Here is a 72089-nt window from a genome sequence, read left to right as displayed (position 1 = left end):
AATTATCCAGTAGATGCATGAACTCCTACAAAAATATAAGGAAAAGCCAAACAACCCAATAGAAAAATAGAAATGAACAGGGTGGGGCACCTGGGTGGCTCAGTTGGTTAAGCCTCCAATTCTTGATTTCAGCTCAGCTCATGATCTCATGGTTTGCGAGTTCGACCTCCCACATCAGGCTCTGCCCTGACAGTGCAGAGCCTGCTTGGATTTTCTGTCTCCCTCTCACTGCCCCTCCCTCGCGTGGATGTGTTCTCTTATTCTCTCTCTCTCTCTCTCTCTCTCTCTCTCTCTCTCTCTCTCAAAAATAAATAAACATTAAAAAAAAAGAGAAATGAACAGGCAATTCACAGAAGAAAAATCAATGGCCAGTAAATGTGTAAAAAGATGCCCAACCTCAATTTCACTAGTAGTAGGATGCTGGTAGTGAGTACATAAATTGATATACCTTTCTGGAAAGCAATTTTTAGCAATATGAATTAAGTCATAAGAAATCCAAACTTCTTGGCTCAATAATTACTTCCGTGGGAATCTCTCCTAATGATTTTAGTTGCTATGATGTTGATTTACATACAAAAATGTTTATTATTGTATTTGTGATTGCAAAAACAAAAACAATGTCACCATAAAATAGAAGCATGTTTAAATAGATTCTAGTATTTCAATATAATGGAATATTCGAGTCATTGGATACCATTGTTTACAAAATAAAAATAAAATACTAAGATTTCAAATAAAGTTAACCATGTTTATCTTTTGATCTGTTTCTAGGAATTTATGTTTTAATAACAACTAAACAAGTGTACAAAGATGCATCATTATAATATTTACTGCGGCAGATATATGTCAAAACATTGGAAACAATCTAAATATCCCTTAATAGGGGACTAGATAAACTGTGCTTCATCTATACAGTAGAATACTCCGCAGTCATTAAAAGGAATGGACTACACACACACACACACACACACTGACATGCAAAGATGTTCAAGACACAGTTTTAAGTGAAAAAAGCTCATGGGAAAAGAAAAAGAAAAAAAGCTCATGGAAGACCAATATGTATCATGTGATCCCATTTGTATCAAAAATTATCTATTTACATATTTTATGAATATATTACAAAATCCGGAAGATTATGCATAAAATGGTTAAAAGCAGCCACCACTACAGAATGGAATGAGGAAGTGGGGAAAGAATGTTCATTTTCCTAACTTTTACACTGTTACTTGCATTTTATTATGGGCACATATAACTTTAAAATTTTAACATTAAAAACTTGTAAAATTATGTATCTATAACTGGATAGGAAAATGCTCACCACACATTGTTGAAAGAAAAATAAAGCAAGTTATATAGGAATAGGCATATCATAAGCCCATTAACATATAATTAGACATTCCTATTCTATGTGGTTGTATGCACAGAATTACCCAAAAGAAACATCATCAAAAATGCCAGTGGTGGTTATCACAATGTAGACAGATTTCAGGTGATTTTTACTTCATTAATATTTTTCATAATTTTTTACGTAAGCCATATATCATTTTTTAAAGTTTTTGAAATTCCAGCTGGTTAATATTCAGTGTAATACTAGTTTTAGGTGTACAATACAGTGAATCAACAGTTCCACACATCACTCTGTGCTCATCACAACAAGTGCACTCCTTAATCCCCATCACTTGTTTCACCCATCCCCCACTCCTCCCCTTTGGTAACCAACAATTTAATATAACTAAGAGTTTGTTTTTGGGGGTGCCTGGGTGGCTCAGTCAGTTAAGTATCCAACTCTTGATTTTGGCTCAGGTCATGATCTCACGGTTCGTGAGTTTGAGCCCCACCCACATCGAGCTTTCTGCTGTCAGCAAGGAGCCCGCTTTGGATCCTCTGTCCAAACCAGAGAGAGAGAGGGTCTCTCTCTGCCCCTCCCTGCTCATTTTCTCTCTCTCTCTCTCTTTCAAAATAAATAAAGAAAACTTGAAAAATGTCTCTTATTTCTTCCCTTTGCTTGTTTTGTTTCTTAAATTCCACATATGAGTAAAATCATATGGTGTTTGTCTTTGTCTTACTCTAATTTCACTTCACGTGATACTCTCTAGCTCCATCCACGTCATTGCAAATGGCAAGATTCTGTTCCTTTTGATGGCTGAGTAATATTCCACTGTGTGTAGATACCACATCTTCTTTACCAGCCATGTATGATTTTTACACTCAGGAAAAACAAAAGATATTTTCATGTTAGAAATTTTTAAAAAAAAAAGAAAAGGCGTTTCCAGGGATGCAAGCTGGCATTGATGAGCTCCCCAGGCAGCAGCCAGTCTTCCTTGAGCAATCACAGCCCCAGGATTCCACCCAGTGTTCTTCCTGAGGTAAATGGTGGAGTATATTCTCATCCTGTCAGGATGAGCGAGGATACATGATCCTGACAAATTTCACAGTTCAAATGACCCTTCCCTCGGCACTCATCATGCTGGGGACAAGTCTTTCCATGTAAGCTTTGATTCAAAAGTCATTTTCCATTCCTAAATTTGTACCTTGCTAAGCCCAGCCTCGCTCAGGCACTCCCCAAAGCTGGCTATTCATTGAGTCCAAGATGATCACATCAAATTCAGCCTTTAAGGTCACCATGTGTCTAGGAAATAAGGAGATACGTTTTCAGAAATCTCTGGGTAAAGGCATTCTTTCTACTTCATCTCTGCTCTGCAGGCCTTTTCCATTGAAACCAGATGTGTGTCTCTCACCACCAGAGAGCGTAGTACCCCTTTCCTAAGAAGCCAGTTGACGTCAATTGGGGTTAGCGTTAGAAAAAATGAAGCTCCTAAACTGACTAATCCCCCCCTCCCCACAATAATCCCAAATGGTTTAACCAAACATGCTGATGTTACTCAGAGAATATTACTTCTTGTAAGTGAGTTACCAAACTCATCTCAGTTGGCCAGATAGATTTTCTGGGGGAAACTTTTTAAAATCATATTTTTAATCATAGAGAAGTAATTTTAATCAAAGCAACTGGCACAGCTAGAGTCAGACCATAGAAACATCTGTCCCGTGTAGTCATGCACTGTCCTGTGGTGGTATTTCAAATATATGTTTTTTTGTATTCCATTTATTTTTTTCCCCTATTACATTTCTTTTAAAAAAAATTTTTTTTAACGTTTACTTATTTTTGAGACAGAGAGAGACAGAGCATGAACAGGGGAGGGGCAGAGAGAAGGGGAGACACAGAACCGGAAGCAGGCTCCAGGCTCTGAGCCATCAGCCCAGAGCCCCAGGCGCGGGGCTCGAACTCACAGACGGTGAGATCGTGACCCGAGCTGAAGTCGGACGCTTAACCGACTGAGCCACCCAGGCGCCCCTCCCCTATTACATTTCTAAAGTACCACCTCTCAGTGATTTGTTTCAAATATGTTCATAAAGGGGCACCTGGGTGGCTTGGTTAGTTAAGCATCTGACTTCAGCTCAGATTATGATTTCGTGGTCCGTGAGTTTGAGCCCCGCATTGGGCTTTGTGGTGACAGCTCAGCCTAGAGCTTGCTTCAGATTCTGTGTCTCCTTCTCTCTCTCTCTCAAAAATAAACATTAAAAAAAATTGTTTTTATGTTTGTTGAGTACCATCTTAAGTGCCAGGCACTGCTGTAGGTACTAGGGATATAGTGCTAAATAAAAGAAACAAGTCTCTCTACTCTCATGGAGCTTATACTACTGTGTAAGACCCACCCTTTTTTTGAGCACTTAACATTGGCCAAGTATTTTATTTGCACTGCCTTATTTTTCTGCAGCTTTTTAGGGGAAAACTCTCAAATCTACAGAAAATTAAAAGAGTAATACTATGAACATTCACATACCCTTTGCTTAGACTCACCAATTGTTAACATTGTGTTTTATTGTATCTATTCTTTCTCTCTTTTCCTCCCTACTGATCTGCATATAATATGCTAATATATATATATATATATATATATAAGCATACATCTCCCAAGAGAGAGAGAGATATATATATGCTAATATATATACATATATATATATATATATATTAGCATACATATCCCAAGAACAAGGACATGCTCCTAATAACTATGGTACCACACACCCAAGAAATTTAATGGATATAATGTTACCCTATATTCCATACCCTATATTCCATATTCAAACCCTATATTCCATATTGCCCCCAGAATGTCCCTTATAGTCTTCCCCCTGCCATCCAGGATTCAATCAAGGATCATGCATTTTGTTTTCATTTTTGCTTTTTTTAATTTTAAGAGTTTATTTTTAAGTAATCTCTACACCCACTGTGGGGCTCAAACCCACAATCCTGAGATCAAGAGTTGCATGTTCAACCAACTGAACCAGCCAGGTGCACCAAGGATCATGCGTTTTGAATGTCATGACTCTTTAGTGTCTTTTAATCTAGAAGAGTCCCTCATCTTTTCTGTCTTTCATGGCATTGACAATTTTATTTTATTATTTTTAATATAATTTATTGTCAAATTGGTTTCTATACAACACCCAGTGCTCATCCCAACAAGCGCCCTCCTCAATGCCCATCACCCATCTCCCCCACCCCCCATCAACCCTCAATTTGTTCTCTGTATTTAAGAGTCTCTTATGGTTTGCCTCCCTCCCTCTCTGTTTGTGACTCTTTTTCCCTCTTCCCTTCCCCCATGGTCTTCTGGGAAGTTTCTCAAGTTCCACATATGAGTGAAAACATATGATATCTGTCCTTCTCTGACTGACTTATTTCACTCAGCATAATACCCTCCAGTTCCATCCATGTTGCCGCAAATGGCCAGATTTTATTCTTTCTCATTGCCAAGTAGTATTCCATTGTATATATAAACCACATCTTTACCGATTCATCAGTTGATGGACATTTAGGCTCTTTCCATAATTTGGCTGTTGTTGAAAGTGCTGCTATAAACACTGGGGTCCATGTGCCCCTATGCATCAGCACTCCTGTATCCCTTGGGTAAATTCCTAGCAGTGTATATCCCTTGGGTCATATGGTAGATCTATTTTTAATTTTTTGAGGAACCTCCACACTGTTCTCCAGAGCAGCTGTACCAGTTTGCATTCCCACCAACAGCGCAAGAGGGTTCCTGTTTCTCCACATCCTTGCCAGAATCTATAGTTTCCTGATTTGTTCATTTTAGCCACTCTGACCAGTGTGAGGTGGTATCTCAGTGTGGCTTTGATTTGTATTTCCCTGATGATGACATTGAGCATTGTTTCATGTGTCTGTAGGCCATCTGGATGTCTTCTTTGGAAAAGTGTCTATTCATGTCTTCTGCCCATTTCTTCACTGGATTATTTGTTTTTTGGGTGTAGAGTTTGGTGAGTTCTTTATAGATTTTGGATACTAGCCCTTTATCCTATATGTCATTTGCAAATATCTTTTCCCATTCTGGCACTGACAATTTTTAGGAGTCCAACTTTGCTCAATGTTCTATCACCTGGATCTTCTTGACTATTTTCTCATGAATGGATTAGGACTCAACTTTTTAGCAAGAATACTTCATGGATGATGACAGGTCTTTCCTATTTCTTCACCTCAGGAGAAAATAGCATAAATTTATCCCATTATCAATGATGCCAAGTTTGATCTCTTGGCTAATGTGGTGTCTACCAGATGTCTTATTGGAAAGGTACATTTTCCCCTTTGTACTTAATAAGTAATCTGTGGCCTTCAAGACTGAGAATATGTTGTTCCTCAACTACCTTTCACTCAGTTTTTAGCATCCTTTGGTAATCCTTGCATGGATTACAATGCTGGTGGTTGCAAAATAGTGATTTTCTAATTTTATCATTTCTTCCCTTTTTATTAGAGTGTATTCTGAAAAAAGGAGCTCTTCCATTTTTTATCTGGGTTATCACTAAGGACTCACAGATTCTTTTTTTATGTAATGTGTTTTTTATTTTATGTAAAACATATGCCCCAATGCCCCAATGGATATAGAACATTTCTATCACTCCATTAAGTTTCCTCATGCTCCTTATTGGTCAACTCCTGCCCTCCAGGCAACCACTGTTCTGATTTTCATCATCATAGGTTAGTTGTGGCTGTTCTAGAACTTTATGCCCATAGAAACATACAGTATGTAGTCTTTGTGTTCAGCTTCTTTCACTCAGCATAATGTTTTTGAGATTCATACATATTGTTCTATGCATCAGTGGCCCAATCCTTATTGCTGCTGCAAAGTATTCCATTGTATGAATACACACAATTTGTTTATCCATTCTCCTGTTGATAGATGTTTGGGTTATTTCTAGTTTGGAGCTATTATAAATAAAGCTAATCTTATACGGGTTTATACAAGTTTGAACATTCTTATACAAGTTCTGGGGATATATGTTTTCATTTCTCTTTCATTATTCTTTTTAATGTTCAACTTGTCTCAAATTTGCCCAATGGTAGTCCTTTCAAGCCAGTTCTTGTGTCCTTTTGATATCTTCTGGGACCATCCTAATTTTAAATAGTCCCTGTGAGACTTGAACTTGTCCAGCTATGTAATCTGATCTGAGCTCATTAAATACAGTCACTCTAGACCTCTCTTTCAATCCCCACAGGTATAGATTTTTCCCTCATTTCCATAGCCAGTCACTCCTTAAACTGCAACAGTGGCTCTAGCCTTTTGGGGGCTTAGGACCTTTCCATGGTAGAAGCTTGAACCCTTTCTCCCCAAAAGATGTATATATGTACCACACCCACACACACCAACCCATACACACACACACACACACACACACACACACACACACACACACATTTTGTCACAGGATTCTTGAATTGGCCTCCAAACTAGCTGTCTCAAGTCTGTTTACTGAACACTTACTATGGATCAGAAATTATGCTAGAAATGCAAAGGGAAGAAAGAAAAAAAATAACATTAAGAAAGACCTAGTGTGTGTGCTCCAGATACTGTGTCAAAAGTTTGTCAACAAAAAGGCATAAAATACGGGATTCATAAATGAACAAATTTTCATAGCAAATGAAATATATGCAATTATAAATAAATACATGTGGTCACTAAATTTTATTTATTTACCAAATCTTTATTGCAAACTTACTACATGCAGGCACTGTCCTAGGAACTAGGGATCCATCTGTAAATAAGATAAACATGATTTGTACCTTGTAGGGCCCAGTGTTTCATGGAGAAAAACAGATAAATAAGCAACTACAATCCTGGCTCCAATTCACACAAGCATCATAACCTTGAACAAATTACAGTAGGACACCTTAGCTATGGGGGATATTTTCCAAGACCCCCCAGTGGATGCCTAAAGCCAGGATAGATACCTATACATATTATGTTGTTTTTCCTATACATACACACCTATGATAAAGTTTAGTTTATAAATTAGGCACGGTAAGAGATCAACAACAATAAGTAGTAATAAAATAGAACAATTGCAACAACATACTGTAATAAAAAATATTGTATTATGCTATACTCACCCTTCCTGTGAGAATGTGAGATGATAAAATGCCTATGTGATGAGATGAAATGAAGCACAGTCACATAGCATCAGGCCACTATCAACCTTCCGATGATACTCAGGAGATTGATCATTTACTTCATGATCACAGTTGACCACCAATAACTGAACCAGTGAAGAATGAAACCAGGATAAAAGGAACTACCATACTTAACTTTCTGTAGCTTCAATTTTCTTGTGTGCAAATGGAGAAAAGACCTCAATGGGTTGTTCTAAGTTGTGTATGAGATAAGAATATAAAGCACTTGGCACTTAGGTGGCTCAGTTGGTTAAGCACCTGACTTCAGCTCAGGTCATGATCTCACGGTTTGTGAGTGTGAGCCCCCCATCCTGCTCACTGCTGTCAGCACAGAGCCCGCTTCAGATTCTCTGTCCCCCTCTCTCTCTGCCCTTCCCTGCTTGTGGACTCTCTCTCAAAAATAAATAAATTTTTAAAAAAAGAAAAAAAAGAAATATAAAGCACTTAACACAGGGCCTGGCACAAAATAAGCACTAAAAATTATTATTATTACATTATTTTTATCACATAAGTTTCCTGTCGAAGAATATGTAAATTTCAACAGCTTTGAACTGGCTCTACCCAATCCAGCTCTCCTCCTAAATATTCAACCCTAATCCCTCACAGCTCCTCCACAAGCCCTCCATGTTCCAGGCAGACTGGGATCCTCAGAGGCCCCCTGTCATGCTAAAGATAGGATTCTGCAAATCCCACATTTTCTTTAAGACTAAGTTCCTGCCCTTTTCAGAACTCTGGAAGCATTTCTTGTCAGACTCTTACAGCTTAACCCTTGCTCATGAACCTTTGTAGTATTGTTCTGTTATTAGTCCTGGTTGTTTCTTTCCTTCCTAGGTAGATTGCATCTGATGGAAGGATAAAGCAATCAGGTTACCACCCCCTCCCCAACATAAATATCATTCAAAACACATTCAAAGCCTAGTTTCCTTGAATTGTACAATTATTCCAATAAAATTGCAAAGACTCGATCCCTTTTTGAAATATTTCTTTGGAAAATAGCCCAAAAGAATGTCCAAAAGAGAGAAACACTAGGGCGCCTGAGTGGCTCCGTCAGCTAGGCCTCCAACTTCAGCTCAGGTCATGATTTCATGGTTTGTGAGTTCGAGCCCTGCATCGGGCTCTGTGCTGACAGCTCAGAGTCTGGACCCTGCTTTGGATTCCGTCTCCCTCTCTCTCTGCCCCTCCCCTGCTCACGCACTGTCTCTTTCTCTCTCTTTCTCTCAAAAAATGAATAAACATTTAAATAAATAAACATTTAAAAATGATGTACATATTAAAAAAGAAAGAAAGAAACACCTAAGTAAAATCTACTGTCTCAGCCTTTACAACAGTTCTTCAGAACCTCCTCACAGGTGACAAGTTCTAACTTTTGGGTGGATTTGAGCCTTATAAACAACCCAAAATCCTTCTGAGTGGAGCTTGATGAATATGTGGATGATTAATACTGTTTTCTGCTTTTTTTTAGCTTTTTATTTGGAATACTTTTAGGTTTAAAGAAGAGTTGCAAAGAGAGTACAGACAGTTCTCTTACACACTTCACCTGGCTTCCCCTAATATTAACATCTTATATAACCATCATTTTTGTTTTGTTCTTTAAGTTGCAGTACATGAAAAGAAATTTCAGATTGACTGTTGCGCCGCAGTCCTAGAAAACAATCAATCCAACTAGAACAGACCTTATGAAGAAAAAAAAAAAAAAAAGAATAGATTCCAGGGGCACCTGGGTGGCTCAGTCGGACTTCAGCTCAGGTCATGATCTCACAGTTCGTGGGTTCAGGCCTCGCGTTGGGCTTTGTGCTGACAGCTCAGAGCCTGGAGCCTGCTTCAGATGCTGTGTCTCCCTCTCTCTCTGCCCCTCCCCTGCTCGCACTCTGTCCCTCTCTCTCTCAAAAATAAATATCAAAAAAAAAACACTTAAAATAAAAAAAAGAATAGATTCCAACCAGGAATTAACATCAAAAGTAGTAAAAGGGAACATCATTTCAGATTCTTTACCACTAAGAAGGTGCAGAAGAAGATATAAATAATTTTATGTCTATACATTTGAAAATTTAGATGGAATTGATAAATTTCTAGAAACAAAAGACACACCTAAAGAAATAATCGAAAATTGGAACAATCGTATATAACTATTAAAGAAATTGAATCTATAATGTTGAAACCATCTCACAAAAGAAAATTCCAGTTGCAAATGGCTGTGAAATCCACCAAACTTTTAAAAAAAATTTAAAGATTTCTTTTTTTTTAATTTTCAAAATGTTTTCACTACTTATTTATTTTGAGAGAGAGAGAGAGTGCACACACACACACCAGTGGGGGAATGGCAGAGAGAAAGGGAGAGAGAGAATCTCAAGCAGGGTCCATGCCATCAGCACAGGCCCAATGCAGTGCTCGATCCCATGAATCATGAGATCATGATCTGAGCCGAAATCAAAAGTCAGACACTTAACGGACTGAGCCACTCAGGTGCCCCCAAATCTTTAAGGAAGACATGATACCAACAATACACAATTTCTTCCAAAGACTGGAAAAAGAGGTAACATTCTCCAACTGACATTGAGAGACAAACAACACACAAATACCGACATAGGAGGTGAGATGCAACAAAAATCTCTAATTTTATTTCATTTAATTCAAACTGCTTTCATTAATAAAATCTCGTCAATTTGTTGCAGTGATGTTGGGAACATCTAGTACCCTAATTCCTATATTTGAGTTTATATCTGAGTTACCTAGAAGGCTCTTTTTTTTTTTTTTTTTTTTTTTTTTTGACCTGGAAGTCTTTTAAAAACACACATTACGCCTCCCACCCTCAGAGTTTCTGATTCAGAAGGTCTGGGGCGGGGCCCAAGAGTTTGCATTTGTAGCAAGTTCTCTGGCAAATGCTGCAGCTGCTACTGCTCCAGGGACCGCATTTGAGAACCATGGGGCCAGTGGCATATGTATTGAAACCTTGCTCGCCACAGCAGTAATGTCATTTGGAAAGCTTGGAAAGCCTTCAAATACTGGAACAACTTTCCCACGAGCACTGTACTGAATTTTCTAAGAACGTTTTAAAAAACTCAGTTAAATAGGCCCACATTGTTACTCAAAAAACAACTTTGGAAAGATTTTCCAAAGGAGATCACTTTTCAGCTAGAAAAATAGGGATTTCATTATTGTATTCTTTTAATGTGCTTTCGACTTTCCTTTAAGACAACCAACTAACTAACTTTTACATGATAAACTTAATGGTGTGGTCAGCTCTAACTCCTGAACAAGTTGCTTTTGTTTTTCAAGGAATTGTCTATTTTTTTTTCAGCTTCTTTTAGTAAAATTAACAACCTCCACTGTTTTTTTTTAATATGTACGTGAATTTCAGCAGAATCTCTTTGTTGTCCAAAGATTTACAACATATAAGAGTGTGCCAAGTAACACTGATTTTAGATGCTTCTAAACAATATTTTATTTATTTATTTATTTATTTATTTATTTTTTAATGTTTATTTATTTTTGAGAGAGAGACAGACAGAGCATGAGTGGGGAAGGGGCAGAGAGAGGGAGACACAGAATCCAAAGCAGGCACCAGGCTCTGAGCTGTCAGCACAGAGCCCCACGCCGGGCTTGAACCCACCACCCATGAGATCAAGACCTGAGCCAAAGTCAGAAGTTTAACCGACTGGGGGCGCCTGGGTGGCTCAGTCGGTTTAGCGGCCGACTTCGGCTCAGGTCATGACCTCGTGGTCCGTGAGTTCGAGCCCCGCGTCGGGCTCTGTGCTGACAGCTCAGAGCCTGGAGCCTGTTTCAGATTCTCTGTCTCCCTCTCTCTGACCCTCCCCCGTTCATGCTCTGTCTCTCTCTATCTCAATAAATAAACGTTAAAAAAAAAAAAAATTAAAAAAAAAAAAAAAAAAAGAAGTTTAACTGACTGAGCCGCCCAGGCGCCTCAACTTGTAAACAAATTTTAAATAATTTCGTTACAGTTTCATTTTTGCAAGTTGATTTATAGTGACCAAAATTGCACTTTTCAATTCTGCAAATATTTTTCATCGAGTTTGTGTGAGGAGGTTAATTAAACATAACGAGACCCTCCTTAACATAGCCTTACCCAAAGTCATCTCAGGCACAACTAAGTGTTGTGCAAGTTTCAACTTGTCTTTCTCAAGTTTTTTTGGCTCACAAAATCCATACCACATCATAACAACATAATAAGCATTATTTCTAAAATTCTGCAACAGCACAGATTCAAGGAGAGATTATTTCTTTTTTTTTCTTCTTTTTTAAAATTTTATTTTATTTATTTATTTATTTATTTACTTACTTATTTTAATATATGAAATTTATTGTCAAATTGGTTTCCATACAACACCCAGTGCTCGTCCCAAAAGGCGCCCTCCTCAATACCCATCACCCACCCTCCCCTCCCTCCCACCCCCCATCAACCCTCAGTTTGTTCTCAGTTTTTAACAGTCTCTTATGCTTTGGCTCTCTCCCACTCTAACCTCTTTTTTTTTTTTTTCCTTCCCCTCCCCCATGGATTTTTGTCAAGTTTCTCAGGATCCACATAAGAGTGAAACCATATGGTATCTGTCTTTCTCTGTATGGCTTATTTCACTTAGCATCACACTCTCCAGTTCCATCCACGTTGCTACAAAAGGCCATATTTCATTCTTTCTCATTGCCACGTAGTATTCCATTGTGTATATAAACCACAATTTCTTTTTCCATTCATCACTTGATGGACATTTAGGCTCTTTCCATAATTTGGCTATTGTTGAGAGTGCTGCTATAAACATTGGGGTACAAGTGCCCCTATGCATCAGTACTCCTGTATCCCTTGAGTAAATTCCTAGCAGTGCTATTGCTGGGTCATAGGGTAGGTCTATTTTTAATTTTCTGAGGAACCTCCACACCGCTTTCCAGAGCGGCTGCACCAATTTGCATTCCCACCAACAGTGCAAGAGGGTTCCCGTTTCTCCACATCAAAGGAGAAATTATTTCTAAGACATATTTTTATCGATTGATTTACCATAAAAACTGTATACACCAAAATGCATGCCAGAAGGATAATGTTTTGTTTTGTTTTGTTTTGTTTTTTTCAGGAGCCCTTTGAGCAATTTTCTCCTTTGGCATGAATTCTATAACCCAATACAGTGATAATGAGGCTTTCTCATTGACAGTTACATCATGGCTCAGAAAATGTGCCCATCACATTGTATGTATTTTTTCTTTTTTTGAAGATATTGAAGGCACTGATTCAGTATGTCATGTTTCCCGGTATCTTTTTAAAAAAATATTTTTAATGTTTATTTTTTGAGAGAGAGATAGAGCAAGAGTGGGAGAGGGGGAGGAACAGAGAGAGAGGGAGACCCAGAATCTGAAGTACCCAAGTGAGTCCTTTTTTTTTTTTTCTTTTTTTAAGTAGGCTTCACACCCAGTGTGGAGCCCATTAAGGGGATTAAACTCATGACCTTGAGATCAAGACTAACTGAGCCCCCTAGGCACCACCAACCCTCTCCCCACCCAAGTATCTTTTTTAATTTTGATGGCATTAAGCTTTCATTTTCAAGAATATTATTACAAGGGGCGCCTGGGTGGCTCAGTTGGTTGAGCATCCAACTTTGGCTCAGGTCATGATCTCCCGGTTTGTGGGTTCGAGCCCCCTGTTGGGCTCTGTGCTGACAGCTCAGAGCCTGGAGCCTGCTTTGGATTCTGTGTTTCCCCCTCTCTCTCTGACCTTCCCCTGCTCAGGCTGTCTCTCTCTCTCTTCCACAAAAATAAATAAACATTAAAAATTGTTATGGGAATGCAAGCTGGTGTAGCCACTCTGGAAAACAGTATGGAGGTTCCTCAAAAAACTAAAAATAGAACTACCCTACGACCTAGCAATTGCACTCCTAGGCATTTATCCACAGGATACAGTGTGCTGTTTCAAAGGGACACAGGCACCCCCATGTTTATAGCAGCACTATCATCAGTAGCCAAAGTATGGAAAGAGCCCAAATGTCCATCGATGGATGAATGGATAAAGAAGATGTGGTATATCTATACAATGGAGTGTTACTCAGCAATCAAAAAGAATGAAATCTTGCCATTTGCAACTATGTGGATGGAACTGGAGGGTATTATGCTAAGTGAAATTAGTCAGAGAAAGACAAAAATCATGTGACTTCACTCATATGAGGACTTTAAGAGACAAAACAGATGAACATAAGGGAAGGGAAACAAAAATAATATAAAAACAGGGAGGAGCCAAGACAAAAGAGACTCATAAATATGGAGAACAAACTGAGGGTTACTGGACGGATTGTGGGAGGGGGGGATGGGCTAAATGGGTAAGGGGCACTAAAGAATCTACTCCTGAAATCATTGTTGCATTATATGCTAATTTGGATGTAAATTTTTAAAAATAAAAAAATAAAATAAAAAATAAAGTAAAATAAATAAAGTTGCTAAAATAGTAGATATTAAGTGTTCCCATTACAAGAAAAAATATTTGGAACTATAGGAGGTGATAGATATTAACTAAACTTATTATGGTAATAATTGCACAATGTATACATATATCAAATCATTATATTGTAAGCCTTAAACTTATACAATGTTATAAGTCAATTACATATCAATAAAACTGAACAAAAATAAAAAATCTTTAGAAAAAAGAATATGATTACAAATAATACATTCATATATGTCATTTTGTTAAGCTTTCATTTTCAAGAATATTATTACAGATAATACATTCGTATATGTCATTTTGTTGGTCTGCACACTTGACAAAACTGTATTTTTTAAAAGCGGTCTTACATTGACTCTTTTTAAATGATGCGCAAATGCTGCTGATTAACATCAATACTTTCCCTAATATCCTTATTCACTCATCCCATATTTTTCACCTTCTCATTCTCGTTTTTTGCAGCATTAAAACAACCCATTAAAGCGCAATTTGGACTAATTCGATTAAAATGCTGCATTTGTGACACATTCAACATTTTCCAGATTATGCACCTTCTGAAGAACCACACTGTAAATTCCTAACCAAAATCAGTTGAAAGTCACGACAATGTTGCCAAAAATGAAAAAAAAATTCTCCCCCACTTCAGTTCACAACTAATTTTCAAATTATGATGTAAAATTTAAGAAGGCTTAATTCTCCCATTATTGGGTGATGGTCATATTGACAATCATATACCAGAAAATTAAATTAGATGCCAGTGTGTTGAATAAAACAATCTGCTTTGAGCCAGTGTGTATATGTTTCACATCTCCTCTCTGTCTCTCTCCCACAACATGAAGCAATTAGCCTTAGTATTATGCCAATGTCCTTGGTTCTTGTCAAGGACCAATGTGATGTACTCTAATAGTTTCCAATGCTTCCTATTTCATTATTGAAAAAAAAAAATTTAATGTTTATTTATTTTTGAGAGAAAGACAAAGAAAGACAGAGTGGGAGCTGGGGAGGGGCAGAGACGGAGACAGAATCTCAAGCAGGCTCCAGGCTCTGAGCTGTCAGCACAGAGCCCGATGCAGGGCTCGAACCCATGAACCATGAGATCATGACCTGAGTTGAAGTCAGACGCTTAACCAACTGAGCCACCCAGGCGCCGCAATTTCATTATTTTAAAAGTTAGTTGTTTGTATGGAAACCAATTTGACAATAAATTTCATATATTGAAAAATAAATAAATAAATAAATAAATAAAAGTTAGTTTGACACAGTAACATTTATTTTCTTGACCTACTAAAGGGTCATAAGCCAAGTCTCAAAAACACTGCTCTAAGGCTCTAGCCTGTTAATGTAGCAAGAAAATTTGTTTAAACATATATAAACAATGGCTTGCCTTTCTGCATGCAGAATGGTTTTTTGGTGTTTTTTAAAAACATTTTTTTTCCAAGTATGTATTTAGACCACATTGTGTTTGCAAACTGCTGCTGCTTTGTAAGGGGATGTGTATATGTTCTTTATTTTTTCCTCTTTTTTGTCTTTTTAAAAATTAAGATATTCATTGCATAAAACTCCCCCTATTAAAGTGTACAATTCAATTGCTTCTTGGCCTTTTGGCTAAGATCAAATATAGTAAAGTGTACAATTCAGTGTTTTTTAGTATATTCACAAAGCTCTGTAACAATCATCACTATCTAATTCTATTACCTTGTTATTTCCCACCAAAAAACCCCCACCTATCCCACTAGGAGTAAATCCTCATTCCCCTCCCCCTGGTCCCTGGCAACTACCAATTTACTTTCCATTTCTATGGATTGGTCTTTGCTGGAGGCTTCATATAAGAGGAATGATACAATATGTGGCCTTTTGTGTCTGGCTTCTTCCACTTAACATACATTTTCAAGGTTTATCTATGTTGCCATATTTATCAGCACTTCATTTCTTTTTGCAGCTGAATAATATTTCATTATATGGACATACCACATTTTGTTTCCTCATGGGTCAGTTGATGGCCATTAGGGTTTTTTTTCACCTTTGGTGTACAAGTTTTCTTTCTTTCTTTTTAATTTTTTTAAAGTTTATTTATTTTGAGAGAGAGAAAGAGAAAGAGAGACAGCACATGTGTGTGCAGCTTGGGGGAGCAGAGAGAGAGAGGAGGAAGAGAGAGAGAGAGAGAGAGAGAGAGAGAGAGAGAGAGAGAGAATCCCAAGCAGGCTCTGCACTGTCAGCACAGAGCCTGATAGGGGGCTTAAACTCATGAACCGTGAGGTCATGACCCAAGCTGAAGTGTGGTGATTAACCAACTAGCCACCCAGGCGCCCTGGTGTACAAGCTTTCATGTGGACATATGTTTTTATTTCTCTTGGGCATAATATCTCAAGAGTGAAATTGGTGGGTCATATGGTTAAGCTATGGGTTTAACTTTTTGAGGAACTGCCAAACTGTTTTCCAAACCAGCTGCCCCATTTTACATTCCCACCAACGCATGAAGGTTCCAAATTCTTCCCCCTTGATAACATTTGTTTGTCCTTATTGTTTATTATAGCCATCTGTAGTGGACTGATTGTTTATGTCCTCCCAAAATTTGAATGTTGAAATCTTAACCCCCAAGGTGATGGTATTAAGAGGCAGACCCTCTGGGAGATGACTAGGTCATGGGGCAAAGACCTCATCAATGGGATAAATGCCCTAATAAAAGAGGTGCCAGAGACATCTCTCACCACTTCTGACATGTGAGGTCACAGTGAAAAGATGGCCATCTAGGCAGCAGGCTCTTCCCAGACATGAAATCTGTCAACACTTTGATCTTGGACTTTCCAGCCTCCAGAACTGTGAGAAATAAATTTCTGTTGTTTATAAGCCATTCTGTTTACGCTATTTTGTTATAGCAGCCCAAGCAGAATAAGGTGCCATCCTAGTGGGTATGAAGTGGTACCTCATTTGGTCTTGATTTGCATTTCTCTAATGACTGGTTATGTTGAGCATCTTTTCATGTGCTTTTGGGCTATCTGCATACCTCTTTGGAGAACCATCTATCACCTTTGCTTATTTTTTGATTGGGTTGTCTTTTTATTGTAATTTGTAAGAGCTCTTTACATATTCTGGATACTAGACCCTCATCAGATATTTTTATTTGCAAATATTTTCTCCCACTCTATAGGTTATCTTTTTCACATTATTGATAATGTCTTTTGTTTTCTTTATTATTTTAACATTCTTATTTATTTTTCTTTCCCCTTTCTAACAGCTTTAATTCAGCAAAATAAAACCAGAAGAGAAAATGAAATGCCCTTGTAAAACATTTAACAACGCAAAGCAGAAATTTTAGGTAGGAGTTACCTAATAATTTAGAAATAAAGGAGAGTTCAGAAATTCTAGAAAATAATAATCTAGCTATTAGATAATCAAAGAAGGCCCTTGTATACCTTCATTTTACAGTATAAATTTATGTAAAAGACCCACATTTTTTTCTACATGTCAGTACAAAGCTACTATATTTAGTCTCAAAAATGCATGATTTTATTTAAAAAAAAAATTTAAACCTCCACTAAAAACTGCCTTTGGATCTAAATACCAAGTTATCCAACACAGGAGAAATGTAAATTTTCCTTGGTTCAATGGTTCAAGAAAATAGGTGAATTTAGGGAGTTTATATTGGAAAAGAATAAATGGAACTATGCATTTTTTAAGGGCAGTCCCATAGAAGAAAAAAATATACTTATTTTTGTCGTTCCAAAAAAGCAGTACTGGCACTAAACTAACAGACACACAGGTTTTGCTTCAACTTAAGGACAGTTGGAACAACTGGAGCAGTAGAAAAATGAGAAGGTCTGACTCTCAGCCAGTGTGAGTGCTTGATGGCTTGAAATACAAACAGATGCTAAATAACTCTCTAGAGGAGGGTCTGCTGGCAGTAAAATGACCTGGTAGGCAGAGCCTTCAGAACTGTGAGAAGTACCTTTCTGTTGTTTGTAAGCTATTAGTTGGTGGTAGTTTATTATAGCAGCCTGAATGGACTGAGGCAATATTGTATCCATCTTCCTCAGCTCTGATTAGAGCTCTGAACCCAGCTTGAATTCATGCATCTATCGCTTGCTGAGCCAGTTCCTCCAGTCTGACCAGGTGGGAGCCTTCATGGATCAGCAGGGCGTTTTAGAGCTCCCAGGAAGAGATGCAAACCACTAATTGGAGTGATGGAGCTTTATTTCTCTCAGAATAAATAAACATTAAAAACAAAACAATACTGTGTCTTCTAATCCATGGACATAGAAATATTTTTCCATTTATTTAGGTTTTTAAAATTTTAACAATTCTTCATAGTATTCTATGTATAAATTTTCTCATACTTCTTTTGTTAAATTTATCCCCAAGTAATTTACTCTTTTTTATGCTATTGTAAATGGAACAGTTTTCTTGATTTCATTTCTGGATTGTTAATTGCAATTGTACAGAAATAAACTGATTTTTGTGTATTGATCTTGTGTATCCTGAAACCTTGCTGATCTAATGTTTTTCTCTCATTTAGGAGAATGTGAAGTTAATGATTAACTTTAGACTTTAAATTAATAACATACACTAGTTATAATGGTCTCCAGGTGTATCAGTCAAGCACCTGAGAGAAAACAGAGAGCTCATTCAAATTAGGAAGTTTAGAGGAGGGTTTAATAAAAAAGACTATATACAAAGGTATGGGCAGAGTGTAGGAGAACCACAAGGGATAACTCAGTAATCTGGGGCTAGTAATAAATAGCACGGCCATTACCATCCCTAAGCTGAGGGAACAAAGGAATTAGAAAGGTGATCATTACAAGAAAAGAAAGAGTTGAGAGAGAAGATCTTCAACTGAGAAACTAGCCAGTCTGAAGTAACCCTGCCAGAAAGGAGCCAGGGGAATAAATGTCTTGACCACACTCTACTCTCTCCCTCCAATCTCCTGTCTGGACACCCCACTGGCTGAAACTGGTTGGAAGGCAGAGAGCAAGTGAGCCCATTGATGTAATTCATACAGGACTGCAGGAATAGAGAACAACTCACCCTCTTGGGGTGAAGAGGGTGGACAGTACATCTAGAGGGGCAAATGGAAGATATCCTACACACTAGGTTATGCCAGAGTAACAGCAACTTCATCAGAATCACTCTAAGAAAGTAGAAGGGAGGAAATAATAAAATAAAAGCCCAATGTAGGACAATAGAAAAAAAACATATAACTGACAGCAATAACCAAGTCAAAAGTTCGTTCTTGAAAAAAATAATAATAAGGGTCAGCTGAGAAGATGGTGGAGTAGGAGGTCCCTAAGCTCTCCTTATCCCAGGGATACAACTAGATAACACTCACATCAGCATAAATAACCCAGAAAGTGACCTGATGACTGGCAGAATGAAACCCACAACTAAATGATAAAGAGGAGGCCACAGTGAAGAAGGTGGGAAGGGCAGAGATGCAGTCTGGGAGCAAAATGGACTGGGGCCATCCACAGCGGCATGAAGAAGGGTGGAAAACAGGGAGGACAAATCCCCATAACATTTGCCTTTGAAAGCTTGAGTTCCTACAACCTTTGGACTGAAAGCCTGGAATTTTAAAAATCTACCCATGGCTCTGGGAGAGTCAGGAGGCCTTAGGAAACAGAGTCTTTGCTCTTAAAGAGATAGTAGGACAAACAACCCATGCAGACACAGTGCAGAACCAGCAGTTTGAAAAATGCTAGGATCAGATGGCAGGGAGAGTGATTTGTTCATCTCAGAACATGCCCCAGAGAGACAGCGATCACGAGAAGACCTGTCCATGAACAAAGGACCTGGCAGGAACCATTTCCCCTCCCTGCCCCCCAGCACAAACAATAGCCACCTGCGGGAACCAGGCCAACACAGGCACTGGCTACCTAACTTGCTTACACCAAGCCTCACCTACCCACACTGTAGTGGATCTGCCCTTCCCAGTCACACTTGCCTTAGTCTCACACTGTGAGCCCCTCACCCAGAAGACCAGGGCAAACTCTACCAACACCACATCTCCCAACATGCACATTTTGTGGGATCACAGTTCCTGCAGCAGTCAGGGAAGGTCTCATTTCTCAAGCTGACCACCACACAACTTGTTAAAACATGCTCCTGAGTGCCTGGGTGGCTTAATAGGTTAAGCATCTGACTCTTGATCTCAGTTCAAGTCTTGATCTCAGGGACATGAGTTCAGCCCCGTCTTCGGCTCTGCACTAGGCATGGAGTCTACTTAAAAAAATATGCCTCGCTTATGCTGGGGACCAAACACTGCCCACAATAGGTAAAAAGAGCCTCTGCAGACAACTGGACTGAAGGAAAAAGAAGCCAAGACTCAATAGCTAAGCACATGCAACATACATAGGAGACACTCCCTGAAGTGCCAGGCCCTGGGAAACAGGGGAAACTGTACTGTTCTTCATAAGGCTATTATTGTTAAGACCAAGATAAATAGCTAACTTTTTTAATATAGAGAAACAGACACAGAAAGACAAAATGAGGAGACAAAGAAATATCTCCCAAATGAAAGAAAAGCACCATAACACAGCAAGAGATCAAAGCAAAACAAATATAAGTAATATGCCTGATAGAGAATTTAAATTAATGATCATAACAATACTCACTGGACTTGAGAAAAGAGTGGCAGACATCAGTGAGACCTTTAACACAGAGATAAAAAGGAACCGATTAGAGATGAAGAACACAATAAATGAAATTTATTATACACTTGATGGAATAATAGCAGACTAGAGGAAGCAGAGAAAAAAAATTAACAACCCAGAAGACAGTAATGGAAATTATCCAAGCTGAGCAAAGGAGAGGAAAGAAAATTATGCAAATTGATAACTGTTCTTAAGGAACTCAGTGACTCCATCAAGCATAACATTCACATTATAGGGATCTCAGAAGAACAGAGAGAAAAGGGGACAGAAAATTTATTTGAAGAATTAATAGCTGAAAATTTCCCTAATCTGGGGAAGGACACAGGTATCCAGATCCAGAAGGCACAGAGAACCCCCTAAAAATTCAACCCAAGGAGGTCTACACCAAGACATAGTAATTAAATGGCAAAAGTAGTGATTAAGAAAAAAAAAATTATTAAAAAAAAGTTTTTTAATGTTTATTTTTGAGAGAGAGAGAGAGAGAGAGAGAGAGAGAGAATGAGCAGGGAAGGGGCAGAGAGAGAGGGAGACACAGAATCCAAAGCAGGCTGCAGGTTCTGAGCTGTTAGCACAGAGCCTGATGCAGGGCTCGAACCCATGAACCATGAGATTATGACCTGAGCTGAAGTCAGATGCTTAACTGACTGAGCCACCCAGGCACCTTGAAAAAAATTTTTTAGGCAGCAAGAGAAAAGAAGACAGTTACATACAAAGGAAACCTCATAAAGCTATCAGTGGATTTTTCAGCTAAACTTTGCAAGTCAAAGGAAGTGGCATGATATAATCAAAGTGTTGAAAGGGAAAAAACCTGCAGCCAAGAATACTCTATCCAGGAAGACTACCATTCAGAATAGAAGAAGAGATAAACAAAACAAACGAAAACTAAAGGAGTTTATGACCACTAAAACAGCCCTACAAAAAAATATTAAAGGGGACTCTTTGAGTGGAAAGGGAAGACCATAATAAGTGAGAATATGAAAAGTAAAAAATACAAAAGCAGTAAAAATAAATATTTCTGTAAAAATCAGTCAAAGGAATCATAAAATAAAAGGGATATGACACTGTATACCTAAGCCATGGCAGGGAGAGGAGTAAGAATGGGCTTAAACTTAAGCAAACCATCAACTTAATATAGACTGCTAATGCAGAAGATGTCATATACAAACCTAATGGTAACCACAAATCAAAAACATATGCACAGAATAAAAAGAAAGGAATCCCAGTATTCCACTAAAGAAAGCCAACAAACCATGAAAGAGAGCAAGAGAAGAAAGGATCAGAGAAAATCTATAGGAATAACCAGAAAATAAGAAAATAAATACATATCTATCAATAATTACTTTGAATGTAAATGGACTAAACACTCCAATAAAAAAATCATAGGGTGACAGAATGAATAAAAAAACAAAACCCATCTATATACTGATTTGACACTCAAATCAGACCAAAAGACACTGGCAGACTGAAAATGAGGGGATGGAGGGGTGCTTGGGTGGCTCAGTCAGTTAAGCATCTGACTTTGGCTCAGGTCATGATTTCACAGTTCATGAGTTTGAGCCCCTCCTTGGGCTCTGTGCTGACAGCTCAGACAGAGCGTGGAGTCTGCTTCAGATTCTGTGTTTCCCTCTCTCTCTGCCCCTCCCCTGCTTGCGCCCTGTCTCTGTCTCTCAAAAATAAACAAACATTGAAAATGAGGGGATGGAGAAATATTTATTATGCGAATGGATGCCAAAGAAAGCCAGGGTAGCAATATTTATATTAGAAAAAATAGGCTTTAAAACAAAGATTGTAACAAGTGACAAAGAGGGACACTGTATTACACTAAAAGGGATAATCCAACAAGAATATATAGCAATTGTAAATATTTATGCACCCAATGTGAAAGCACCCAAATACATAAAGCAGTTAATAACAAACATAAAGGAAATAATCAATAGTAATACAATAATAGTAGGGGACTTCAATACTCACTTGCATCAATGGACAGATCATCCAAACAGAAAATCAGCAAGGAAGCTGGCTTTGAATGACACACTGGACCAGATATATTTAACAGATATATTCAGAACATTTCATCCTAAAACAGCAGAATACACATTCTTTTCAAGCGCACATGGGACATTCTCCAGAATAGATCACATATTAGGCCACAAAACAAGTCTCAACAAATGTAAAAACATCAAAGTCATACCATGCATCTTTTCTGACCACAATGCTATGAAACTAGAAATCAACCATACGAAAAAATCTGGAAAAAGCACGAACACAAGGAGGTTAAATAACAATCAATGGGTCAACCAAGAAATCAAAGAAAAAACCAAAAATTACATGGAAACAAATAAAAATTAAAATACAGTGGTCCAAAATTTTGGGGATATGGCCAAAGTGGTTCTAAGAGGATAGTTTATAACAATACAGGCCTACTTCAAGATGCAAGAAAAATTTCAAATAAATGACCTAACCTTACATCTAAAGGAGCTAGAAAAAGAAGAATAAAACACAAACCGAGCAAAAGGAAGGAAATAATAAATATTAGAGCAAAAATAAATAATATAGAAACTAAAAAACAATAGAACAGATCTATGAAAACAGGAGCTAGTTCTTTGAAAAGATTAACAAAATTGATAAACCTCTGACAAGACTCATCAAAAGAAGAAAAGAAAATACTCATCAAGAGAGGGAAGAAGGGAGGGATGGAGGGAGGGAGGAAGGGAGGGAGGAAGGGAGGGAGGTAGAGAGAGAGAGAGAGAGAGAGAGAGAGAGAGAAACCCAAATAAACAAAATCATAAATGGAGAGGAAACAACCAATACCACAGAAATGCAAACAATTGTAACAGCATATTATGAAAACCTATATTGTCAAAAAATTAGACAACTTAGAAGAAATTGATTAACTCCTAGAAACATACAACCTACTAAAACTAAAGCAGAAAGAAATAGAAATTTGAACATACCAATTACCAGCAATGAAATTTATTCAGTAATCAAAAAACTGCCAACAAACAAAAGTCCAGGACCAGAGAGCTTCACAAGCAAATTCTACCAAACATATAAAGAGTTCATACCTATTCTTCTTGCGCTCCTGGTTGCCACAGTTGTAGAGCATACGAATCTTGATATTGGGATTGTGAGTTCAAGTCCCATGTTGGATGTAGAGATTACTTAAAAATAAAATCTTTAAAAAAATAACCCATTCTTCTTGAACTATTCCAAAAAATAGAAAATGAAGGAAAACCTCCAAATTCATTCTATGAGGCCAGAATTACTCTGGTACCAAAACCAGATAGACACCACAAAAAAGAAAGAACTACAGGCCAATGTCTCTGATGAACATAGATGCAAAAATCATCAACAAAATACTAGCAAACCAAATCCAATGATACATTAAAAAAAAAAAAATCATTTACCATGATCAAGTAGGATTTGTTCTTAGGATGCAAGAGTGCTTCAAATTTGTGTATCAACCAACATGATACATCACATCAATAAAAGAAAGGATGAAAACCTTATGATCATTTCAATAGATGCAGAAAAGGCATTTGACAAAGTCCAACATCAGTTCATGATAAAAACTCTCAACAAAGTAAGTTTAAGGGAACACACCTCAACATAATAAAGACCTTATATGAAAAACCCAGCTAACATCATACTCAATGGTGAAAAACTGAGAGCTTTTCCCCTCAGGTCAGGAACAAGACAAGGATGTTCACTCCCAATGCTTTTATTCAATATAGTACTGGAAGTCCTAGCCACAGCAATTAGGTGACACAGAGAAATAAAAGACATTCAAATTGGTAAGACAGAAGTAGAACTTTCACTATTTGCAGATGACATGATACTATATATAGAAAACCATAAAGACTCCACCAAAAAACTACTAGAACTGATAATAAATTCAGTAAAGTCATAGGATACAAAATCAATGTACAGAAATCTGTTGTGTTTCTGTACACTAATAATGAAACAACAGGAAGAGAAATTAAGAAAACAATCCCATTTACAACTGCATCAAAAATAATAAGATACTTAGGAATAAACTTAAGAAGTGAAATGCCTATATTGTGAAAACTATAAAATATCTATCAGAATTCCAGATGTTGGTAGATCCTGAGATAGAGAAAAAAAGAGAAGAAAAAACAATAAAGTGGGGAGAAAGAAACTAAGAAAGCAATCCCCATTTGCAACTGCATCAAAAAGAATAAAATACCTAGGAATAAACTTAACCAAGGAGATGAAAGAGCTCTACTCTGAAAACTATAAAACACTGATGAAAGAAATTGAAGATGACACAAAGATATGGAAAGACATCACATATTCATGGACTGTTAATATTGTTAAAATGTCTATACTACACAAAGCAATCTACACAGTTAATGCAATCCCTATCAAAACACCAAGATCATTTTTAATGGGCATAGAACAATAATCCTAAAATTTGTATGGAACCACAAAAGACTCCAAATAGCTAAGGCAATCTTGAAAAAGAGAAAAATAAGACTGGAGGCATCACAATTCCTGACTTTTATTACAAAGCTGTAGTAATCAAAATAGTATGGCACTGGCACAAAAACAGACACAAAGGTCAATGGAACAGAATAGAAAACCAAGAAACAAACCCACAATTATATGGTTAATTAATCTTCAACAAAGGAAGAAATAATATGCAATGGGAAAAAGACAGTGTCTTCAACAAATGATTTGGGGAAACTAGACAGCTACATGCAAAAGAAACTGGATTGCTTTCTTATACCATCCACAAAAATGGACTCAAAATGGATTAAGGACCTAAATCTGTGACATGAAACCATAAAAATCCTAGAAGAGAGTACAGTCTGTAATTTCTCTGGCATCAACTATAGCAACATCTTTCTAGATATGTCTACAGAGGCAGGGAAACGGGGCAAAAATAAATTTTCAGGACTACATCAAAATAAAAAGCTTCTGCACAGCAAAGGAAACAATCAACAAAACTAAAAGACAACACACTGAATGGGAGAGAGTATTTGCAAATGACATATCTGATAAAGGGTTAATATCCAAAATACATAAAGAACTTATACAACTCAATGCCAAAACCGCCCAAATAATCCAATTAAAAAATGGCAAAAGACATGAACAGACATCTCTCCAAAGAAAATACACAGATGGCCAACAGACACATGAAAAGATGCTCAACATCATTTGATCCTGATTTGTCATCAGGAAAGTGCAAATCAAAACCACAGTGAGATATCACCTCACACCTGTCAGAATGGCTAAAATCAAAAGTACAAGAAACAACATATGTTGGCAAAGAGGTGGAGAAAAAGGAACCCTCGTGCTCTGTTGGTGGAAATGCAAACTGGTGCAGCCGCTATAGAAAATTGCATGGAGCTTCCTCAGAAACTTAAAAACAAAACTACCCTGCAATCCAATAATTGCACTACTGGGTATTTACCCCCAAAATACAAAAATACTAATTCCCCCCAATGTTTATTGCACCATTATTTACCACAGCCAAATTATGGAAGCAGTCCAAGTTTCCATTGATAGATGAATGTATAAGGAAGGTGTGGTATGTATACAACAGAGTATTATTTGGCTATAAAAAAGTTAGATCTTGCCACGTGCAACAAGATGGACAGAATTAGAGAGTGTAATGCCAAGTGAAGTAAGGCAGAGAAAGACAAATACCATATGATTTCACGCATAAATGAAATTTAAAAACAAATGAACAAAAGAAAAAAAGACACACATACACAAAGACAAACCAGGAGATAGACTCTTAAATTATTTATTTATTTATTTATTTATTTATTTATTGAGAGAGAGAGAGAGAGAGAGAGAGAGAGAGAGAGAGAATTTTAAGCAGGCTCCATGCTGTCAGCACAGAACCTGATGTGGGGCTCGAACTCATGAACAGTGAGATCATGACCCGAGCAGAAACTAAGAGTTGGACACTCAAGCGAATAAGCCACCCAGGTGCCCCCATACTCTTAACTATAGAAAACAAACTGATGGTAGGGCGCCTGTGTGGCTCAGTCAGTTAAGCGTCCAACTTCAGCTCAGGTCATGATCTTGAAGTTCGTAAGTTTGAGCCCTGTGTGCTGACAGCTCACAGCCTGGAGCCTGCTTCAGATTCTGTGTCTCCCTCTCTACCCCTTCCCTGCTTGTGCTCTGTCTCTGTCTCTTTCTCAAAAATAAATAAACTTTAAAAAAAAAAAGAAGAAGACGACAAGGGCGCCTAGGTGGCTCAGTCAGTTGAGTGTCCGACTTCGGCTCAGGTCATGATCTCACGGTCCGTGAGTTCGAGCCCCCTGTCGGACTCTGTGCTGACAGCTCAGAACCTGGAGCCTGCTTTGGATTCTGTGTCTCCCTCTCTGACTCTAACCCACTCGCATTCTGTCTCTGTCTCTCTCAAAAATAAATAAACATTTAAAAATATTAAAACAAAAAAAGAAAACTGACGATTATCAGAGGGGAGGTGGGTAGGGGATGGATAAAATAGATGATGGGGATTAAAGAGTAGTACACTTATCGTGATGAGCACTGAGTAATGTATAGAATGGTTGAATTGCTATATTGTGCACCCAAAACTAATATAACATGTATGCTAATCATACTGTAATTAAGATACAAAATTAGTAAAAAAATATGAGTACACTTATCTTGAACACTGAGAAATGTACAGAATTGTTGAATCATTATATTGTACACCTGAAACTAATGTAACACTGTATGGTAATTATGCTTGAATAAAAAAAGTAAAACAAAAACAAAAAACTAGTGGCTGTTATAAAGACAACTAAACATACATGTCTTCTGACTGAAGTACACAACACCACTTATGAACCATTCTTGGAAAAGAAAAACAAAATTAAAAAATCTGAATCTGATGAAGCCTCTAAATTTTAGTATCAATTTACAAAAAAAAAAAAAAAAAGCAGATATATATTAAATAATACCACAGGGGTGAAATGAGCAAAACTCATTATATCAGAAATTCTGTAAGACTAACAATGCAGTTTCTTCAACAAACAAATTTCAATGAAAGTAAGACAGAGTTCAAGAGAATGAAAAGACAAGCCACAGACTGGGAAAAAATATTTGCAAGACATATATGATAAAGAACTTTTATCCAGAATATAGAAAGAACACATAAAGCTGAACAACAGCAAAACTTGATTATAAAATGCCAAAGACCTTAACAGACACCTCACCAAAGAAGATGCACAGATGGCAAAAAGCATATCAAAAGATGCTCCACATGATATGTTATCAGGGAAATGTAAACTAAAACAATAATGAAATACCACCACATACCTATCAGAATGGCCAAAATTTAAAACACTAACAATAACAAATGCTGGTGAGAATATGGAGCAACAGGAATGCTGTCATACATTATCAGTGGGAATGAAAAATGGCACAGCCCCTTTGGAAGACAGTCTGGGGGTTTCTTACAAAACTAACCATACTCTTGGGAATGCAAGCTGGTGCAGCCACTCTGGAAAACAGTATGGAGGTTCCTCAAAAAACTAAAAATAGAACTACCCTACGACCCAGCAATTGCACTCCTAGGCATTTATCCACAGGATACAGTGTGCTGTTTCAAAGGGACACAGGCACCCCCATGTTTATAGCAGCACTATCAACAATAGCCAAAGTATGGAAAGAGCCCAAATGTCCATCGATGGATGAATGGATAAAGAAGATGTGGTATATCTATACAATGGAGTATTACTCGGCAATCAAAAAGAATGAAATCTTGCCATTTGCAACTATGTGGATGGAACTGGAGGGTATTATGCTAAGTGAAATTAGAGAAAGACAAAAATCATGTGACTTCACTCATATGAGGACTTTAAGAGACAAAACAGATGAACATAAGGGAAGAGAAACAAAAATAATATAAACACAGGGAGGGGGACAAAACAGAAGAGACTCATAAATATGGAGAACAAACTGAGGGTTGCGTGAGGGATTGTGGGAGGGGGGATGAGCTAAATGGGTAAGGAGCACTAAGGAATCTACTCCTGAAATCATTGTTGCACTCACACACAGATGTTTATGGCAGGTTTATTCATAATTCACCAAAACTTAGAAATAACCAAGGGGCACCAGGGTGGTTCAGTCGGTTAAGCGTCCAACTTCGGCCCAGGCCATGAACTCACAGTTCGTGAGTTTGAGTCCTGTGTCGGCTTCTGTGCTCACAGCTCGGAGCCTGCTTTGGATTCTGTGTCTCCCTCTGTCTCTGTTCCTCCCGCGCTCGCACTCTGCCTCTCTTTCTCCACCCCCTCCCCTGCTCTCAAATAAATAAAGATTTTAAAAAATTAAAAAAAAAAAAGAAATAACCAAGATGCTTCAGTAGGTGAATGGTTCAATAAACTGGTACATCCAGAGAATCTACTAAAAAGAAAAGAGCTGTCAACAATGAAAAGACATGGAGGAAACCTAAATGCATATTACTAGGTGAAAGAAGCTAATCTGGATACGATATTCTGGAAAAGGCAAAACTATGGAAACAGTAAAAAATCTCTGGTTGCCAGAGTTTTGGGGAGAAAGGGATGAACAGGAGAACACAAAGGAATTTAAGGCAGGGAAACTACTCTGTATGAAACTATAATGGTTAATACATGTCATTACACATTTGTCAAAACCCAGAGAATGTACACCACCAAGAGTGAACCTCAATGTAAACTGTGGACTCGATGATAACAATGTGTCAATGTAGTATCTCAATTGTAACAATGTTCCACTTTGGTAGGGGGTGTTGGTAATGGGGGAAGGCTATAGGGGTGTGGGAGCAGGGGGTATATGGGAAATCTCTGTACATTCTGCTCAAGACTGGTGCGAACCTAAATCTCTTCTAAAATATAAAGTCTACTAAAAATTAATAAATTCAGTTCCTTAGTCACAGAGCCACGTTTCGGGGGGTTAACAGCAGCCACATGTAGTTGCTACTCAGTGGGACACTGCAATCATTTAAATAGTTCTATTAGAACATTCCATCATCCCAGAAAGTTCTATCGGAGAGCACTGTTCTGTATCTTGATTGTGGTGGTTACACAGGTGACTAAGTTTGCCAAAACTTATGAAAATGTATGAAGTGGGTACAGTTTATTGTATGTAAATCATATCTCAACAAAATTGATTAAAAAAAAAAAATAAAGAGCCTGGGTGGCTCAGTTGGTTAAATGTCCAACTCTTGGTTTTGGCTCAGGTCACGATCTGATGGTTTGGCGGTGGGTTCGAGCCCCACATCAGGTTCGGTGCTGACAGTGTCTGGAATCTGCTCAGGATTCTCTCTCTCTCTCTCTCTCTCTCTCTCTCTCTCTCTCCCTCTCCCTCTCTGCCCCTCCCCCACTCACACGAGCATGTGCTCTGTCTCTCAAAATAAATAAATTTTAGAAAATTAAAAAAATAGAGAGAGAACATCTATAGACTAGAAGACTTCAGAGACAGATCAACTAATTGCCAAACACATGTACCCTATTTGGATCCTGATTCAAACAAACTATATTTATAAAGCAATAAAAATGTTGAACATAATTAAAGATTTGGAGATTATAATCTCCAAGGAAGAATTATTGATTTTCATAGGTGTGTTTGGAGGTATATTCTGAAATACTTATGAAATGATATTTGGGATTTCATTCTAAATGATCTAGTGTGGATATAAATGAAATAAAGAGGACTATGAGATGACCATCTTTGAAGCTGGGTTTGCTAGAGTTGGGTGATGAGCACATAGGGGGATTATTATCCTGTTCTCCTCACTTCTGTTTATTGTCAATTTTCCATAATTAAATGTTTAAAAACTCACTTCCTTATAGGCCTTTCCTGACCACCCTAAGGTAGAGTTCTTGTCCCCTTTATTTTCTAGCATACATCCCATTATCTTTATGGCACTTCCCACAATGCTATCTTATGTATCTAGTAGTTTATTTCTCTCTGCTAGAATTTTGTTTTCCCGAGAATAAAAACTGCCTTGTCCACGCTGAACACTAAGGCTGAGACTGGCACACAAAGGTGCTTCATCAGTCTGTGTTGCGTGGACAGACAGGTGGGTACCTTCAAGGGCAGAAGCACAGGCAGGGGCAAGACGTGATGAACACATTCCTAACAACACTCTACCTGGAGATACTGGAAGAAGGGAGCCTTCAAAGGAAGGAAGATTCAACCATCAACCCCTGGGGTCTATGGAGCTGGCTGATTACGGGTTCAGCTGTTCCTTCAACTGTATGAGAAAAATAAATTAGACTCACATTTTTTTTTTTTAAGCCATGAATACTTTCTTTGAATGAAATCTCCTGAGACAACCCAATATGTAAAATAGAAAACCATGACAGTCAAAAGCAGAGTTACTGTCATATTTTATATCAAACACAAAACAAAAAAGTAATCCAGTGGTTACGAGGAGTCCAGGAAAACCTGTCCCAGTAATGCCAGCTTGGAGGTAAAGGGCTGACTTGGGCAGCTGAGGAGTGGGATTTTCTGCTTGGTAGGCCTCTTTTCCCTTGCCTCGTCTTGGTTTTCAGAGGAGGACGTTCCCGGCCCTGCTGGAGGTTGCCATGGCCCCGAGCTCATCGTTTTTTTCTGAAATCTCGACCTGTTCCGTTTGAGAGAGTAGAATTCCCTCATCAAGTCTTCCACTTCCCACTGCTCTTCCTTCAGCCTCTGGCAACAGTGCAGGGCAGCGGGGTCGATGGGGTGCGCTTCTGTGTTGAAGATGTAACCCCCAGCCCCCAGGATGCACTCCCCATAAGGGGTTATCACCGCGTCAAAGGTGGAGCCATTGTTGTGAATGAAGTTGGTTGGGTCAAACAGAAGGTAGAGGTATTTCACAGTCTCGGCCAGAAAGAAAGACTCCATACGGTTGTCAAGCTTGTGGTCTCGCAGATCTTTGATCTGCCACGAGGAAGAAGGCAGCAAGTCAGAAGTGGTATCACAGGGCAGCAGAGAGGGCCAGGGGACCACGTTAGGAATTCCTGCCCTGCCACCGAGCAGCTAAGGGCCTTTGGGAAAATCACTTTACGTTTCAGAGCTTCACCTTTTCCCAAGCCTGGACCACTGACTTTCACCCGGATTGGCACAACTTCCAACAGGGCTTCCCGCTTCCATCCTTAACCCTAAAGCTTATTTATAGGGTAAGTCTTAGCTGTCACTCCTCCACTGAAAACCCTCTGTTGACATCCCACTTCATGGCAGACTAAAAACCAAAGTCCTTATCATGGCTTAACAGGTCCTCACAGCCTGGCCCCTGCTCTCTTCCTGACCTCTCTTACATGCTCTCCCCTGTTCTTGTGGGTCCGGCGAATGGCCTTCCTCTTCTGTGAGCACATGTGTGCACTCCACTGGTTCTCTGCAATGCTTGTTCTTTCTGCATTGCACTCCACTGGTTCTGCATTGCTTCTACCTGGATCACTCACCCTTCCTACAGCTTGCTCCCTCACAGCCTTCGGGTCTCTGCTCAAATACTGCCTGATCACAGGGTCTTCCCTAACCTCCCTAGGGACAAGACAATTCCTATCTCCATTAACCTGCCTTTATTGTGACCATACACATACACATCTAATCATCCCCTTTAATGACATTGTAAAAATGTAGCATCATTTACTTAGCTAATCCAAGTTTTTGCTACTATAATAACTAACTAGAAGTCTTTATGAAGAAAAATTCATACTAAGTTTACAGTCATGGATGAGTAAGTTTACTTCCTACATTTATTTTATCCTCTCAGAATTTGAGATATACTTTCTTAAAACTAATTCTCAGTGGCATCTATTTTTCACACAAAAAAATGACTAAAATATGGACTTGATGTGCCAAGAATTATTATTTTCTTGCCTTCTTTGTCAAAGGCCAAGGAGTCTGACGCCTATTCCCATCATTTGCCTTGGAAGACCTCCAGAAGGCTTTCATTTTCATGGAAATCAGTCAAGTGTTCATAAGAAGGCCCCAATGGACTTAACCACTTTGGCTTTTCACAAAATACAACATATTTAGAAACTAAAACAGATCACTGCTTTATTTTCCCTCTACATATATAGGTCTTTTCTTTAAATAGATGTATATATATTCTCCTTACAGAATATAACCACAACACAAAATTTTTAAAGAGAGGGATTTTTTTGTTGTTGTTGTTCTGTTTTTAATCCCGTACCCTAAAATTCCTCTGTAGACTTTTTGGTGAATTTTCTTCCAGAAAATTTTCTTACACATCTGTTTTTTACATATCTGTAATGATCATTTATTTACATCTTGCCTGCTTGGGTCCTCTAAGGATGTGACATGGCTCTTCCCCTTGACTCTTTCAATCCCCTTTCCACAGAGCAGCCAGACTGATCTTTCTAAAATACAAATCAGATCAGGTCACTGCTCTGCTGTCAATCCTACCAAGGCTTCTTGTTCTAAGTAGAACAAAATGCAAATTCTTTCCCACAGCTTATACAAAGCTCTACATGATATAACCTCTGCCTCCTTCTGGGACATTATCTCTTCCCCTTTCCTCTGTGTTCATGTTACTCCAGCCATACTGGTCTTCTTTCTGTCTCCCAGATACACATTCGTTGTTTTTCTTACTAAAATGCGAGCTCAGGGGCTTGGTCTTTGTTCATTGCTAGAACCATTAGCCTAGCATGGTGCCTGGTGCATAAAAGACATTCAATATACATCTGTGAAACTACTAGGACAGTTTCATTAAGGACTCTGTGGTGTGAATATAAGGCCATGGGACTTTATATCTCCCTTCTAAAATCCACCTAACAAGACTTTCCACAAAACTTCTCACAAAATTCACCCTTGTACAGTAGCTTATGAGACAGTTTGAGGACCCCTGATGCAGAGACAATGACAAGAGCATAGAGTCAAATCCCTGAGAATGAACCCTTAGTTCTACCTCTACTAGCTTTGTGACCTTTAGCAAGACTCTTGGCTTCTCTGTTCTTCAGTCATGCCATCTATAAAATAAAGGCATATGTACATTTCTAAGGTACCTTCAGTGTTAATATTCCAGAGTCTCTTTATCAGCAGGGGGAGACATTTCTCAACTCTTGGGCCAATGGAAACACTTACTGTTGCAAATCCACACTCCACCTTGCTGATTTTTTCGATGGATTCCACGGCATCTCTTCCAAGTTCTAAGAGGGTGGGATCCCCCGTGGCACGGTAGAGGTACATTGCGCTCTCAATGAGTTCTGTAAAGTCCAAGGCAGACCCTGCTCATCCAGGGGCTGAGCAGAGAAGGCTCGGGGCCCACCTCAGGGGGTGAGACTCCTTCCCTCCCTACCTTGTCCACAGGGCCCCAACCAGGAAGAACACAGGACAACTCAATGCTGAGTTTTCAGAGCCAACACACCCAAAGCCTGAAGCTTAGTGGAGATCAGCATTAAAACTGACTATGGACTCCCACCCCAAGGGAGAGACAGCGAGCTAGGCTGTGGGATGCTCCATGTCTCCCCATATTTGTCCCTTCCTTCTTCCTTAGTAACAGAATCCTTAACTATAGCCAAGCACGCAACTGCTTAGACTGACAACTATTCCCAGCAGCCAGGTGTGGGATTAAGGTCCCTGACAACACAAAGAGCCATATGAGTCCAAAAGTGAGAAAGAAATGTCTATCTTATTTTATTTATTTATTCAAAAAAAAATGTTTTTTTAATGTTTATTTATTTTTGAGACAGAGACAGAGCATGAACAGGGGAGGGTCAGAGAGAGAGGGAGACAGAATCTGAAGCAGGCTCCAGGCTCTGAGCTGTCAGCACAGAGCCTGACGCAGGGCTCAAACCCACGGACCACGAGATCATGACCTGAGCGGAAGCCGGACACTTAACGGACTGAGCCACCCAGGCACTCCGAAATGTCTATCTTAATTGAGCACTACTCATTTTCTGTCACTAACAACCTAACTTAATCCTAAAGTTTAAGAGTATAAGCCTATCATTATGAGGCCCTTTCTGAGATGGGATGGACAAAAAGATGAAGGTTAAGATATTCAAGAGCCAATCTTCAATCTAACAAAGGAACAGCTACCAGTTCACTGGGCCCAGAACAAGGCAATAGTCTTGCCCTATTCTATAACCACAACTGGAATTTGACAGACATAGGCCCCATTTTCAGGTGAATATTAGCCAAAAGGAGTTTGTCATGAAGAGAAAGTTTATTCTGGAGAAAAGAAAACCCAGGAACCTATGTTTACTGCTTTCAAATATCTGAAGAGCTAGTATGGAAAAGATTCGACTTCTAGGGTGGTCCCAGTGGGTGGAAGCTACAGCTCAACAGACATTTCTATTTTTTCACCTGTCTTTTCTCAGAGAGGAGAGAACTCTCCCTTCCCTAGACCAATCTCTCCTCCCAATCTCCTTCCCTGTTTCCTCCTGGGCCTTGACCAGCACTTGTCTCCCTTTTGATTTATTATTGCAAGTTCTATTTCTTCCTTTAGGAAAAAAGATCTCTGCCTGTCTCCCAGTTCTCTCCCACCTCTCCCTCCCTTTACCCCACAGGTCTATAGACAATTACTGATCTAACTGCTCATATTCTAAGACACAGATTGGGGTACATTTACTTGTTAAGTGAACACACTGTGTGTGTTCAAAGAAAGAAAAGAGGGGTGCCTGGGTGGCTCAGTCGTTTAAGCGTCTGACTTCGGCTCAGGTCATGATCTCGTGGTCTGGGAGTTCAAGCCCTGTGTCGGGCTCTGTGCTGATAGCTCAGAACCTGAAGCCTGCTTCAGATTCTGTGTCTCCCTCTCTCTTTGCCTCTCCCCTGCTCACGCTCTCTCTCTCTCTCTCAAAAAGAAATAAACGTTAAAAAATTAAATTCAAAGAAAGAAAAGACAGTGCTCCCAGAAGCCTCTTCTGTTGCTCGCAGCTGGCTGGCTCAGTGCACCCAGAACCAGCCATCTTGTTTTCTCTTCCTCACACATAGGCCTATGTATGCTATCACTGCTTTAATTTCTTGTATATTGGCCAACTCTCTAGAACAAGGTGACAACTCAGGCTTAGATTTGGATTTAGGGGGAGGTAAAAGCCCTCTGAGACCTTTAGACTAGGTTCTGTGCTTCAATACTGCTGATCAGATACATGTACCAGAGCGTAACACACTGGCCAATCTAATGAAAGAGAAGCACCTTATCTTCCATTCGCTATTGTTTTAGGGTAGGAAGGGTGACTGGACTAAGGCATTATTGGATTCCTGGCTGTGGTGCCTTACTTTCCATTGATGCCTTCCTGCCACCCTATCCTGCAAATGGAACAGGGTGCCTCTGTAAGTAGTGAGCTCCCTGTCATGGTGCGAACTCAACAAAGACTAGAAAACCACTTGCCAGGGCAATGACAGGGCGATTCCAGTTAGAAGTCCTCTCAGTTCCCCTCTAACTCTTGACAATGCACAAGCCTACGTCCTACATTTAGTCCCAAACTGTCTTCATTTTATCTGTTGGTAACACTGGGTATAATACCTTCTGAGAGTGTTCTCTTAAAAACAAAACAAAATAGAACAAAACAAAAACAAAAACAGGGGCACCTGGGTGGCTCAGTGGGTTGGGCAGCCTATTTCAGCTCAGGTCATGATCTCGCTGTTCTTGAGTTTGGGCCCTATGGTCAGGCTCTGTGCTGACAGTTCAGAGCCTGGAGCCTTTTTCGGATTCTGTGTCTCCCTCTCTCTCTGCTCCTCCCCCCTCCTTTGTTCTCTCCATGCTCTGTCTCTGTCTCTCTCTCAAAAATAAACATTAAAAAATTAAAAAAACAAAAACAAAAAAGCTAGGATAATAAACACATGAGAAATACCAATAACAGCAGCCTCTAGGAATCGAAGTGACTAATTTATTCTTTTCAGTCACTGTTTTACATCTTCTTCTGTTCCCCCTTCCTCAACTCCCACAACAATCTCTTGAGCTAGAGAAGGAAGGAAATGGGTTGGGGGGGTGGGCAGAATGGGCAGTAGCCACCAGAAGGCCTCCCACAGCTCAAAGGCATTCAGGTGGGAAGATGGGAAGAGTCTAACAATGGAAATGTAACCCACTTTGGGGTGGGGGATGACTGTGTGTGCTGACTCAACTTCCTTCCTCTGGCCCCCTTTCCCTTCTCCTCCTCACAGTGTTTAACTTTCCTCTAGTGAATCAGAGGATCAGGGCTGGAAAGGAACTTTAAGACAGTTATCTAGTGTGTAATACCTTCCTTCTCTGCGCCTTGATTTCTGAGCTGCAGATGAGGTGGTGGACGAGATCAGATGATTCATTCCTAAGGTCCATTCCAGAGTTCTAATACTCCATACCATAAAAGCACAATTCACCTGACCCAGTGACTTAAGAAGTTTGTCTACACTTCTGAAATCCTGATGGCAGGAACTCAAAGGGAATCAAATTGGCTCTCCCTTTTGCACTCACTTGCCCAAGTTTGAAGGAGCCTAAGATTTAGTAAAGAGGCCTGGGTTCCAGTCCTATCTCCTACGCTTAGCCCTGGGCAAGTCAGTTCAGCCCACTAGGTTTCAGTTCCTTATCTGGGGATAAATATGTGGATAAATAATTCCTACCAGGAAAACCACCGAGAGCCACTAGAAGCATAAGAGGAAAAATGAACTTGTGAGCTCTTGTGAGGCATGGAGGCTCATACAAATGAGGGTTTGTGGTTCAGAGAACAAGAGCCTGCAGGTCGTGATAGGTCAGAGATACTGCTTACCTGGCCGAAGAGGGTAGCCCTCTCGCTTCTCCACTGTGTATCCCTGAGGAATGTTGTAGAATTCCGGGAGCCCCCCAAACTGCTTCCATACAGTGTAATAGTTGAGGAAGGTCCTCATGGCATTGTCAATGTCCCCAATGAGGCTCTACAGGAAACAAGTAGTTGTCAGGCAGACAGCCACCAGGCATAAAAACCCACATACAAAAGAAACTCCGTACCAAACCTCACATACAACCTCAGGGAAGAGAGAGCAAAAGCTCTGGAGCCAAAAAAGCCTGCAATCAAACCTGAGTTGGCCATTTATTCATTGTGTGGCCTTGGGCCAGGCACTTACCTTCTCTGAGCCGCATCCATCTGATGCAAAATACAAAGTGTCTTTCTTGTTAAATTATTGTGAGGGAGAGAGGTTGTATTCCAAGTCCCTGCTCAGTCAATGCTGGCCACTATGGTTTTTAAACAGCCATCTGGTTCAGAATTTTAAGAATAGGAAATTGATTTTACTAAGTCTCACTCTTACCCTATACCCCAAATCAATTTGTATTAGTTTATAAACATAAATATGTGTGAGTATATATTATTTTTCCCACGTAAAAAATAGCTTATTAAATATACTGTTCTGCACTTTCTTTCATTCATTTAACAATAGATCTTGATTTTTCCATGTAAGCACATAAAAAGCTCCTTCCTCCTATTACATAGTTGCATAGTATTCCACTGCTTGGACCATAAGTTAACTAGTTCCCTATTAACTGCTGGTTGGATTGGTTCCAATGTTTTGTTATTTGCTGTAACAAGTAATAGTGTAGTAAATAGCATTGTACATATGTCACCTCAAACCTGCAAAGTTTACCTGTCACCTGTAAGACAAATGTCCAGAATTAGGATTGCTGGCTCCAAAAATACATGTATTTGTAATTTTACTAGCTGTTGTGAAGTAGCTATTAACACAAGCTTGCAGGGAAACAGCTGGCCTTTTTGACATTTCCTAAGGATGCCTCACAGATAGAACAAATTTAACATTTCCCCAACAGGATTCTTGGTTCCCTCACTTTCCCACAAAGTTGCCTCCCTACCATCATCTCTCCCTTCTTAGTGCATGGCACTTAGCAAATGGCAGTCATCCTTGACTCCTCCCTTTCCCTCCCCCCTACCCCCACATCCATTCTGTCAGCAACTCCTGTCAGTTCCATTTTCCAAAACATCAAGATTTATCTCACTTTATCTCTAGTGACACCACTTGGTCTGGTCACCAGCATCTTATACTGGGATGACTTTCACAGTCTTCTCACTGCTCCAACCACTTGCCCTCATGCCATTTTCCCCATGCAGCCAAAGTAACTGCCTTACTGCATATACCAGACCTCAGGGCTTCCCATGGGCTCGGCATAAAGTCAAGACACCTCCTTGTAGCTCTGAAAGCCTTGCATGATCTCGGTAGTGCTGACCTCCATTGATTGATCTCTGCCCCGTCCTCCCCCCACCCCCCCGCCCCCCCTGGACTGTAGCCATACCGCTTTTCTTTGTTTCTGATAAACACCCAACTCCTTCCTGTCTTGGGACCTTCACACATGACATTTCCTCTGTCTAGAACATCGTCGCCCACATCTGATTCTTGAAGTATCAGCTTTAGTATCACACCTCTGAGAGGCCTTCTTCTCTCAAGTGAGGTCCCCATCCAACATTCTCTCTCAGCCGCTCATCTGTTTCCTTCATTGTAACTTATGCGTTTGTCTGTTTTATTTTTTTCTGTTGTGTCTTACCCTCTACAAACTACATGAGGACAGGGCCTGGAACACAGCAAGCATTCAAATACTGGTGAATAAATGAATTAACAAATTGAACATATCTAAGCCTCCTTTCTTCATCTACAAAGAAACATTTGCCTCAGTATGTTATAATTCTGGTAAAATGCCTGGCACATAAATCGTTCTCTCGTAAATATTTAATTTATCACCCTCATGTGTCAGACAGATTACCAGGCACTGATTAGATGTTCAGTAAATGTTGGTTATTAGTGTGATTATAATCTCACAGAGAAAGAACCCATGATCCCTGCTCAGGCCAGGAAAACCACCATACAAACAGACATGAAACTCTTTCCTTATCAAACCCTCTCTTTTATTAATTTTTATTTTAGGAAATTTGAAAAAGAAAGGTATATTGGGGTGTCTGGGTGGCTCAGTCAGTTAAGCATCAGACTTTGGTTCAGGTCATGATCTCGTGGTTCATGAGTCCGAGTCCTGCATTGGGTAAGCTCAAGCCCCACATCGGGTGAGCACGAGCCCCACTTCGGATGAGCCCCACTTCTCTCTCGCCCTCCCTGCCCCTCATGGGATTCTCTCTCTCTCTCCCTCCCTCTCTCTGTCCCTTACTCACTTTCCCCCTCTCTCTCAAAATAAAAGAAAAAGAAAGGTATAAAGAGACCACCTTTAACCTCACCACACAGATAGAATAGTTTTGATATCTACCTTTCCACTTTGTATTCATTTTTTTAAAGTTTATTTGAGAGACAGAGCATGTGTGAGCAGGGGAAAGGCACAGAGAGAAGGGGAGAGAAAATCCCAAGTAGGCTCTGTGCTGATAGCACAGATGACACGGGGCTCGATCATGTGAGATCATGACCTGAGCAGAAATCAAGAGTTGGACACTTAACTGACTGAGCCACCCAGGTGCCCCCCCGCAATATGTATTCTATTCAGAGTTATATAAATATTAAAAAAAAAAAACAGAGAGGAATAAAAAGATAATTATCCTCTTAATCTTACAGTACCTGCTGTTTGCATCTTTGTCTTCTATTTCTTAACACACAAAAACAGAATTCTATAGAGTTGTAATCAGAGTATACTTAATATAATGCCTTCATGTGTATTTTTTTTTGTTATTGTTAAATCTAAAGAATCAAATTTTTTAAAAATTTAATTATCACTCCTAATTTCTAACAGTACCTTTCATTCCTTCATGTTTTCTTAATTCTTGTTCATTTCATTCCTAACAGTACATTTCATTCCTTCATGTTTTCTTAATTCTTGTTCACTACCTCTTCACGTAACATAGGAATTTATATATACATTTTTAAATTAAAGTTGTATAATGACCCATTTAATTAAGACACAATCATTTATTTGTTCCTCCATTATAGGGTACTGGATCATTTCTAAGTTTTCTTTGTCATGAACTTTGCTGTTAGGAATATCTGTATGCATCTTTTCCCTTTTGAATTATTTTCTTGGGGAACATCCACAGAAATGGAAGTCAAAGGGTGTGATCTGTGATATGCCTGGGTTGCATAAGAAGGATTCCCAAGAGGAATGTAGTCACAAATAGTTTTAAGGCAATAGATTTCCAGATCCTCTGCTTTCCTAAAATGGATCTGCCTGAAAAGATACTTTTAACACAAAGGCAGGCTATCTATTATCACTGTTTCCTTCGCAGTTATCCTTCTGCCATTTGACAAAAGAAAGATGGACCTACCAGCAACGTCTAACCTTCCTGTTGCACACTGTCCTGGGGAATAAAGATTTCCTGAGCACCAAACTAGGTTAAATTTAAAATATCGGTGTATGGCATTCTTCTCAAAGCTAGCATAAACAATCCTAAAATGTGTATGGAACCACAAAAGACCCCGAATAGCCAAAGTAATATTGAAGAAGAAAACCAAAGTGGGAGGCATCACAATCCCAGACTTTAGCCTCTACTACAAAGCTGTAATCATCAAGATAGTATGGTACTGGCACAAAAACAGACACAGACGAATGGAATCGAATAGAGACCCCAGAACTGGACCCACAAATGTATGGCCAACTAATCTTTGACAAAGCAGGAAAGAGTATCCAATGGAAAAAAGACAGTCTCTTTAGCAAATGGTGTTGGAAGAAGTGGCAGCAACATGCAGCAGAATAAAACTAGACCACTTTCTCACACCATACACAGAAATAAACTCAAAATGGATGAAAGACCTAAATGTGAGACAGGAAACCATCAAAACCCTAGAGGAGAAAGCAGGCAACAACCTCTTTACCTTAGCCGTAGCAATTTTTTTTTTTAATTTTTTTTCAACGTTTTTATTTATTTTTGGGACAGAGAGAGACAGAGCATGAACGGGGGAGGGGCAGAGAGAGAGGGAGACACAGAATCGGAAACAGGCTCCAGGCTCCGAGCCATCAGCCCAGAGCCCGACGCGGGGCTCGAACTCACGGACCGCGAGATCGTGACCTGGCTGAAGTCGGACGCTTAACCGACTGCGCCACCCAGGCGCCCCTAGCCGTAGCAATTTCTTACTCAACATATCTCCAAAGGCAAGGGAATTAAAAGCAAAGATGAACTATTGGGACCTCATCAAGATAAAAAGCTTCTGCACTGCAAAGCAAAAAACCAACAATACTAAAAGGCAACCGACGGAATGGGAAAAGATATTTGCACACGACATATCGGATAAAGGGCTAGTATCCAAAATCTATAAAGAATTCACCAAACTCCACACCCAAAAAAACCAAATAATCCAGTGAAGAAATGGCAGAAGACATGAATAGACACTTTTCCAAAGAAGACATCCAGATGGCCAACAGACACATGAAACAATGCTCAACGTCACTCCTCATCAGGGAAATACAAATCAAAGCCACACTGAGATAACACCTCACACCAATCAGAGGGGCTAAAATTAACAACTCAGGAAACAACAGATGCTGGAAAGGATGTGGAGAAACAGGAACCCTCTTGCACTGTTGGTGGGAATGCAAACTGGTACAGCCGCTCTGGAAAACAGTTTGGAGGTTCCTCAGAAAATTAAAAATAGACCTACCCTATGACCCAGCAATAGCACTGCGAGGAATTTACCCAAGGGATACGGGAGTGCTAATGAATAGGGGCACATGCGTCCCAATGTTTATAGCAGCGCTTTCAACCATAGCCAAATTACGGAAAGAGCCTAAATGTCCATCAACTGATGAATGGACAAAGAAGATATGGTTTACATATACAATGGAATACTACTTGGCAATGAGAAAGAATGAAATCATGCCATTTGCAGCAATGTGGATGGAGCTGGAAGGTATGCTGAATGAAATAAGTCAGTCAGAGAAGGACAGATATCATGTTTTCACTCATATGTGGATCTTGGGAAACTTAACAGAAGACCATGGGGGAGGGGAAGGAGAAAAAAATAGTTACAGAGAGGGAGGGAGGCAAACCACAAGAGACTCTTTAAATACAGAGAACAAACTGAGGGTGGGTGGGGGTCTGGGGGAGAGGGGAAAATGGGTGATGGGCACTGAGGAGGGCACTTGTTGGGATGAGCACTGGGTGTTGTATGTAAGCCAATTTGACAATAAATTATATTAAAAAATAAATAAAATAAAAGATCGGTGTAGGTGTTGAAAAAAAGGAAGGCCTCTGAACACTGTGTAACAAGTCTTTTGCATATCAGAGGGTTTCCAATTCTCTGCCTGCAAAAAACTGAAAGAGGAACTGGTCAAATTGTCAGCAGAGAGATCATTAAAAATGATTTTTGATGACAGATTAAATGATTATTTTTATCATATAAAGAAAGAACCATATAATATTGCCAGTTTTGAATGGTTGGATACTGGTAGTTTTGTATGGTTCAATCTATTTACTCAATGACTACAAAGAACTGAATGATAATGCAGTAATCAAACTCCTTCCATTTCCATCTAATTATTTATGTGTATAAGCTCCTCAGCACTTACATCTACAAAAATGAAAATAGGAATGAATGAAACTTTTGATACACAACCATGTCCCACTTCAGCAATATGTATTATTCACACACAAATACACAAACTACTTAAAATAAAAAAGCCCCCATGGGGCGCCTGGGTGGCTCAGTCAGTTGGGTGACTGACTCAGGTCATCATCCCAGGGTCAAGGGATAGAGCCCCATGTTGGGCTCCACGCTGAGCATGAAGCCTGCTTAAGATTCTCTCTCTCTCTCTCTCTCTCTCTCTCTCTCTCTCTCTCGGACTCTTCTCTCTCCCACTCATACTCTCTTTCTAAAATAAAAATTTTTTAAATAATAAAAATAAGGGGCGCCTGGGTGGCTCAGTCGGTTGAGCGTCCGACTTCGGCTCAGGTCATGATCTCGTGGTCCGTGAGTTCAAGCCCCGCGTCGGGCTCTGTGCTGACAGCTCAGAGCCTGGAGCCTGTTTCAGATTCTGTGTCTCCCTCTCTCTCTGACCCTCCCCCGTTCATGCTCTGTCTCTGTCTCAAAAATAAATAAACGTTAAAAAAATTAAAAATAATAATAATAATAATAAAAATAAAAAATAAAAAGGCCCCAAACTCTCATTAAGAAATGTATTTCTGATTAAATTGCCTTTATGTTTTATAATTATTTATCAAAAACTGTAAGCTCTTAATGTGGCTTTAATCATTTATGTACTAATGATAACTAAGTCAAGAAGAAAACAAATTTAATAATACTCAGAGCCTATGGTCACACAGGAAATTTAAAAGTCTTTTAAATCTCTATGTATACAGAAATTTTATTACAGAGACATATAATAGGGTATAAATAAAATTTATCCAGCATAAAAATGTAACAATTAGGATAAAATTCTGTTGTGGGAGAAGAATGAAAATAGGAGTTCAAAGAGAAAAAGGAATGGTATGTGACTATTCAAACTCGTAAGATTAGGGGCACCTGGGTGGCTCAGTTGGTTAAGCATCCAACTTTGGCTCGGGTCATGATCCCATGGTTTGTGAGTTCGAGGCCCGCATCCCGCTCTACGCTATCAGCTCAGAGCCTGGAGCCTACTTCAGATTCTGTGTCTCCCTCTCTCTCTCTGCCCCTACCCCATTCTCTCTCTCTCTCTCTCTCTCTCTCTCTCTCAAAAATAAAAATAAACATTAAAAAAATAAAAGTAAACCTGTAAAATAAGAAGGTTGGCTAAAAGTGCATAATGGGGGACTAGTTAAATGAATTGCACTAGTTAACTGAATTGTATCAATTTAATATAATATATGCATTTGTTAAAAAAGTAAAAGTAATTTAGATGTATCAACAAGGAATGATCTCTAAGGCATATTCAGTGAAAAGGTACATGGCATATTTCTATCTGTGTAAAGAAAAAAGGTGGATGTAAACATGCATATGTTATGCTGGTTAAATGGACTCCAAGATCCCACCTTTCCCACTGCAACTCCATCAGATCATGTAATGGAAAACAATAACGATGGCACGCACAGCAGCCCCAGCTGCTTTCACACCCTTTCTCAGGCCTGCTGTCAAGAATGAGGAGATGTGACAGAAATGTCCAGTGGAGAAACAGTTGTTGCCAATGGCTATTACCACACAGCCTGGAAAGACACTCTCCACTTTAAGTAGTATAACATTTCACAGCAAATTGGAAGCTCAGTACCCGATACCTTAACACTCCCCTTGGAAAATTCAGCTTGGCAGAATCTGAAGTTTGTCTCATTCACTCTAAGTCTCTCTTGTCTCTCCACCCCACCCTTAGAAAACAAATACTCCAGCAACTGAAGTACCTTATTTGACTTATACCTCAGAATGAGCTTGCTTTGCCAGTTCCAGAGAAAAATGGCCACCTCTCTGATCATTCCTACCTGAAGACCAGGCCAGTAGGCCTCTAGGGACTGGAAGACCGGCATGGACACAGTCCCCTTGTACATCTGCACCCACAGGTACCAGTCATCGAAGCGGGTGTAATTCCGAATGGCTTTGTTGTATTCTGCAAAGGAGATGCAAGAAGACACGTCGGTGATGAGGGAGATGAAAGGCAGGTCTTGACAACAGAAGCACGGCCTTACACTTTTTGAAAGACCATATTTTGGTGTAGCTTCAAAGCACCCTAGGATGCAAGAAGGCACAGAGGAAGGAGCATGGGTTCTGGAGCCAAACGTCCAGACTCAAATTCCAGCTCCAGCTTTACCACTTGCTAGATGTGACCTTGGGCAAAGTTTTCCTTCTAACGTCTCAGTCTCATTTTCTCTAAGGTGGGGAGAGTAATGATACACACCTCACAGGATTGCTCAATCCCATTCACTCAACAATACTCACTGCACATCTACTAGGTACAGGCACCTACGGGTGGCAAACAAGACAAAATCCAGCCCTCAGGGCATTTACATTCTAGTGGGAACTTGAACTTTTACCTTCCCTTAGAATGTAAATCCATGAAGGCCAGGACTTCGTTTTGTTTATTGTAGAATCCCCAGCACTAGGATACTGCATAATAAATATGCACAATAAGTTATTATCTTAACAAAGTACCAAATACACATGCAAATAAATGAGACAATCTCAAATAGTGTTGTAAGAATTAAATTAAATAGTCCATGTTTGGTGCTTGGCACAGCACTTCACATAATGGTATTCAATAAATATCTGCTGAATAAATGAGTGGTTGCTGTAATAATTATTATTAAGTAGGTGCCCAGCAATTCCTCAATATCATTATTATTAGTGTCCAAGGGCCTAGAGGGTAAAATGCTTTTATTTGACGGGCATGAATCAACTACCTACCTCGTCCAAAGCACTGTGGGAAGCAGAAAGATGAATAAGGCATAGACACTGTGCTCGGTAGGAAGAGCTGTAACTGTGGATGACAGCTGACTGCGCAAAAGGTGCTGAAGGCCCTAAATTCTGAAGGAGGATCAAGCTACTTTGTGGGCAAGGTGACATTTCATCTGGGCCTTGAAGGGTGAATAACATTTGGACACATCAAGACAGGAAAAAGGTATTCTTGACAAAGGAAACACATGTGCAATGGCCTGGAAATAAGAAATCCAGGGTCACACATGGAGAATGCAGCATAGTTCACTTGGCTCTTGCAGGAAGGCCTGAAGAGGTATAGTGGGCCTCAAGTAGGCAGTACAAGTCCATGGTGGTAGGGGCGCCCGGGTGGCTCAGTCGGTTAAGCATCCGACTTCGGCTCAGGTCATGATCTCACAGTTTGTGGGTTCAAGCCCCGCGTCGGGCTCTGTGCTGTTGGTTTGGAGCCTGGAGCCTGCTTCGGATTCTGTCTCCCTCTCTCTCCACCCCTCCCCGCCTCACGCTCTGTCTCTGTCTCTCAAAAAATGAATAAACGTTAAAAAAAAAAAATTAAAAAAAAAAAAAGAAGTCCATGGTGGCTCTGAACACAGACTCATATACTCAGAACTGGTTCTGTAGGCACTTGGGAGCAACTGAAAGTTTATACACATGACAATGGGAAAAATCATGGCAAAGGCCTCCTTACCCCGCCCTTTTTACCTAGGAACATGGCCATGAGCTTCTTATCCTGAAGTAGGATGGCTCCTTTCACCAGGTACTCAAAGTAGGAATCCACGCCAGCCCCAATGCCCGAGTCCTGGGCCACCCACTTTCCAGTGAGCACATCAATATGGTTGCCAACCTGAGAGAGAGAGAGAGAGAGAGAGAGAGAGAGAGAGAGAGAGAGAGAGAAACTTAGTCCCAAAAGAGGGCTCAAGACCAAACAAGGATCTCCCCATACCCCTGACTGGCCAGTCAAGATGCAAGGCAGGCACCCCAGTGCTCTCGGGAGACATGCAGGCTATTGGGGTGTGGGGTTGGAAGACCACAAACTCTTATCAGTATCAGTCACTGATTGAGAACTGCTCCAGGTAGCATTACATCCTGGAACTTCCAGCTAAAGGCGTGCAGAGCAGGCTCCAGGCCAGAGAAGGCCCATAGGGAAAGAGACACTGTCAGAAGACAGGCTAGTGTGCACAGAGAAATGGTAGGGGTTGAGAGGATATGGGGTCCACTATGGTTCCAGTGCTGAAGAAAAACCTGCTTGTGTTGGACTTACTAAGGGATTTACTGTAGGTCTCCAGAGTGGCATCTTCTTAAGGGATTTTCAAGAATTCCCCATATAAGTTTCACTTTCAAGCTTAGAACCAGACTTGCACAAACCGTGTCTCTACCTGAATACTTTCAGACAACTCAGTCTTTGCAAGTCATAATGACTCACCGGAGGAAGTATTAATACATCAACATTACTGCTAAAATAAACTGACGATCAGAGAGGTTGAGTGACTTGTCCAGGGTCACATAGTTTCGATGTAGCAAGGCCTGGGGTCAAAACCAATTCTGACTAAATCTAGTGCTATTTCCTGGACAGCTTTGGCTCCATTACTGTTAGTTTCACTGGATTATCTGATTTAAGAGCTGAAACCAACTTTAGAGATCATCTGGCCCAAAGCATGTTCAATTTCCATGGGTTAATAGGTATTGGAGAAGAAAGGGAAGCTCTGGGTTCAAATAAGCTTAGAAAACGTTGAGTTAAGCAAAGTTAAATAGATTTTACTTACTGTAGGATTTCACAATAACCTTTCACCTGTTTGTGTTCGCTATGATTCTCCAAAAAAAGGATGCAACAGTTGACCCTTTAACAATGCAAGTGTCGGGAGTGCTGAACCCCACAGTTGAAAATCTGCGTATAACTTCTGACAGTCTAAAAATTTAACTACTAATAGCCTGCTCGAGTGGAAACTTTACTGATAATATAAATGTCAACTAACACATGTTTTGTATGTTATATATATTACATACCGTATTCTTACAATAAAGTAAGCTAGAAAAAAGAAAATGTTTTGAAAAAAATCATATAAAAGAGAGAATATGTTTATAGAACTGTACTGTAAAAAATCTGTGTGTGAGTGGGCCCATGCAGTTCACAAACGTGTTTCTCAAGGGTCAACTGTATATTTAGTATTCCTCAGACTTAATTGACCAGGAATTACCTTTTCATACAATGGCCCACCATTCAACATGTCTCAGCACTGGTGTTCTAAGAAACACAGTTTAACAAACACAAATAGACCATGAAAATGAGGGTCAGATGGGCTGGCGATCTAAGGTTGCCATGTGAGTCAGGGGCATGAAGCCTACAACCTGCTTCCTAGAAGTCAGAGAAGTTCATGGAACCTAACCTCTACAACACAGCTCCCTTTCCCTGCCAGAGGATGTGCTTTGTCTCATGCTCTCTTCCCCTGTCCGAAACTTGAATTAGAGGTTTGGTTAACTTTCAGTGTCCTGATGCTAAGTCCTAGACCACTGCTGAGGTCACCCTAAGTGTCTCTTGGCTGGGCTGCAACTTGTTGCTCAGGGCCCCAAATCTTACAAGCAGGGGCTAAGGTTGCCGACTTGACTCAGATGGAAAGGGTGGCAGCCGACCTACCAGCCCAATATCTGACCGGCTCTCCCAGAGGCGCATGAGGGCCACTCTGGCCACATCTTCGAACACGGGGTCACCAGTGAGGCTGCTCAGGGTGGCAAATTCTACAATGAAGGTCCCGATCCCTGCTGTACAGGTGACAGGGGTTTCTCCCGGGTTCACGCCATGAAGCAGGTTCACCGTTCCATACGGCATGCCAGTGGGGGTCTGAAATGCTGAACAATCACAAAATTATGATCCCAGACAGGAGTAGGGACATAGGGATGGTTCAACACAGACCCAAGCCTGAGGCCTGAGCCAGCACTTCCCTCTTTATCTCCTGGATGATCTGCTAGAGACTGAGCCAGAGAAGGATACAGGTCATGACTGGAGGGTCCTTAGTGGCCACCTAACCCAGGTGTTATCAAGCACTGCTCGACGTGACCCTCTAGCCTATGATGAGGAGAAAAGCAGTGGGCTATGCTCCCGGCTGCCACACCCACGCACGCTCACTTTAGCTAGAGTAGCTCTACTTTTATTTAATTCACACCATGCTCTCAGAGGCCAGCCAGGTAACTCAGTGTGAACCAGGTGGGGTTGAAGCCACAGGAAGTGACGGGGCTTGTGGCACACTGAAGAGCATGTTCCATTAGAATCCATTCGTACACTTTTCTGTTTTGGTTTTTTTTTTTTTGAGTTTTATTGAGATATAATTGTCATATAGCACAGTGTGAGTTTAAGGGGTATGGCATAAAGACCTGACTTAACCTATATTGCGAGATGATGAACATAGTGAGTTAATATCCATTACCTCGTATAGATACAAAAAGAAAAACTTCGGTTTTTCCTTGCAATGAGAACTTTTAGGATTTACTCTCCTCACAACTTTCAAATATATCACATGGCAGTGTTAGCTATAGTCATCATGTGGCATGTTACAGCCCCGGTACTTACTTATTACTGGAAGTGTATCTTTTGACCACTTTCATCCAATTTCCCCCCATATACTTTTCCAAGTGCAATTATAACCAAATGAAACCTATCTGCAGACCCTAAACAGCCCCAGAAGAGCCAGTTTGGGGTCCCTGCTCTAAATAGTTTAGGAGGAGGGGCACCTGGGTGGCTCAGTTGATTGAGCGTCTGACATCAGCTCAGGTCATGATCTCATGGTTCGTGAGTTCGAGCCCTGCATCAGGCTCTATGCTGACAGCTCGGAGTCTGGAGCCTGCTTCTGATTCTGTGTCTCCCTCTCTCTCTCTGCCCCACCCCTGCTCATGCTGTCTCTCTCAAAAATAAACATTAAAAAATAAACAAACAAATAGTTTAGGGGGTAAACTATTTTTTTTTTTTTTTTAAGGATATAAATCACTAAACTACTGATGTGGTCCAATCCTCAGTTTACAGGTAGGAAAAGTCATGCCTGTAAGAAGTGACTCAAAGGTCATACAGAAAGAGTCAAACAGAGCTGGAATGGGAATGACTGCCATGCGCCCACTCCTTTATGCTCTGCCCATCCCACCCTGGTGCCTTCTGATTCAAGCCAAGGAACTGGACAAACAGCCAAATGCAGAGATTTCCTCTCTAGGCCAAAAGGTCAAATAACCCCAGAGCAGCCTGTGCGTCACCAAACTGTGAACAAAGTTATCAAAACTTCCAAGAACTGTAAGGTCTGGCTACTCTTGTAAGTGATAAATTTGCTGAGTGGCAGGCACCAGTGGCAAGGAAGGAGAATGCAAGTCACAACCAAGAAGGGCTCAAAGAATATTTCAGAAAAGTCAGGCAGTGTTAAAAAGAGGGGGAGTGGGGCGCCTGGGTGGCGCAGTCGGTTAAGCGGCCGACTTCAGCCAGGTCACGATCTCGCGGTCCGTGAGTTCGAGCCCTGCGTCGGGCTCTGGGCTGATGGCTCAGAGCCTGGAGCCTGTTTCCGATTCTGTGTCTCCCTCTCTCTCTGACCCTCCCCCGTTCATGCTCTGTCTCTCTCTGTCCCAAAAATAAAATAAAAAAAAATAAAAAATAAAAAAAAAAAGAGGGGGAGTGACAGGGGCGCCTGGGTGGCCCAGTCGGTTACACATCCGACTTCAGCTCAGGTCATAATCTCACGGTTTGTGGGTTTGAGCCCCACGTCAGGCTCTGTGCTGACAGCTCAGAGCCTGGAGCCTGCTTCAGATTCTGTGTCTCCCTCTCTCTCTGACCCTCCCCCACTCATGCTCTGTCTCTGTCTCTCTCAAAAATAAATAAACACGAAAAAAAAAAAGTTAAAAAAGAAAAAAAAGGAGGGGGAGTGACAAAATCCTATTTCTTTACCTGAATGGCAGATACCCTGGGGCTTGCTCCAATATGTACTTTCCAGTATGTACATTTCTCAATACAAAATGTTTTTTAATGATTCAAAAAAAAAAAAAAAAAGGAGCAACTAAGCAGTGTGCTCTATGGATGACTCACACAGGATATGATGTTTGGAAGGAGACACTCAGGCCATGAGCCGTGAGCCGTGAGTGGATCTGAACCCAGCTCACTCACTGTCCTCCAGTCATCTCCAGAAAGGGAGAACAGTGATGGCCCAGAGGCTGGTGAAAGCACAGAGTGATGTGTTTGGGTGTGAACAGCCCCAGAGTCTCCACCACGCCCTGGAGAGAACACAGTGTCCAGCTGATGCTATCGAGCCCAGCTGCTGCCCCACCAGACAAACACACTGAGGCTTGACCTGCTGCCCTGGACACAGCTTAGCTCCAAAACGTGTCCCTCCCATTTCAGTGGCGTTTGAGGTTCTCCAGGCACTTTCTCCTTTCTGACCTCATTTTCTGCCTCCCAAAAAGCCAATGTGGCATGCGAGCAGGAATTATGAATCCCTTTTCAGAGATGGGAAAACTGAGCCAAGGAGAGAAGAATGGCTTGGTCAAGACATTGGCTAGTTCAGAACTGGGGGCTCCTAATGTGCAGCTCAAGGCTTTTCTCTGGAACCCTTTTATTCCAGCAGTGTGTTTTGCCTGAGAGGAGGCAAAAGGGCTCACTCAAATAGGAACAAGAATCTTCCACCCACCAGGCCGGCCTTCAGCCCTCTCCTGCAAACAGTAATGAGATCAGCTCATCCATCCTGGGCCATGGTCTGACAAGCCCTCAAAATGCCCAGGACTCTCCTGACTTCCATGGTGGGTGGCCAGAGGTAGAAATACTAACTGTTTGGATGAGGAACAGAAGAAAATAGCCCGGCATTGCCACTCTTGTCTCCAGCAAGAGAAGCAGGATCCAGTGGACTGCATTTCTCCGGCATGTCAGTGTGGGTCTTACCTGGGAGGAGTTTTCGGGCTGCCTCCTCAGCCATCCTCAGGAGAGGTCCAGAGCAGGGCCATCCGGCCTCTACTTCCACTCCAGCCTTCTTTGATAGCAGGTGAGCGGACAGAAGCCCTCCTACCACTACAGATGGCACAAAACACAAGTGTCAGAGTCCCAAGGACCAGTTTTTCCCTTGTGTCAATTAAACCTACATACTCTGTTGAGCGGCTTGCTGGGAAGGGGCTAGAGCCACCTAGTGAAAGAATCCCTTAATCCCACATATTGGTGCAGTGTTAAGTTCACAAATTCTCTTCTTCTTGGTAGGTCACAAAAACAATGGCTATCACTTTTTTTTAAAGTCCCTACTGTATACCAAGCACTAGGTACTACTGTCTCTTCAAATGAAGATACTAAGGTTCAGAGAGGTAAAGTGACTTGCCCTGGGTCATCCATCTAGTAAGTGGTAGGGCCAGGTCTGTCTGACTACAAAGCCTGTGCTCATTCCACTCAGTCACTCTGTCTCCCAATCCCCCTAAGACCTGGGGTGAGGGGCAGAGTAGTTATAACCTTCATTGTATTAATTAACCTATTTGAATTTGTTACACAATACTTAGGACTTGTAAAAAGCCATAAATGTTCTGTATCTGGAAATATGGCTAAATAGATATCCTGAATGGCCCTCTCATTGCAAAAAAATCTTGTGACCTTGAGCTTCAGCTTTCCCCTCCTCTTGGCAGAGGGGGAACAAGAGACAAAGGCAGGACCTACCAAAGTGGAGAGTCTGATAAAAGATAACCTCCATAAAGTTGGGATCTGAAAGAATTATATACTCTGTGTTAAGGATGGATCAGAATAAACCCTACCCACCTCCCCTAGCATACAGTTAAGGAAAACTGCAGGCCTCAAATCTTGATGCCAAGTAAAGGGAAGAAAAACAAACAAACAAACAAATCTCCACTAAGAATTAATAACTACAGGATGGTACTAAGGTTTACAACCTGAATTCATACCAACTAAGTAGTCCAGGAAAACTCAAACCTTTAGCATAAGTCAGTTTTTGGTAGACAATGCCTCCAGCCACATGGAAGAAGTAAACAAAAACTCTAGCTGAAAGAATTCACCTTCAATCTAGGCCTCAAAGAAGCCCAGGGATAAAGTCTAGGGAATGAGTGCACATTAAAATCTAAATAAATCACAAGACATACGAAGAAACAAAGCATTAGGAGTACGAGCCAGCAAAAATGACAGTAGAACAAGACTTACCAACACATCAAATACTGGAACTATCAGACACAGAATACAAAGTAATTATGTAGAAATGTTTAAAGAAATAAAAGAAAGGCTTGGAATAGATGAGTAAGTAGCAAGAAATTATAAAAATGACCAAGCCTAGGGCCGCCTGGGTGGCTCAGTCAGTTAAGTGCCTGACTTTGGCGCAGGTCATACTCTGTGTCTCACTCTCTCAAAAAATGAATAAATGTTAAAAAAAATTTTTTTTAATTACATAGGCATGTTTTTCTTTTTAAGTTTACTCATTTTTAAAAAAATTTTTTAAATGTTTTTTTTTATTTTTGAGAGAGAGAGACAGAGTGTGAGCAGGAGGGGCAGAGATAGAGGGAGACACAGAATCCGAAGCAGGCTCCAGGCTCTGAGCTGTCAGCACAAAGCCTGATGCAGGGCTCAAACTCACAGACAGTAAGACCATGACCTGAGCCGAAGTTGGACATTTAACTGACTAAGCCATTCAGGCACCCCAAGTTTACTGTTTTTTTTTTAAGTAATGTCTACACCCAACATGGAGCTTAAACTCATGACCCCGAGATCAAGAGTCACACACTCTTCTGAGCCAGCAGGGCATTTCTACATAGATAGGTTTATTAGCAAATAAAATAGATCTGAAGAGAGAATTAGTAGACTTGAAAACAGATTTCAAAAAATTACCCAGAATGCAACACAGAGAAACAAAATTATTTTTAAAACATACCAAAGAGATTTGGAGGATATAGTAAGAAGGTATAACAAATATCTGGCTAGAGTTCTAAAAAGAGAAGAGGGAGGAAATGGGGAGAGGCAATACCTGAAGAGAAAATAGTTACGAACTTTTGAAAACTAATGAATGACACAAATTCTTAGATGCAGGAATCCCAAGCAAGATAATAAAAAGAAATCCACATTTATGCACGTCACAGTAAAACTGCAGAACACCAAAGAAAAAAAAGATTTCAAAAGCAGAGTCTGTGTAATAATGATTGTTAAGGCTAAGTGGTGGGTAACCCAGTTTATTATATATATTTTCTCTACTTTTATATATATTTTAAAACTTCCATAATAAAAGTTTTTAAAATGAAGGAACAGCCAGCATAAATAAAACCAATCATCTGCAAAGTAACAATTAGATTGACAGATTACTTCTTAATAACGACAATGAAATGAGAAGACAATGGAAAGATTTCTTCAGTGTGCTAAGAGAAAATACTATCAAGTTAGAACCATATGTCCTGCAACGTTATCCCTCAAAGACCAAACAAAGGCAGTGAGATAAAGACATTTTATATAGGGGCTCCTGGGTGGCTCAGTCCGTTAAGTGTCCAATTCTTGATGTAGGCTCAGGTCATGATCTCATGGTTTGTGAGATGGAACCCCACATCAGCTCAGAGCCTGCTTGAGATTCTCTCTCCCTCCCTCTCTGTACCTCTCTCCCCCACGGCCCCCTCTCAAAATAAGTAAATAAGCTTAAAAAAAAAAAGACATTTTATACAAACAAAAGCTGAGAAAATCTTCCAAGAACACACGTGCACTAGAGGACATTCTAAAGGAAGTACTTCAGATAGAAGGAAAGGGATCACAGATGTAAAGTCTGAGACACAGGTAGGAAAGATGGCCAAAGAAATAAATATAGAAATATACAAGTAAATATAGAAGTAAATCTAAAACATCAAATGTATAGAACAGCAATAATGTATGGAGGGCTTAAGACAAAAAACTAAAATACATAATCTATAGCATGTGGGTCAGGATATTCTCAGAGCCAGGTTTTGTACTATTCAGGAAAATAAAGATTTTCATTAATTCCGTAATGTTTGTTAAATTTGTAATGTTTGTTAAATTTTCCAGGAAACTATTTAAAAAGTCAGATACTGAGCATAGTCATTAATAAGAGGAAAATGGATAAGGGGGAGAAAAGTCAACCTAAAGAAGGCATGCGCGCGCGCGCGCGCACACACACACACACACACACACACACACAAAAGAGGATGAAAAGAACACAGAGAAGATGGGACAAATAGCACAAAATAAAACCACAGAAATGAATGCAAATACCTAAGTTATTATAGTAAATGTAAATGGATTAAATGCTTGAGTTAAAAGATCGTCAGGATGGGTAAACAAACAAAATATAATATATAATTTATAAAAGATATATCTGATCATAAAAATACAGAAAGATTGAAAGTAAAAGAGTAGAAAAAGATACCAGTCAAATGCCACCAAAAGAAAGCTGGTATAATTATATAAATATATAAAATTATATACATATGATATGAATATACCAGCATATATGTATACATGTACATATGCTGGTATATTCATATCAGCAATAAAGAAATATTCATATCAGCAACAAAGGTATAAGGTATAACAAAGGTATAAGGCAATCTTAGCTTACAGAAGATAAATTGGGCTCTGAAGAAAATTTGAGGCCAGCAGTGAGCATGGCCTCAAACTCCCATCTGATCCCTAAACCAGGATTTTATATCATGCTGTCTTTGTTCCTTAATTTTTTAAAAAACTGTTATCACATGTCTGTAATACAAGTTTCATTGCAAAATACGTACAAAATAAAGATGAGCAAAATGAGGGAGCAAAAAATAACAGCCTCCAGAAGTGACAGTTTGTTAAGCCACTGGTGGTCTAGGAGTTCACTGCAAATAAGGGTTGTAGTAGCTTTATGAGAATCACTGGAAACCTGCTAAAAATATTGATTCTAGGACCCAACCCAGAAATCCAAATTCATTAGGTTTAGACTGAAACCTAGACAATTCAACTTTTATTTATTTATTTATTTATTTATTTATTTTATTTATTTATTTTTTTTAAATTTTTTTTTTTCAACGTGTTTTATTTATTTTTGGGACAGAGAGAGACAGAGCATGAACGGGGGAGGGGCAGAGAGAGAGGGAGACACAGAATGAGAAACAGGCTCCAGGCTCCGAGCCATCAGCCCAGAGCCTGACGCGGGGCTCGAACTCACAGACCGCGAGATCGTGACCTGGCTGAAGTCGGACGCTTAACCAACTGCGCCACCCAGGCGCCCCTATTTATTTATTTTAAATTTGTATTTATTTTTGAGAGAGACAGAGATAGAATGCAAGTGGGTTAAGGGCAGAGAGAGAGGGAGACACAGAAGCAGAAGCAGGCTCCAGGCTCTGAGCTGTTAGCACAGAGCCCGACGTGGGGCTCGAACTCACAAGCTATGAGATCATGACCTGAGCCAAAGTCAATGCTCAACCAACTGAGCCACCCAGGTGCCCCACAATTCAACTTTTTAATTTTTTTTTTTTTCAACGTTTTTTATTTATTTTTGGGACAGAGAGAGACAGAGCATGAACGGGGGAGGGTCAGAGAGAGAGGGAGACACAGAATCGGAAACAGGCTCCAGGCTCCGAGCCATCAGCCCAGAGCCTGACGCGGGGCTCGAACTCACGGACCGCGAGATCGTGACCTGGCTGAAGTCGGACGCTTAACCGACTGCGCCACCCAGGCGCCCCACAATTCAACTTTTTAAAAGGTCCCAAATAGTTCTGATGGGCAGCAAGTTTTGGAAACTAATGCCCTAGACTTGCACTACATGATATAATCATGAACCGTGAACCACGTAGCTATTTAAATTTAAATTTGTTAAAATTAAATGAAATTAAATATTCAGTTCCTCAGTTGCAGTAGACACATTTCAAATGTTCACTAGCCAGGTGCAGCTACTGGCTACAACACTGGACAACACAGATATAAAATATTTCCGTCATCACAGAAAGTTCTATTGGGTAGCGCTTCTTAGGCAATAAGTTCCAAGAAGGCGAGGATTACATCTTTCTTGTTCATGGCTGTATGCCTAGCACCAAATACATGTTAAATATGTGAGTAATTCTGGCACATCTCTTTCCAGTCTCTTCTCTGCCCCCTGCTCATGTCTGAAGCTGATGGGGGATCCTGAGACCTCCACACCCCACCCTCTAGGAGGAAAAAAGATCTCTCTTCAGTCACTGGTTTTGGCCAAGTGCCCTGGCAGAGTTGACCCTTAAGATTCTATTTACCACCTCTTGGTTTACACAGAGGCAAAAACTCCACACTCTTTTCTTCCAAAACCCCAGCAGGCAGCCCTCACCTCGGATGTTGGTTTCAAACACGGAGGCATTCACATCAATATCAAAGTCTACATTGTCCTGGAGCACTTCAACCACTCTTTGGAATTCTGAGACATTCCCCAAAATCTGGAAGAGAAGAAGGTCTTGACAGTGAGGCTCTCTGAGGCTTGAAGGCACTGAAGATCGAGAGTCTGGGATCCTATGCTGGTGTGGCCATCACTTATTCAACTAAGATCTATAGTTTCTGTTCTAGTACTGGTGACAGGAGAAGGAAACAGTGAGATCTAGAAACCATGGAGACCCAATACCAAGAGACTGGTTAAGTCAATTCTTAGTTACCAATTCAAGAGTCCTTATGTACCCATTTAGTGGAAACAATAGAGACTGTAGACTGCATAGTTTTGACATTTGCAGCAGATATCTGTTGTTTTTAAACTTCTCTGGTCACATTCATCCTTGTGGAAAACACTGCAGGTTGGTTGGCCCAACACAGATTCCCAATCTCCTTTACCCTGGTAGGTTCCCAAGGTGGTGGCTGAAAATCCAGATACTTGCTTTCTCAGCCTCCTTTGCTGCTAGAGGTGAATGTGTTACCCAGCCAATGCTAAGCCTTGAGAAGTCTACTGGGGGCACTTCTGGGGAAAGATTGTGTTTTCCTAATAAAAAGGGACAGATACCGCTGGCATGGTGTTTACTCTTCTTCTTTCTGCCTTGAAAGCAGACTTTACATCTAAAGCTGTGGCAGCCATTTTAGACCATGAGGTACTAAGCATCAGAATGAAAGCCAATACTCTAATGATAGTAGAATGGAAAGATACAAAGAGCTTGGGTCTCTGACGGCATCACTGAACAGCCAACCCAATGCTAGAAATTACCTCCAGACTTTCTTTTACTCGAGAAAATTAAACCCTTTTCATTTAAACCATCAGCCAAATGCAATTCTGATATCTTTTATTCTGATAGTAGTGCCTCAATTTGAGATATCACTCTTTTTCCACAGTCACTCTTGCAGTTTGGGAGAGGCTGACCCCAGTCCTTCAGTAGCAAGAATGGGTACTTGATCTGGACCACTGGACCGTATCCCTTGGCCAGTGACTGGTTCACGAATGAGTGTGTGACCCAAGCCAGATCAATGAGACTCAACTTCGGGAATTAATTCAAAAGGGCTGATTCCTACCCCCCACACAGGTTCCTGACTGAGTGGGAAGTAAGTTTGGAACTACTGGTGGCTACTCTGCCAGCATAAGGAGCACCTGAGAACACAGCTAACAAAGAAGGCAGAGATAGGAGATGGAAAGATTCGTGAAGACTTGTTCATATGCCTGGATCCAGCTGATTCTGAGGCCAGCCTTTACCTGGACTTTTTAGTTATCTGACTCAGTAAATTCCCTTCTTTGTCTATATTGGTTTGAACAAGGAACCAAAACAATCCTGTCTCAGCATTCAAGGCTCTCGATGATTTGGACTCAAACTACCTTTCTGACCATGTCTCTTGCTGTTCATCTTCATCTAACCTATCTTCATCTACTTCAGGAAAACTATAACCACTATTTTCCACTTTCTTGCCTTCAGACATGCTCTTTCCTTTACCAGAAATCCCTCCATCCTGTGTCTGCCCATTTCCAAATCCAATCTATCTTTGACTGTCTAAATGTCATGTCTCCAGGAAGCCTTTGATCCCTCCAGCTAAAAGGAACCCTCTTCGTCCGTTAAAAGACTCCAATAACTTTATCCACACAACTCTTAGGGCACCTATTTCTTTCCACATGAAGAGAATCTTGCCTGGGAAGGAGCCTCATTCTTTCCTGCATTCCCCCAGGGTGCCAAGCGCAGCCCATGAAGCAATTACTCAATGTTTACTGAATGATTACATGAATCTTTTTCCACACTGCAGTTAGTAATCTTCTCAAAACAGAAATCTCAGCATTTCCTGCCCTCTACTTCAAATATTTCAGTGGCTTTCCATTGCTGTTAAATTAGAAATCAAAATCCTTAACACAGTGAACAAGGGCTTCCATCATCTGGTCCCCAACCAGACCCCCGGCTCCACTTTTCTTCCTGAATTTCCTTCTCCACCTCCCAGACATAATGGCCCCGCTTCAATTCACTGCCTTTGCCACACTCTCTCCTGCCATAAGGCCCTTGTACAGGCTGTACAGGCTGTTCCCTCTGCCTGGAACACTCTGTCCTCCCTCACTTCCCTAGTTGACACTTGCTTCTCTTTCAGATCCCAACTTAAGTGTCATTCTCTCTCCCTTCTTCTCTCTCTGCCCTTCCCCTACTCTCATTCTCTCTCTCTCTCTCAAAATAAATTAACTTAAGAAAAAATAAAAAAAGAAAAATTATATCTTCAAGGTGATCATAACCATGTAAATACTATTAATTTATATAAAAATGAGAAGGGGTGACAGACCAGAAATAGTGAAATATGGATAAAGTTGTTAAATCCTCTCTTGTGGCCTTTTTAAGGAAGATGATTAAGACTTGGAGTCCTACAGAATTAAACTCAAGTCCTAGCTCTGCTACTTCATAGCTGTGGACCCTGGCCAAGCCATTTTACCTCTTCTCAAAATTTATTTTGAGAGAGGCAGAGACAGCATGAGTGGGGAAAGAGCAGAGAAAGAGGAAGACAGAGAATTGCAAGCAGCCTCCACAATGTCAGTGCTGAGTCCAATGTGGGGCTAAAACCCACGAAACGGAGATCATGACCTGAACCGAAACCAAGAGTCAGACTCTTAACCGACAAAGCTACCCAGGCGCCCCTGCCAGTTTACCTTTCTAAGCAATAGCTTTCCTGACTTGAAGAAGGAGTAAAGGATGTACCTTATGGGGTTGTTAGAAGGGTTAAACAAGATAATACACACAAAGTGCTTAGCACAAGCCCTACACATAACACACTAACTAGTCACTGCTATTTTTATCACTGAACATGTCCAATTAGAATGTAAGCCTCTGAAGGGGCACCTGGGTGGCTTAGTCAGTTAAGCACCTGGGTCTTGATCTCAGCTCAGGTCATGATCTCAGAGTTCGTGAAATCAAGCCCTGCAGTGGGCTCCGCGCTGACAGTGTGGTGCCTGCTTAGGATTCTCTCTCTCCCTCAGCCCCTCCCCTGAGCATGCATGCACACGCTCACTCACTCTCTCTAAAATAAATAAACTTAAAAAACAAAACAAAACACCACATTTATGTTTAGAATGTAAGTCTCTGAAAACAAGGAGGGTCTCAAAGTCTCTGTATCCCCCAGAGAGTTATACAGGCCTATCACAGTTCTGTGTTCATGACAGGTGTTCTGTAAACATCTGCTAAATAAATGACCCTGAATACATTTGGAATTCATCGTTTCCCTCTATCTAGCTGGGCAACCAGAATCTGAAGCTTCGGAATACGGAGATGAAAATAAAAGGCCCAAGTGAAGAACTTGTTTTTCGCCCACAGTCAAGCTGCCAAAAGAGGAAGGATATTGGTTGCACAACCATGGTGAGGTAAAGGAACAATCAAGACACTTACCAGCAAGGTGTCCAGGGCATCAATTAGCGTCAGAGAAAAACTGTAAAAGGACAGAAATTCCAGCTGCTTAGTAAGAAAATCAACACAAGCTATGAAGGTTGCCCCAGATCAGATACCCCCAAAACTAGTAAGTGAGGCACAGTGATGACTCTTCCCGTCCCAGTTTCCAGTCACAACAGAAAAACCCTAGTGAAAATTACCAAGAAGCTCTGACCCATTTAATGCACTTGGGAGGATGGGCTGATGTAGCTCAACTGTGGTTAAACATATCACCTATATTCACTGGCGTTCTTCTCTGCCATGGGGAGGCAGTATAAGATTGTGGCTAAGAGCACAGGCTTTTCCACATCTAGGAATTTATCTCAATGTGCACAGAGCTGTATGCTTGAGAATGCTCATGGCTGTACTGTTTAGTAAAGCAAAAAGCTAGAAATAACACAAACATATACCAGTTGAAGAGTGATTAAATTGTAGTACATTTAAACAGAGCAAAACTATGAAGTTGTAACAAAAAATTGTTATCTATTGTTCTATGGGCTAATATTAAAATATTCAAATTATATCGTTAAATGAAAAAAGACAAAGGATAGAATAGGCAGTGAGGTATGTTTATATCTGCATTTTCAAAAAGAGATACATAGACAAAAAGCAGATCAGCAGTTGTTTGGGCCAGTGGTGGTGGAGGAATGAACTATAAAGCAGCACAGAGAACTTTTTAGGATGACAGAAATGTTCTCTATCTTGACTGTGATAGTGGTTACTAGATGCTTCAAATGGGCACATTTTATTACATGTAAGTTATGACTTTAAAGAGTTAATTTAAAAAGATACACATACACATATGATGGTAGAAACCAAAAATATTTTGGGGAGGATACACAAGAAAGTTAATAGTGGTTGGAGTTCTAGGGTATGTAAGAGACTTACTTTATTGTATATGATTTTTTACTGTTTGAATTTGCCTTTTGCTTATATATATTTTCCAACTAAATAGAAAAAAAAAGAAAAAGGAAAGAAAACCAGCACACATTTTGTTGATTACTTAACTTCTCCAATCCTTAGCATACTCATTTGTAAAATGGACAAAACAACACTTAACCCCTAGGGGTGTTGAGAGAATTAAATGAGAAAACACAAGTAAAATGCTTAGCACAGTGTTTAATCAATGTCAGCCTCAGCTAAACGCAATGATCTTTCACTCAGCAAGGAACAAGACAAAGAATTCCACCTCATAAGTTTTTATTCTAGTGGAAGTAAGAAAAACAAACAAGTGAAAATGATAGCATCAGAGAGTGAGAAGTGCTAATAAATAAAAAAATAAAATAAAAGGGGTGATTTGTGAGAGTGACCTGTAGGGGGTGGGTAGTTAAGGGAGCTAATACTTAGGTGACATTTTGAGCTGAAATCTCAAGAAGCAGTCAGTAATGTGAGGGCAATGGGGGAGTGTGTTTCAGTTACACCAACAAATGCTCTGAAGAGTTACATCCCCTCCTGGGCCAGTTTAACCAATTACAAAATGAAGGGGTTGGGTCTTCTGATTTCTTGGAAACCTTCCTCGACAGCCTAGGACTCGAGAGGTTTGTCCAAGTCCCCAGGCTGGTGCCTGGTACTGTCATGGTTGGAGCTCAAAGGTCCAGTCCACCAGGCTAACCCAGGCTTTTTCCACAGTGGGATCCAACTTTCCAGGAGGCTGGGTGGATCCTGGTGGATTGGAGGGAACGTAGCCTCACCCTCGCTAGCTTTTCTGGAATTGGCGAGGAGACCGTGAAGCCACCGGCCCCAAGTGACCCGCCCGCCTAGGAACCATACTGCCAGACCCCAGCCGCCCCCTTGCTCCTCCACTCGCACTACCTGCCCCAGGTGTCGTGCCCGTCACAGGTGAGAGGTCGCAGCTCGTCGTAGGGAAAGGCATTCTCGAGGTAGCTGTCGTAGGCGTGGTAGAACATGGCCTTGACTCGCTCCCTGGTGCGGGGTATGAAAAATGAGGCAGGGGAAAGGACAAGAATAGAGCGGAAAATGGGAATCACCACCTGAGCCCAGTGGCGGGGTCTGAGCAGGTCGGGGTGTCGGAGGGGAGGGGCGGGGGGAGTCCTAGAACGTTGGGAAAGGAAAGGGACCGGGTCTGCGCTTCCCCTTCCCCAACTCTGGAAGGGATAGGAGCCTGACCCCTTTCACCTGTAGTGGGCGGGGTCGGGCGCGGTGCCACCTGGACCTGGCGCACCATGGTGCAGGGGCAGCAGCGCGCACAGGAGGCCGAGCGGGACAAGCAGCGGGAAAGGCATAGAGCCGGTGTCCTGTCAGCGCCGCCGCCGCGGTAGCAGCCACCGCCACCCGCTCATCCTGGGAGCCTCTGCGGGTTGTTCCGGGAATCCGCGCCACTGCGCCTGCGCGCTGGGGGGGGGGGGGGGGGGGGGGAAATCAGTCACCCACTTCCGGACTACAAGTCCCAGAATACAATGGGAGGCGGAACGTCGGCAAAGAGTATCTTGGGACAGTCTCTGAAGTGGAAATCAACGTGGCTGAAAAACAGTGGCTACCACAGATACTATGATTAATTAATGTTTTAGTAACAGCATTTGTTAAGCGCTTATTGTGTACTAAGACTGTATTGAATACTTTAAATACATTATTTTTTTTTCCAACCTCCTTATAGACATAAAGACAGGACAACAGGGACTCAACGTTGAGTGGACGTATATAAAGAATGGATGAATAATGTTCAGACATTACCATTATTAGGCATATTGAGTTTCCCAAGGCAGTTCCCTGATGATTGTGTGAGGTACAACTTACTTCCATTTATTTGTCCAAAGCTGCTACTCAATATTTCCAGAAATCCCTTTAAGTTCTACGAATTGACGAATTCTTGTCATTTCTTTCCTCCCATTTCGGATGAGGTCACGTAAGTATGGTCTCTTCAGTCTCCATCCCAACTCAGAAGCTTCCCTCTCCCAAACCCCTGGATCATCTCAGTGGTTGCAGGCATTTAGAGCATCCCAGATGAGAATGAAGACCCTGGGGCGCTACAGCTTTGAGAGGTTTGAGACCAATTTTTCCATTTGCCTTTTGGCAATTTCCCAGATTTTGGTCAGTTCCCAGACTATGGTTAGTTTATAGCAACACCCATGAGTTTCGGCAGTGTGATGTGCAGTAGAATCAGTCCTGGATTTGAAGTGAGATCTGGACTTCAATTTCAACTTTACCACTTACAGCCTCTATGTAATCCCGGGCAAGCCTGTCCCCTTATCTGGACCCAGCTTTCTCATCTAAAAAATGAGGAGTTTGGGCAAATGGATATATGAGATCATTTTAACTTGAGCTATCTGTGATGCTAGGATGGCCATGCTGTTTGCTGAAAAGCCAAATAGAAGTGGCAGCTAAGTTCCTTTGAGTTGGAATGAAGGTTGAGTTTGTTCTCCTTTGGTCCATCATCCTTAAAAATATCCCTCAGATAGATGTCCCCAAATGCCATCAGTCGATATGAAAAGTAAAACTCTGGGGGCACCTGGGTGGCTCAGTAATGTAAGGGTCCAACTTCAGCTCAGGTCACGATCTCGTGGTTTGTGAACTCGAGCCACACACCAGGCTCTATGCTGACAGCTCAGAGCCTGGACCCTGCTTCAGATTCTATGTCTCCCTCTCTCTCTGCTCCTCCCCACTCGTGCTCTGTTTCTCTTTCAAAGATAAATAAACATTTAAAAAAATAAAATTAAAACTCTGACTTCACAGAGACAGCTTGAGGTAGTACAGTATAGAGGTTTAAACTGTGGGCTTTAGATTGAACAAACCTCACTTGGAGTTACTACTAGCTCCATCACCTATTAGGAGTGTGGTCCCATCATTTTGTCTTTTGAGCCTCATTTTACTCATCTGTAAAATAGGAATAATATCAGTACCTCCACTCCCAACAGGATTATAAGGATTCAGTGAGCTAAAGTGCTTGTCATAGTGCCGGGAAGAGGAAACACTAAAAAAAAAAAAAAAAAAAAAAAAAAAATTAGGATGTTTTTGGAAATTCTTCTTGGAAGGGCCAGATGGTAGGGAAAGGAGGCAACAGTAAACTGAGACTTGGATAACAGCACAAGGGCACTCTATTAGTTTCCTGTGACTACTGTAACAAATTACCACAAACTTGGTGACTTAAAGCAACAGAAATTGATTCTCTCTCAGTTCTGGAGGCCAGAAGTCTGAAATCAGTTTTACTGAGCCAAAATCAAAATGTTGGCAGGGCCACATTCCCTCTGGAGGCTCAAGGGGAGCCCTACCTCTCCAGCTTCTCCTGGAGAAGAGAAAGTTGCTGGCATTCTTTGGCCTGTGACCATATCACCCCAATTTCTGCCTCTGTCTTCACATCACCGTCTCCTTCTCTGTGGGTGTGTCTCACTACTCCCTCCACTTGCCTCCTATAAGGACACTTGTGATTGCATTTAGGTTCGACTTGAGTAATACAAGGTAACTTTTTGAGTAAACTCCATACTCTTTTTCAAAGTGGCTGCACCAGTTTGCATTCCCCCCAACAGTGCAAGAAGATTCCTCTTCCTCCACATCCTTGCCAATACCTTTTGCTTCTTGTGTTGTTGATTCTAGCCATTCTGACAGGTGTGAGGTGACAGCTCATTGTAGTTTTGATTTGCATTTCCCTGATGATGAGTGATGTTGAACATCTTTTCATGTGTCAGCCATCTGTATGTCTTCTTTGGAAAAATGTCTATTCGTGTCTTTTGCCCATTTTTAAGTTCGATTATTCATTTTTGGGGTGTTGAGTTTTATAAGTTCCTTATATATTTTGGATGCTAAGCCTTTACCACATATGCCATTTGCAAATATCTTCTCTTATTCTATAGGTTGCCTTTTAGTTTTGTTGATTATTTCCTTCACTGTGCAGAAGCTTTTTGTTTTATTTTATTTTGTTTTATTTATTTAAATGATCTCTACACCCAGTGGTGGGGCTCAAACTCCCAACACTGAGCCAGCCAGGGACCCCAGAAGCTTTTGATTTTGATGTAGTTTATTTTTCCCAATAGTTTATTTTTGGTTTTGTTTTCCTTGCCTCAGGAGACATACCTAGAAAGAAGCTGCTATGGCAAGTATCACTGCCTGGAGCACCTGACTGGCTCAGTCGGTAGAGCATGTGACTCTTGTTCTTGGAGCCATGAGTTTAAGCCTCACACTGGGCATAGAGTCTACTTTTAAAAAAAAGAAAGTTACTGCCTGCATTCTCTTCAAGGATTTTTATAGTTTCAGGTCTCACATTTAGGTCTTTAATCCATTTTGAGTTTATTTTTGTGTACGGTGTAAGAAAGTGGTCCAGTTTCATTCGTTTGCATGTTGCTGTCCAGTTTTTCCAATGCCATTTGTGGAGGAGAAAGTCTTTTTTCCATTGGATATTCTATACTGCTTTGTTGCAGATTAATTGACTACACAGTTGTGGGTTCATTTCTGGGTTTTTCATTCTGTTCCACTGACCTATGTGTCTGTTTTTGTGTCAGTACCATACTGTTTTGATTACTACAGCTTTGTAATATAACTTGAAGTCTAGAACTGTGATGCCTCCAGCTTTGCTTTTCTTTTTCAAGGTTGCTTTTGCTACTCGGGGTCTTTTGTGGTTCCATGTACATTTTAGGACTGTTTGTTCTAGCTCTGTAAAAAATGCTGTTGGTATTTTGATAAGGATTGCATTAAATGTGTAGATTGCTTTGGGTAACATAGACATTTTAACAATATTTGTTCTTCTGATCCATGAGCATGGAATGTCTTTCCATTTCTTTGTGTCATCTTCAATTTCTTTCATCCGTGTCTTATAGTTTTCAAAGTACAGGCCTTTTGCCTCTTTGGTTAGGTTTATTCCTAAGTATCTTACTATTTTGGATGCAATTGTAAATGGATTTGATTCCTTAATTTTTCTCTCTGCGACATCAATACTGGTGTATAAAAATTCAACAGATTTCTGTACAATGATTTTGTATCCTGAGACTTTACTGAATTTGTTTATCAGTTCTAGCAGGGGTTTTTTTGGTGGAGTCGTTCAGGTTTATAGTATCAGAGCATCTGCCCCCCCCCTTTTTTTTATGTTTATTAATTTTTTGAGAGAGACAGAGAGAGAGAGAGAGAGAGCACAAGTGAGAGGGTAAGAGAGAGAGGGAGACACAGAATCCGAAGAAGGCTCCAGGCTCTGAGCTGTCAGCACAGAGCCCCACATGGGGCTCAAACTCACGAACCATGAGATCATGACCTGAGCCACCCAGGCACCCCTACCCTTATTAATCCAAGGTGTTATAGGCAATAATTTCTGCCCTCAAGAACTTGAAGGACAGTGTGTGGCATACAATGAAAAGTCCAAAGTAGTCAAGCCACAATCCTTTCTTTTGAAGTGCTTGCAATTTGGGTAAAAAGGAAAGGTGTCTATTGGAGAATATTTGGAATTATAGAGTGTTCACGTCTTCCTGTGGGTGAGTAGAGTTTGAGGATGCTCAGATTGTATCAGTTCCCAAGGTGAATGTTCTTGGTCTCTGTGCCAAGCAGAATAGGCTTTGGACTAGTGGTCAGAAGCCCTTGGTTCTGTATGGTTTAGCCATCATTTCTGTGTGATCTTGAGCAAGTAGTTCTCCCTTGTGGGGATTCAGTTTTCATATCTGAAAAATTAGAGAATGAGGCTGCCTCTCAGCGTAAGGAAAATATTAACAGATTCATGCAGAGTTACTGTAAAAAAAAAAAAGTTGGAAAACAGAATTCCACATGCATCAGCTGCAGAATTTTCTTCCAGAAACAATCATAAAGCAGAGTAAAACTGTAGGACAACACTCCAAATGGCATTTAACTATTTTCCAACTGAATAATAACCAGAATAATGCTAATAAGAAAATGCCCAAAATATATTGATAATAGGGAGGGGAGTTCTATTTTTAATTTTTTGAGGAAACTTCACACTGTTTTCCAGAGCAAGCAATAGCACTGCTAGGAATTTATCCAAGGGATACAAGAGTGCTGATGCCTAGGAGCACATGTACCCCAATATTTATAGCAGCACTTTCAACAATAGCCAAATTATGAAAAGAGCCTAAATGTCCATCAACTGATGAATCGGTAAAGAAGATGTGGTTTATATATACAATGGAATACTACTTGGCAATGAGAAAGAATGAAATCATGCCATTTGCAGCAACATGGATGGAACTCAGGGTATTATGCTAAGTGAACTAAGTCAGAGAAAGACAGATATCATATGTTTCCACTCATATGTGGATCTTGAGAAACTTAACAGAAAACCATGGGGGAGGGGAGGGGGGAAAAAAGAGTTACAGAGAGAGAGGGAAGCAAACCATAAGAGACTCTTAAAAGCTGAGAATAAACTGAGGGTTGATGGGGGGGTGGGAGGGAGAGGAAAGTAGGTGATGGGCATTGAGGAGTGCACTTGTTGGGATGAGCACTGGGTGTTGTATGGAAACCAATCTGACAATAAATTATATTAAAAAATATATTGATAATAGAAATCACTTATAGAGCAATTTACTATGTTTCAGGCACTGTTCTTAGTACTTTACATGTATCAACACCAATAATCATCACCACAACCCTCTGAGACAGTATTATTATCACCATTTACAGATTTTAAAAAATAAAAGCACAGATTTTGAAAACTGGAGAGAGATTTAGTAACAACCACCTCACACTGAATAAGTGGTAGAGGCAAGATTTGGACCCAGTCTATCCTACATTGATGAAATTAATCACAAAGGCATAGATAAAAGGCCAATACAGAATAGAAAAGTAGAGATTTGATTGACTTCTACAATGCCCTTCTGCCTTAGCTTCATATGATTCTACATTCAACATTCCTTTCCTTTTTGTTGGAAAGTGAGAGTAAAAGAGTTCAACTCCCCGAAGCTGGAAGTCAAGACACTTTAGTTCTCTTTTGACCCGGTTCTCTTGACTACTTTTAGCAAGAAAGTCTCTGGGAATTCCTTTTCTATTTTAGTATATGTGCTGCCAAAGCAAGCACTGAGAATTCCTTTTCTAGCATCTGGGGCCATGTGGTTCAAGCAGATTCTCCCAACTCCCAGCGAAAAGCTTGTGCACTATGTACTTTGGGTCTGCCAAGAGATAACTAGTTTTATTCCTGGGAAACTTTCCATCTGTTGCTTTGTAGAAATGTTTGGATTTCCACTGTCTCCAGCATGTCCATGCATTTAGAACACTGATTCCTCAGTCAGAGCCCTAGGAACATGTTTTACAATGCTCGTGTTCCGAGTGAACTCAGACCCGTGGCTAAATTTGCCTAGAGAAACCTAACCATCCTGGGTGTATTTAGGCAAAAGTACAGAGTCAAGAAGTGACCACAGGTGGTGTCATAGTTCGGTCAGTCCCAGGCCCTGGGCCAGATTACAATCTTTGAGATCTCAAGCCTTGAAACTGGTCTCCATCCTTGATGTGCAATTCAAAACAATAATAATTCTATACTATAAAATAAATGGAAGCAATAGGTAAAAAGTGGGAGTGGTGCAAGTGTCCACTGATGCACAAATGGATAAACAACACGTGATATAAATACAATGGAATATTATTCACCGTTTAAAAGGAAGGAAGTTCTATGTGCAACGACATGGATGAACCTTGAGGACATTATGCTAAGTTAAATAAGCCAACCACAAAAGAAAAATATTGCAAGATACCACCTATATGAGGCATCTAGAGTAATCAAATTCATAGAGACAGAAAGTAGAAGGGTAGTTTCCAGGGACTTGGGATGAGGGAAATGGATTATTGTTCAATAGGTATAGAATTTTAGTTCTGCAAGATGAAGAGTTCTGGAGATGGATGGTGGTAATGGTTGCACAACGTGACTATACTTAACGCCACTGAACTGTGCACTTAAAATGGTTAAATAGTAGATTTTATGTTATATGTATTTTGCCACAATTTTTTAATTAAAACAATGGAAAAAATAAATGGATATGGTCTAATACGTTTCTGGCTTTTCCATGGTCTACTTCACTGCTCTTTGGAAATATCCATTTCTTTCAAAGAAAATATGTCCGTATGGGGGTGGGGGTACCTCCTCCGCTGATGTCCAAACCAGATACTTCTCTCTGCCTATTTGGTGATACAGAATTAGCCAGATACCACCCCAGCTTGAGGGAGGGAAGAATATAGATATCCTGCAGGGATCCCCCTTCGGCCAATCTGCCCTGTAGGCCCCAAATTCTGCTGCTGGAGAAAAAGAAAAAGTCTAATCCAATGAAAATCCTTTCAGCATTTATTGACATTGTATTTATTTGTTTGTTTGTTTGTTTGTTTGTTTGTTTTGAGAGAGACAGAGACAGTGCAAGTGAAGGGGGAGCAGAGAGAGAGGGAGAGAGAATCCCAAGCAGGCTCCGTATTGCCAGCATAGAGCCCAACTAGGGGCTCAAACCCATGACCTGAGCTGAAACCAAGAGTCGGATGCTTAACCAACTCAGCCACCCAAGTGCCCCCAGCAAACATTTACTGACGTTATAATAATAACAGCAACTATTAAATTAAACTTACCAGTGTTAAGAAAAACCATCTGAAACGTGTTACTAAAATAAAAAGATGATTATGTGACCTTTTAATGTCATAATAAAGTCTTGAATGTCAAGTCTATTTAAGAGTCATCTTCAATGCTACATTATTTACACAATCGGTTAGAGCATAGACAGTTTATAGTTCTGTAAAGTAATAAAGCATGATGATTTCCTTTTTGTCTGTAGAAAAGACAATCCCAAAGATTATGGTTTTATTACCCTGTAAGACATTAATCCATTTTGTACATAATTTATCAGTCTCATTTTTTCAACATTTTTTTCTTTTTCATTGACTATAAAAGCTTCAGTTTTTATATTCTATTTTGAACTGGCTTTGTCATCCTGCTAGTCCCTTTATTAACGAGCTAAATGAAACTTTGACCCATGCTCCCTGTCTATTTGTACGAGAATGATGTTTTTTGCATGTTGAGAATTATCCTTGACACTAAATATAAGATCTGGGGTTAAGCAATTCACAGACCCATGAAACCCCTTTGAGAGAAATTTCTATTCTATCCCCATTTTCCAGATGAGAAATCTGAGGTACAAAAAAGATTAGATAATTTTTAAGGGCCAATTCTTTTGTGAGTCACAGTTTTCTCCTTCCCTGGATGTCCTATTTATTTGTTCATTCATCCAATAAATATCTATTGAGCACTTACTGTGTGCCAAGTACTCTGCTAGCCTGGTGATACAAAAATGCTAAAATACATTCCTTGCCATCTTATAGCTTTTGGTGTGTGGGGCAGATGCTTAAGCAGACAATTATCATGGAAAGAATTAAGGGCTATGACGAGGCCAAAGAAAGGGCTATAGTAGAACAGAAAGAATATTCAACTCAAACTGTGGGTATGAAGTCAGGGAAAGCTTCCTGGAGTAGGTGGCACCTACTCTGATAGGTGGTAGGGAGACCAAAGAAAGAGGTGAGAATCACCTCAAGATAAAGTCTCAATTCCTTAGATTAGAGGACAAACTCTTCATCAGACTCCTGCCTACCTCTTCATGTCACATCTCCCTCCCTACCACTGTTCTGTTTTGGCCATCCTTAGGTACTGCTAATGTCTCGAGCATGTTGTATTACTTCTCCTTTAATATTATATTATTTTGCACTTTCTTCTCCCTCTATATGAAACACCTTTTCCCCACACCTTCTTCCCTATCCCCACTCCCACCGCTCACTTGTTCTGCAGGACCAGCTTGGGTATCACTTCCTCTAAGAAAAGTCTTCTCTGACCCCAGACTAAATCAGAGGACTCTACTCTCATAACTTAGATGACCCCCATACTTCTCAGCCCCAGTCTCCACCTCCCTGGTCCTCTTAGTACTTATCCTATTGTATTATCATTATTTATTTATACGTCTCTCTCCCCTACTCGATTGTCTCTTCCTAAGTGGAGATCTTGTCTATTTCAGGTCCTAGCACACTGTAAGTGCTCAATAAATGCCCACTGAATAAAAGAATGAAGCAGCATGTGAACCACGTTAGAGGAAATAAAGGAAGAAGAGAAGATGGCTCACAGAAACTTTTAGAAATAACTTGTCAGGGGCTGCTGGGTGGCTCAGCCGGTTAAACATGTGACTCTTGACATCAGCTCAGGTCATGATCTTGCAGTTGTGAGATCGAGCCCTGTGTCAGGCTCTGTGCTAACAGCATGGAGCCTGCTTGGGATTCTGTCTCTCTCCTTCTCTCACTCTCTCTCTCTCTCTCTCTGCCCCATCCCCTGCTCATATTCTCTCTCTCTCTTTCTCAAAATAAATATTAAAAAATAAACATTAAAAAAAGAAGAAGAAATAACTTGTGAGCAGCTCAGAGTACCCGGAGCACAGAGAGTAGTGGCAACAGCTACAGACTGAGCTAACAGAAATAATATGTGCCTAGAGCTGTATTAAGTAATTCACTTATACTAGTTCATTTCCTTCTCACGACAACTATCATTCTTCCTATTTTAATGATGGTCTCAGAGAGGCCAAACGGCGTGTCTTCAATCTAACAGCTAGCAAGTGGCAGAACTGAG

General features: G+C 40.4%; 1 protein-coding gene across 1 annotated transcript; it reads right to left on the bottom strand.

Moving 5' to 3' along the window:
• Positions 1 to 30931: 30931 nt before the first annotated feature.
• EDEM2 (ER degradation enhancing alpha-mannosidase like protein 2) lies at positions 30932 to 62914 on the bottom strand. Its single transcript, XM_049650917.1, has 11 exons — positions 62708 to 62914; positions 62384 to 62494; positions 60533 to 60572; positions 57046 to 57151; positions 51678 to 51803; positions 48414 to 48625; positions 46484 to 46625; positions 44836 to 44960; positions 37252 to 37396; positions 33650 to 33771; positions 30932 to 31483 (listed from the first exon to the last, which is right to left on the bottom strand). The coding sequence occupies exons 1-11, from the start codon at positions 62812 to 62814 to the stop codon at positions 30986 to 30988; spliced, it is 1734 nt and encodes a 577-aa protein (XP_049506874.1). The 5' UTR covers positions 62815 to 62914; the 3' UTR covers positions 30932 to 30985.
• Positions 62915 to 72089: the final 9175 nt, after the last annotated feature.

Source organism: Panthera uncia (genome assembly GCF_023721935.1).
Source record: "Panthera uncia isolate 11264 chromosome A3 unlocalized genomic scaffold, Puncia_PCG_1.0 HiC_scaffold_11, whole genome shotgun sequence".
NCBI classification, from domain to species: domain Eukaryota; kingdom Metazoa; phylum Chordata; class Mammalia; order Carnivora; family Felidae; genus Panthera; species Panthera uncia.
Note: the sequence above shows the minus strand (reverse complement) of the source record. Positions and strands in the feature narration are given on the sequence as shown.

Coding starts and splice junctions, on each gene's coding strand:
- EDEM2 (XM_049650917.1), bottom strand. CDS start 62,814: ATGCCTTTCCCGCTGCTTGTCCCGCTCGGCCTCCTGTGCGCGCTGCTG. Junction 48,626..51,677: donor AGCCCGAAAACTCCTCCCAG/GTAAGACCCACA, acceptor GTGATTGTTCAG/CATTTCAGACCCCCACTGGC. Junction 33,772..37,251: donor GGGCTACCCTCTTCGGCCAG/GTAAGCAGTATC, acceptor TGGACTTTACAG/AACTCATTGAGAGCGCAATG.